The 71577-nt window shown below is 46.2% G+C and overlaps 6 protein-coding genes and 1 pseudogene across 6 annotated transcripts in view; 2 read left to right on the top strand and 5 right to left on the bottom strand.

Moving 5' to 3' along the window:
- Positions 1–2907, top strand: part of LOC139838191 (uncharacterized) — a 3853-nt gene extending 946 nt beyond the window's left edge. The window contains exon 5 of the mRNA XM_071827566.1: positions 2668–2907. Coding sequence (XP_071683667.1) covers positions 2668–2907 — 240 coding nt within the window. The remainder of the gene's footprint in view (positions 1–2667) is intronic.
- A 6899-nt stretch (positions 2908–9806) lies between these two features.
- On the bottom strand, positions 9807–10770 carry LOC139837674 (acidic endochitinase-like). The gene has a single exon (XM_071826993.1). The coding sequence runs from the start codon at positions 10686–10688 to the stop codon at positions 9807–9809; it is 882 nt and encodes a 293-aa protein (XP_071683094.1). The 5' UTR covers positions 10689–10770.
- An 11346-nt stretch (positions 10771–22116) lies between these two features.
- LOC139838190 (uncharacterized) lies at positions 22117–23958 on the bottom strand. Its single transcript, XM_071827565.1, has 6 exons — positions 23743–23958; positions 23539–23613; positions 23328–23423; positions 22604–23248; positions 22407–22471; positions 22117–22192 (listed from the first exon to the last, which is right to left on the bottom strand). The coding sequence occupies exons 1-6, from the start codon at positions 23956–23958 to the stop codon at positions 22117–22119; spliced, it is 1173 nt and encodes a 390-aa protein (XP_071683666.1).
- An 819-nt stretch (positions 23959–24777) lies between these two features.
- On the top strand, positions 24778–25943 carry LOC139838189 (uncharacterized). The gene is made up of 3 exons (XM_071827564.1): positions 24778–25008; positions 25122–25766; positions 25854–25943. Exons 1-3 carry the CDS (start codon positions 24778–24780, stop codon positions 25941–25943), a joined length of 966 nt encoding a protein of 321 aa, XP_071683665.1.
- A 9343-nt stretch (positions 25944–35286) lies between these two features.
- On the bottom strand, positions 35287–36431 carry LOC139838603 (acidic endochitinase-like; annotated as a pseudogene).
- Positions 36432–39281: 2850 nt separating this feature from the next.
- LOC139837673 (acidic endochitinase-like) lies at positions 39282–40507 on the bottom strand. Its single transcript, XM_071826992.1, has one exon. It carries the CDS (start codon positions 40420–40422, stop codon positions 39529–39531), a length of 894 nt encoding a protein of 297 aa, XP_071683093.1. The 5' UTR covers positions 40423–40507; the 3' UTR covers positions 39282–39528.
- Positions 40508–53367: 12860 nt separating this feature from the next.
- Positions 53368–54267, bottom strand: LOC127344345 (acidic endochitinase SE2-like). Its single transcript, XM_051370582.2, has one exon. The coding sequence runs from the start codon at positions 54265–54267 to the stop codon at positions 53368–53370; it is 900 nt and encodes a 299-aa protein (XP_051226542.1).
- Between the last annotated feature and the right edge of the window lie 17310 nt (positions 54268–71577).

The following is a 71577-nucleotide window of genomic DNA, read 5'->3' as shown; positions in this document are numbered from 1 at the left end:
GCGCAAGTAGATGACAAGTCTCAGTTTGATGCTTTATTTCTGCAAAGCCTAACTTGTAACCTATCTTGCAGGAAATGATGATCTCTATGTCTACTGGTACACCGCCACCGGCTCGAGTTACCGTGGCGGGGGACATGCCTATCATGCCATCGAAGGCAGCTTTCGCTGCGACTTACTACGGATCCACGCCGGAGGTAAGTTCTTTGCCAAACCAGTAGTTACCACTTTCCTTTGCCTCGCAAGTTGCTAACATGTAGGGAACACGTAGGGAACGGGATGGTCCGGGAACCAGGCATCGCCGGGTGGGCGCGAGGTCACACCGGTTCATGAAGGTGGTCGGTCTCCTGGGCGTTCTGCTGGTGCCTCTCCGTCGACTACTCCTGGGACTACTCCCGGTGCCTCTCCGTCGACTTCTCCTGGGCGTGCTACCGGTCCTTCTCCAGGTGGTTCTTCTGCAGCTTCTACCGGAGCGCAACCCCGGGCTGCTCGTTTCGCCAACGATGTGGGCGGACACACCCCGCCCGGGTCCTTCCTCCGCTAGTCGGCACCGGGCTTCTTGCTTGCCATCATTTGCTACCTACTACTATGTATTGGATGACATGGCACTCTCCTCTTGTATGCTATTACATGCACCATGTATGCTACTATGTGGATTTCATGCTATTTATGTGAATTATGGTGAATTTGGATGTATTTGGATGCTACTATGTGGATTTCATGCTATTTATGTGAATTATGGTGAATTTGGATGAATTTGGATGAATTGGACCTGCTGAACTGAATTTAGATGAATTGGAACCCAATTTAAATCGAAAAAAAAATGGTAGGGCATACGCCGAGGGCAATGCCGTCGGCATAGGGCCCTGGCATGACCATATGGTCGAGCCTATGCCGAGGGCATTGCCGTCGGCATAGGCCACCTCACCTGGCCGCACCTCGTCGCTCCACGTGGCCTGCATGGGCCATGCATATGCCGAGGGGGTTGCCCTCGGCGTAGCTCCTGGCTACGGCCCGCCACGCTGCGCCACGTCGCCTCTGGTGGCTCTCTATGCCGAGGGGGATGCCCTCGGCGTATGGCATCGCGCCGTTAACGGCGACGGCACGCCGGCGAGCGTACGCCGACGGTGCGTACGCCGACGGTGAGCATGGTCCTCGGCGTAGGTGGTGTACGCCGACGGCCATGCCTACGCCGACGGTGGACACGTCTGTGCCGAGGGACCCAGACGCCGACGACGTACGCCGAGGGCTGCCGTCGGCGTAGCCTACGCCGAGGGCAAGGCATGGCTACGCCGAGGGCAGCCGGCCGTCGGCGTACCCGCCGATTCCTGTAGTGAACGGATATGGTAGCTGCCGGTTGAAAGTAGTGAAGATGATCAAACGTACATGGGTTTCTTCAGGGCATCCACCATCATATCTGTAGGCGACAGGATGGTATGGAACCAAGTGGAAGCACTTGTATGAAGGAAGGGCGAGAATTGTCCTACTTGTAGAGTACCTTCGAGTTCATGTGGGTGGTCTTGAGCATGTTGCATGAGCCAACTGACCGAAGCGAGTAGGACACCGCATACCGTGGCCATCCACGACTCACTCCTCCTCACCGTTGCATACGACGGTGACATCGCGCCCGCTGTGGCCAGTGACCATCCACCGCCCACTTGAGGCCGACCTTGTCTTTCGTCACTCGGTACTCCCGATCGCGCCTAGGACAATGGCCACGCAGCCACACGAGTTGCTCCACCTCACAACCATGCGAGAGAGGCGAGGACACCACACTTGAAGTGTTTGTCCACGAGTAGCTCCTTTCCGCCGGCACGCGGGTCGCAGACGCCGCGCTCACCATGGCCTTCCACGAGTTGCTCATCCTCACCATCGTGTGTGCCAGGGATGTTGCGCCCACCGGAACGAGTCAATGACGTTTGATTGCTTTTGGAAAGTAATATATGTGATTTGATGGCGTGCTTAGTGCCATAGAGTTGGATTGTGGTAATACATCGTGGTAACGAGGTAGATTTTGGTAAGCGTTTATGATAATAAGAGAGATATTTGGCAAGCTTTTTATGATAATGAGAGCGATTTTTTGGCAAGTATTTTGGGCGACGTGAGAGACCTGTTTTTGATATCGTGATTACATTGATTATTTGATATCGTGATTACCTTGATTTGATATCATAATACGGTGTATTATTACCTTGATTTTGATTGATTATGTGCGGGGCGTACTAATTTGTCAAGCAACCAGCACAGGCATATTTTGGCACGATGCAAAGTTTGCCTTTCTGCAAACAAGGACATGATGCATGCTCTGTTGAAATGCTCCCATGCAAAGAGGTTCTGGGTGGAGGCGAGATCGTGGCTGGATATTAAGATACCAGAGCTCCACTGTAGTTCTTGGATGAAGGACATTTTATGTGATCCGATTATTCTACATGGTGATCGGGCGAAGATTATTACCGTCATGTGGGCAATTTGGATATCACGCAATAATATTACCCATGACAGGTTAGTTTGGATCCGGTTCAGACTATGAATAGAACCCGAGATGATCTTGCTTTGCTTGAGGTTCAACTGAAGCAAGCTCGAGTCTTACCGGGCCATGGATGGCGTCCTCCTGAAGACGGTTGGATTAAGATTAATACCGATGCAGGTATTGCTGTTGATTTCATGAAGGGTGTAGCAGGGGGTGTTGTGAGAAACCCTGCTGGCTTCGTTGGTGCCCGGAGTAAACCATTGTCTGGGATCACTGATCCGCTGATTGCCGAGGCAATGGCACTGCGTGAAGGCGTTGTCTTCGCAAGGCTCCGAGGTTTTACGCGAGTGCTTATGGAAGTTGACTGCTTGGAGATCGTCAACCCATGGGACTCGCGCTGGTTCTCGCGCAGTTGTTGCGCCTATAATCCAAGAAATTGAAGGGCTTAGTTCTTTTTTTTTTAGTTCTTTTGTTATTTATCATGTAATAAGATCATCTAATACTCTGGCCATATATATATGTGCTAAGCACGCTTGCACTATAGAAGCTACGAGCTGTTGGATGGAACTGTCACCGCCTTTCCTCGTGTCCAGCCTTCAGGCGGATATCGCAGGTTCCACTGTTGGTTAATAAAGCCCAAAGTTTTCATGCAAAGTAACGTACCAACTTCATATAATAGTATAGATAATAGCACGTGTGAGGAAATTGCATGCATAGCAATGCTAAATGAACCTGGTCCACCACATGCATTTTGTGGCCCTTAGCTGCAAGAATTTTGGATGAAAACTCATTACTTTTCGTTTTTACTCGCTTTGATATTTGCTTGATATGATACCACTTCCTACACTCACTACATATGTTATTGTTATTTCATGTCGTTGACCACGGTACGCGTATGCATGCATCTTTACATACTTCTTGAATGGAAGGCAGGCTCTATGTCGCCATGCATCAAGGCAACGATGCAATAGACAACCAATTTTTTGGGTAACGACGTGTATCATCGGGGACTTTCTTTTGTGCCCAAGGACAACAACTACATAACATTTCATGTTTCTCTCGGGAACCTTAACAACTACTCCCTCCGTTTCTTTTGCTTAGGGCGTATAATTTTTTTGCAGTTTTCGTCAAAGCATAAGAGCATCTCCAGCCGCGTCCTCCAAAGCATCCCCAAACGGCACCGGATCGAGCGTTTGGGGGACGTGTTTCGTTCGTGCAGCGTTTGGTGGACGTCGCTCCCCAGCCGCGTCCCCCAAACGCCCACCCCAAATAAATATAATTGCACGAATATAAAGGTTTTCATTCAAATTTGATTATATATTACAAAGTTTGAATGAACACAGCTAGATTTCATCTAAACCCTAGCCTACTGGCCGCCCGGCGGTGCGTTCGACGGCCCTGCCCCGTCGTCGCCTACCCTCCGCCGCAGCTCCTGCTGCTCGCGCCGCCTCTCCATGCATAGGGCGGAGGCCAGAAGCCGCTGCTCCAGCAGCGCGTCGTCGCCTGCCCTCCCCTGCTGCGCCGCCTAGAGGGAGAGCTCGACGGCGCGGCGAATCTGCGCATCTTCGCGGGCACGGGCGTCGTCCTGGAGCTTCTTTTCCGACTCGAAGGACTCGACGAACGCTCGTTGCTGATCCGCTATCTCGTCTGGGTGCGGCCCGTCGTCGTCGGACCACTCGAAGTCGTCGTCGTCGTTATCCTCCTGCTCCACCTTGTCCTCCTCCTCCTCCATTTGTGCCTCCAGTTGCACCGCCAACGGGTCGGCCTCCGCCGCCAACACATCCACCCACGCCCCCAGGCCGCCTCTGGTGCCGCCAGCGCCACCTCCCGCTGCTGACGCTCCTCCGCCGCCTGCCGCTGCTGACGCTCCACCGCCTCCCACCGCCGCTGCTCGATCGCCTCCCGCCGTTCACGGTACTGGAGCTCCCCTCCATGTGCTGGCGTTGCCGCTCTGCACACCACCGCTCGGCTATCTCCTCCGTCCGGCGCCACCACGCCTTTTCCGCCATGGCGGCGTCGAACGCCGCAATGGTGTCCACCAGTGCCGCCTCCTCCCACATCGTGTTCACCTCAGCTTCGGGGTCTCCCGCTGCCGACTCCCGCTATAGATGCTCCCGCTGCTCGATTGCCTCTCATCGATGCAGCCGCTCTGCACGCCACCGCTACGCCAGACGCCGCCACGACTCTTCCTCTACGGCAGTGTCGATGTCGAATTGCGGTGCTTCCGGTGGTGGAGGTGCTGGCGGGCACGGTGGTGGAGGGAACTGGCCGGCGTCGGGGCGGTTCATCATTGCGCAGTGGTGTTCGAGCGACGAGGGTTGTGCTTGCGCGGAGAAAGGGGTGTCGGCGGCTGTGGTGGCTGCCATTGAGCCGGGGGAGGGGGGCTTTTATAGACGCCGGCGGGAAGATAGCGCGGGAAGAGGCCAGAAGCGGCGGGAAGAAAGTGCGGGAACGCGCGGTGACGTGCGAACACCGACAACGCGTGGAGGTTGCGCATCACCAACGAGACATCTCATCTGCCCCTCCGTCGCCATTAAGGCAAAGCTGCAACGCTTCGTTCGTGTGTCACTGCGCCAATAACTTCCGTCGTGAGGCAGACGACGGTTAGGTTCAAACTTGAATGTGCCGCTGACGCGCCGGTCCCGCCACGCCTCGCTTTTCGTTGTGTCCGGCGTGACCCAAGCGTCCCCTGTGTAGCGGGGACAGGCTCGGGGCGCGGGACAGCGTATTGGGCCGCGCCGGACAAAAAAAGAATTTAGGGCACGCGGCTGGGAACGCTTTTATTGTCCGGCGCAGCCCAAATCCCTTTGGGGACGCTTTGGGGGATGCGGCTGGAGATGCTCTAAGGCGCGGGTGTAGAAGTAGTCTCATACTTGCCAACTTGCCCTTCCGTACTTTACTCCTTCGCATGCAACTAAGAGCATCTCCAGTCGCGTCCCCCAAACCGTCCCCCAAAGCGATTTGGGGCGCGTCGGACAAAAAAACGTTCCCAGCCGCGCGCCCCAAAGGCCTTTTTTGTCCGGCGCGGCCCGATACGGTGTCCGGCGTCCCGAGCCCGTCCCCGTCCCACAGGGGACGCACCGGGCACGCCGGACACAACGAAATGAGAGGCGAGGAGGCGCGGGCCCGACCCGTCAGCGGCTCGGACGCTCAACCGCCACATACGTAGCGACGGTGCAGTTGCCAGGAAGCGGAACCGTCGCATTGGCAACCGCGTCGACGGCGCGCCAACCCCGCCGGAATGGAGCGCCGACTCCTCGGAAGAGCAACCGCTGCTCTCTTTGACTTCTGCGCCGCCGTTCATCCGCGCTCAATAAGACCCGTACGTACGCCGTACGTACGCCACCATTCATCCAAGCCTCCATCCGACACCTCCAGCGACGATGAGCTACATCTCCCAGCTCCCGTCCGACACCTCCAGCGAGGGAAAGCCTGCTGGCTGGCGCCATTGGTGGGAGAGAGCCAGGACGCCGAGCAGCGGCGACGATTCCCCGCCGCCAGTTGACAGCGAGGAGGAATGGCTGGGCTGGGAGGAGGACGCGGAGGAAGAAGAGAGCGAGGACGCGGCGGCGTCGGTGGCCCGTGCGAAGGCGAAGGCGGCCAAGGCGAAGGCGGCCAAGGCCAAGGCCGCCAAGGCCGCCAAGGCCAAGGCCAAGGCCAAGGCAAAGGCAAAGGCAAAGGCAAAGGCAAAGTCGCAGCCGACGTTCACCGCCGACGACGAGGAGGACTCCGACGCGTCGGGCGCCGACACCGCCTCTTCGGAAGAGGTGGCGAGCAGGAAGCGCCACCGCGATGACGACGACGAGGCGGGGCCATCAGCGAAGAAGAAGAATTAGATAGTTTATATGTATTTAATTATATTTTTCCGAAGTTTTATATATAATTAGTTTATGTTCAACCGATTTGAATATTAGTAAATAGTTTTTTCTAGCCAAAAAAAGTAATTTTAATGTTTGGGGCGGCGTTTGGGGGACGCGGCTGGGGAGCGACGTCCCCCAAACGCGGCACGAACAAAACACGTCCCCCAAACGCTCGATCCGGCGCGCTTTGGGGGACGGTTTGGGGGACGCGGCTGGAGATGCTCTAAATCACCCTGCATGCAGGCTTCCATTTCAAAGCAGTGTGCATGCAACTTCAATTGGCTGTGTGCCAGCACGCGGCATTAATTCCAGCAAAATGAGGAGGCCTGGTGTGGGTAGTTAATTCTAAAGTTTTCTCCGGCGATGAACGGCAAGGGAGAAAAATAAGGAGGGAGGTAGAGATTTATGAGGGGTACATTTGGAAACAAATCATCGCGCGTTAACCACCTTAATCGCCGTGCAGAATTTTTTACGCCTTATTCCATGGGAAGGAGGGAGTGCATAACATTTTTGGGTGAAAGTGGCTATTAGATGTGATTCCATGTGGCATTTTAAGGTCTAGTGCGTCACTATTGCATGCGTGAAATCCATGCATCGTCTCGGTGTCGTGGCAGCATGCTAAGGTTCCAGATTGTCTCAAGGTTCCATAGTCATCCCACCCATTTCCGCATGGCTATGGCTCGAGATCGAAGTTTTGGGACCTTTCCCGCCCTCTTTCAACTTTTGGCATCTTTACCGCCTGTTTTTCATTCCGCCAAATCTCCCATCCAATTTTCGGCACGCATATTTCCTGGGTTTTCCCGCCAAACTATTTCATCGGTAGATTTCATTGGTCTTTGGGAGGCCCACCATTTTTCTGATAGGTTTAATTTGTCGATAGATCTAACTTCCCGAGTGCTTCCGACGCCACCAAAATCACCTAGATCGGAGCATAGAATCTACGATTCTTGGAAAACGTTGTTGACAATATGAAAATTTGGTAGTGGGGCTAACCAAAATTAGGTGTGCTAGCCGTGGCGAAATCCAGCGAGAAAAATATCGGAACAAAAGTTTTTGTTCTGAAAGATATTTACAAGAAAAACGAGCGGGAAACTCCTGAAATAAATAAAAAAAACGGTGTGCTATAACAAGACGTGAACCTTGCACCTTGCATTTTAGATGCCCTTAGAGAATCACATTTTTCTTAGGCGGTGTACCCGGTTACGAAGAATAATGGTAGGTCACTGGATGATCGAAAATCTGAGCGATGGCTTTTCATTCAGGTGATCCCTAGGTAGGTCCTGCCATCCAATAGTCGTGAAAAGAGGTTATTGATAGTTTGTCTAATAGAAAGAAATACAAGTAGGAAGTGTTGAGAAATCCAGTAAGGAGAGATGAGATATTGCAACGCCCACATATCACAATTTGATCTAGGGCTTCGTCCCCTCGCCGGCGACGCCGTTGGTCCTCTCCGCCTCCGGTGGCCTTGGCGTCTTGGAGGTGTGACGGACAACGGCCTCTCACCGGCGGAGAGTTTTTGTTCTTTGTTAGGTTGTTTTCAGTGTCTTCTTTGGGATGGTGAGGCGGCGGCTACATCCTAAAATCAGAATAAGATCCTTCTCGCCCTATCCTCTCTCCGGTGCGTCTTGCATCGGCGGAGGGCGCGTCGAGTCGTGTGCCCGGTGGATCTCCTAGGATCCGGTCGGTTTTCGTGTTCGTTTGAGTGGTTTCGGGTCAGTCTCTTCCGATCTACGGTTGTCATTTTTGGCAATGGTTGTTGCTCTGGTGCGCTAGTCCTATAGGTCTTAGCACGACGACTTCCCGTTTGTCTACTACAACAAGCTCTACTACGACAAGCTTTGCCTGACTCCGGTGATGCAAGGGCGAGAACAGCGGCGCGCCTTCGGCTCGCTCGCTCATGTCTGTAGTCGTCGCTAGGTGGTTCAAAGGTCTACTTGTAATTATTATTACTTTAGATCTGCTTGCACTAGTATTGATGGTTATTAATAGATTGGCGAAATTTAGCAAAAAAAAAAAGGTGTAGAGTTTATCTTTTGATTGATGATAGAGCGTCGTTGCATCGATTCATTCTCCCTTAAACGGTAACAAAACGATTGTGCTTATCTGTATGGGCTTCGAGTATATGTGTAGCATGGTCCTTGTGGCCGGACACGTACGTACCGTTACTCGAATCAGCTAATGGATCCCTAGTTTTCGTAGCATTTGGGCGGGAGAGAACTAGTGCCGTACATGCCGGCTCCCCTTGGACAGTAGTAGCGAGCTACGAGATCGAGTTAGAAGCTAGCCTTACATTGGCTCACGTACGTGCATGTGCAGGTCGATCTGACCGCTACTTCATGCTCGGACGACTAACCTGATCAGTTCTGAATCATTTGGGGAAATTAAAGGTAGCAGTTAATTAGTAATGTTCTTAGAAAATTTTGGCATTACTTGCCTTCTTTTTTGGACGATCACAATTCAAACATTAAACAGCAAGTCTAACCAAATAGACTTTATCGACTCCCAAGTTTGAAATTAATGAACAGCAAATCTGTTCAAAAGTTTCACAAGACCTATTCTCTTCTTTGGACCTTTGGTCCACACAACAATTAGATACATTATACTAACAGCACACACAACACAGCAAATGTGACATCTACATCTAAAATTAAACTCGGACTTGGCAGTTCAATTTAACACGAATGCAAGTTAGCAACGAAAATGTGCACAGGGGAAAGAACAGTTACTACAACTTCGAGTCCGCTCCGAAATTCATCCAACCAGTATTACAAAAGAAGCATCCAGAAGCACCGGGGCCGAAGCAGCAGGCCAGTGAGGGAGTTCGTTGTATACCAGGCAGCAATGTCTTACTCAAAGGCAGGCCAATATGTTCGGACCCTCCCCTGCTGCAGCAAACCAAAACGGCAGGACCTGTAGCATCATATAAAACTTGACATTATTATCAACACGTGTTAAGTACTACCTATATTACCATCGGTTGCAAATAAACCATCTTGCTTGATATGCTATATAAGATAGAGCAAGTTCCCAAAGAACCACATGCACAGATGGAGATCTAGTCCTGATCAGCCCCAAAAATTACAACCAGCAACATTATACACAAAACCCTCTTAAATACCAAAAACTGAGAAAGAGGGGGTTGGATCCTGTGTGGGTGGGTTGGATTGCGCATTCAGATTCAGATTCGCCAGCGTTGGAGTGACTTTGGCTCATGCGCGCGATCGCGAGTAAAGCATCCTGGTCCTGGTTCCCGGCCTAGTAGGAGCGGATTGAACTGACTGAGAGCGTGCCGTGCTTCAAAATCGGTCCATCCACGTTTTCGGCCAGCTCGCCAACTCGATCGCTGGATTTTGAAGTCTCAATGTCAATGACGCGAGAGTGAAAAGGCAAGCCACGCCTAGCTGCTCGATACCAGACACTATAAAGAACACGCGCAAGATGCAACACACATCGCCGGGCCGGACGAACTCTGCATGGACTCAGACGTGGCTCTTGATGGCGTCGCTGTAACCCGTGCGGTCGTCGTAGAACTTGGACCACAGCATGACACCACCGTACTTGGGAGAGCCCTTGATCAGCGGCAGAACACGCGAGGTGAGCTCGCGGGCGGGCACGAACCCCGTCCCCGCAGCGTCTTTGGAAGCCGGTAGTCCAAGGAAGATTTTCCCCGCCGGCACCGACTCCCACTTCTTCCATGCGTTAAGGAATGCACTCCGACCTGCGCTAAACTGGCACTCCTCGTTGTTGTAGAACTGCACCCACACGAAGTCGAACAGGCCGGTGTTGATCGCGCCGCCATCCCACTCGTCGGGGAATGGGCACTGCGGCGCAGCGCTCAGCAGCACCGTCTTGCCCAACTTCTTCAGGTCCGTGGCGAGATTGTTCCAGAACTTGGCGCTGCCGAGCTCGATGTCGAAGTCGATGCCGTCGAGTACGGCGTCGCCCAAAGGGCGAGAGGAAGACGTGCCGCCCAGGTAGTTGTTCCATAGGTACATGGCGACCTGACTGGCGTCGCCAGGGGACGAGAGGCCGTAGCTCACGTCGCCGCCGCCGATGGAGAGCAGGACCTTGACGCCGCTGCGCTGGCACGACTGGATATCTTTGCTCTGGCTTCTGCAACCACCTGACGAGGGGTCGCAGTGGCTGGCAAGGTTTAGCTCCGGCGTCTGGCCCTTGCCGAACTTGGGAAGGAAAGCAAGGATGACAAACTCGTAGTTTCCAGACGCGCACGTCTCGGCCAGCGACGCCTCGCCGTCGTTCTGGCCCCAGTAGACGGCTATGCTGCCGGCCTGGCATGTGGCGAGGAAAGCCACGACGAGGGAGCCAGCGAGCAAGAAGGGGGTGAGAGATCGGCTTTTCATGGCTGGCCTGGGATAAATTACCGGAGCTTGCCTAGCTAGAACAAGAAAGAGTGTAGAGAGGCTACTGAGAGACAGTGAGCTGTGCTTTGTGTTTTGAGTTGTGATGGGCTATTGCATACATCTGGTGTTTTTATAGTGGCTTGATGAAGCGCCTCAGCTCGTGCCGTACGTCACGGATGCTTTTTTAAAGTAGCTTTCGATCGACCTTTCGTGGCATCGCACGTCCGCTCCTGCGTCTGAATTTACCGAGACATAGTGGTTGCGGTCAAGTAAAGTATGCACACTACTTAACCATCCGTGAATGCTTAACCACGGCAGAAACTACCCATGCTTAATTTACTCGGACTGATAACGGTTCATCAAAGATTATTGAAACAGAGCGTGCGTTCAAAACACGAACAAACCACCGTAATAAACTAGAACACCAACAATATGTGCGACAAACCAAAATTATAACGTAACAAATTTTGTTTATACAATTTATACATTAATTACCTAAAATAATTAGCTATGTTACATTAGGGCATGTACAATAATGGGGTGATGTCAGCATTTCCTTACGTTTGCCACGTTGAATTTTTGTTTAGTTGGAGGAGAGAGAAGGAAGAAAGATAAGGTTGTCTTCCTAAGGTATGATCTCTTATGAAATAAGAGAAGGCTATTTTTCTCATTGTACCACTTGTCTTCCCTTAACCGCATAATTTTCTACAAAAAATAATTAATTATCATTTATTGCAAGAGATAGCAATAAGAGCTAATGCATTGTATCGTTTATATTTATCGTCTTCTCTTGATGACGTGGATTATTGAGAGAAGGCACACATTCCCTACCATTGTACATGCCCTAATACACAACATCTGCTAGGTGATCATTGAATTGTAAACTTTGAATTCTCGTTTGATTAATAAAAGGCTGTGTGCATCAACCGATGCAGAGGCCGGGGATCACCCCATTTCGAAAAAAATATTATCTGCTACAATACTCTAACCTTCCTTAAAGGTGTTGTTACACTATATCCTATCACTATAGCGCTCGCACTTACCTCCTCAACGTGAGAGGACCCAGATCCATCATTATTGTGTGTATATTCACGTTGTAGGACCAAAACCTTGAGTTTGCTTCGGTGAGATAATATTTAGCAAAACCTTGAGGTCCTTCGATCTGATAAGTGCACGCATGACACGACCCGTTGTCTACTTCAAGAATAATTAGAAACCAATATTGTGCACATGTGAAATGGCGGGACTATCAAGGAGTTATTAGTAGCCTCAACCGACCATAAAAACATTTGGTGCTTTTGTCGGTAAATTTGACTTTTACCAATCTTTACTTTTCTTGAAGTTCCTTTAAAGATAGGTTTTAGAAGAGATCTAACTGATAAAGAGTGGGTGGCATGGTTGCAAGATCAATTAAAAAATATCATATGTTTCCTAAAATACTCGTGGAAACTAAATGTTAAGATATTCACGTGGTTCCTTCGTAGAAAAGTTGTACTTGTCAAGGATAACCTTCCTATACGTAAATGAAATGGGTGTAATACATAATGTTTTTGTGATTCAGAAACATTGAGCATTTTAATGACATGGAATTGGTTTTACACACATGGCAACACACTCCACAAAAGTATGGAAAAAATAGAGAATTAGAATAAATAGATTCAAACAAATAAAAATAAAAACTCGAACTAAATGAATAGAATGAACCAAATAAGTGAAAATAAAGAAATTTAAGAACACAAATTTAAGTAAGAACTACAAATCCTAAAAAAATCCGGATACGTTAAAAGTAAATGAGAGAATGTTATAAACGTAAAACTTATAAACTAGGGGAAGATATGAAATAATTTAACTATTCCATAAAAACAAGAAAATCAGAGACTTTTCGCATATAATACATGTTCTTTGTGGATCCCCTAAAGTTATTTCATTTTATTTAATTTCTTCAATTTAAGTTTTTTCCATAATATTATTCAGTACCATGTTCCGCTTATTTTTTAAATTACATTTTTATTACTGGTATTCATCTTTTTCGAGGTGCATCACTCGTCCTTGAAGGGAATCCTGACAATTGGTTGCTACAAGCCAAATAATGTTTTCATTAATTAGTAATGTAAGGTTGATTTTTTTTGTTATAAATGCTTAACTTTTGAAAATAAGATAAAGGAACACTTGAGGAGATATCAAATGAAATGAGGTATTGGATGCATCAACCCTTCGGTGTTTGAACTCGTAAAAGCAGGTAGATAAACAAATGTTTAGGAGAAGGATTTCATCAAAGAAGATCACCGTTGCCAATCACAACACTCGTCTATAGCTAAAATGTTATCGATAGTTCAACATGGACTACATATAGACTGAAATTAGTTAAGATGCACACTAAAACTCATATAGATGCATAAAACTCGGAGAAAAATATGGAACATTTTATAATTTGGAATAGATTGATACCAAAGAACTCGACGAGGTTGAATGAACAAAACACGATTATTGTAGTTATGGTGGTCAATTCCGCACAATATTAATAGAGCCTTAACAATTAAGGATTTTACATAACACCAACAATAATTATATATCCGGGGCAAAAAAATGTCAACATAATAGAACTTAGCTTCAAAATATCAATTGTGTACCTTTTTATTCATAATTACACATACATGCATATCTCTAGAACACTGTTATGCTAACTACCAATATATATGATCTCGTCTCAAGGAATTTACACACTATAATATGATAAAGAACATGGTAGGCACACGACACTGAAATGTTGGACATGTGTAATACCGCGGACAAAGTGCCTTCCACAACGGAGAAAATCACACATAACTCTTGATGGAGGAACTGTATCCGCTCTGATCATCATAGTACTTAGACCACAACATGACGCCGCTCGTCCCTCATCCGTGTGGTGCTCTGAGGTCACCAGGAGGAGGCGCACCTGAGCGTTGGAGGACCGAATGAAGGTGGGAGAGATTGAAGTGGCCGGGGCGATGGGAGGTGAGGCGGCGACAGCAGGGACGGTTGGTGGCGGCGGCAGCGGTGGAGCAGGAACGGTTCGGCGGCGACGGCGGATGGGTCGGGAGGCGCTAACCTAGCAAGCGGCGGCGCTGGTTCCGTGGTTCGTGAGAGAGGCGATGTAGTCAATGAAATGGATTCGTTGGGCTTGGCCCATTCGGCCGCGATAACGCGCGACGAAGTGCGACGATGAAGGGTTTGACGTATTGGCAGAATAAGGAACACGTTCCTCCTTTTTAAGTAGTGTAGATTATGTTGTGGAATCTTTGGTAGTAATGTTTGAAGCAGCTAAAGTGACATGTCATTTGTCTAGTTTGGTGCCTTATTTGGTTCCTAGGGGAGTTGGCACATTTGGAACACACTCGCACGGTGGTGAATTGGTGGATGCAACGCCCACGTATCACAATTTGATTTAGCTTTGCTAGCTTCTTATAGTAACAAAAAGATAATGTCTTAAGTCGCGAATATTCACGCGAGCGCACGCGCTATTTGTGTGTGATGCATGTCTTTCTACTACTATTTGGAAGGCACTAAAGATTCTCCCTTATAAGTTGGTCTCCACCTCTCTAAAGTAGCAAGGTGGGACTAAAAATTTGCCATGTTGCTACCATTTCTACTCAGACAACGGTTGGGCCTTATTCGGCCCAAACCAGTAATGCGATTGAGGCTCGGTAGCAGAATGAAGGGTTGGTTGCAGCATGGAGACTGACTAATTGCTTTAGCTCAGTCAATCATATATAGAAAAGCACCCGGTGCACCATTAGACGTATTTTACTTATTAGTGGCACCGATTTTCATTAGTGCCAACTACCAAGTATAGTAACGCTTAGTTTTTTATTACGTAAAATATTTTGTACTAATTAAGCAGCTACATGCTGTGCATCTCTTGTTGTGATGCTTGTTCTTCTATCTGACAACGTGATCGAATACTTGCTCCAGCTGGGCCAATCATATATAGGCGAGCAGCCGGTGCACCATTGTTAGACGTACTTAGTATTAGTAGCATTAATTGAATTAGAGATAAGTAGTAAAGCTTAGTTTTTTGTTACGATAAATGGTTAGTACTCCCTCCATTTCAATAAATAAGGCATCATTATTTTTCATTTTTTAAAACTAGAATTACTTTAAATATATAAAAATTATCGGTATAAATTTAGCATCGTTAGAAAGTGTCCTTCAATACGAATCCAATATTAATTACCAATGGCGGAGGACGAACTAAAACTTTGGTGTGGCGGAAACGATAATGCGAAAATAACATAGGATTAAAAGCAGGGTTAGGTTCGTGGTAAATTTAAATTCTCGTTGAAGCCAAAACTTGCTAGAATGGGAGCTCCGTCCCTACTAATTACGTACAATATAATTAAGATTTTGTTACTCAAAATTTGGTTAAAGTTCGTATTAAAATACTTATGCTCCCTACTCATGAAAATGGAGGTAGTAATACTAGCACCCAGCAGCTTGCGGCTAGTTTCCTTTTTGCTTCTTGCCGTTCGGTTCACTTGCGACTCTTCTTTAATTAACACTATTTCTATCTAATCGATTGGCGGTTCGACTGCCCGTTCCTCAAAAAAAATGAAGATAGTAATTAAGCAACTACATGATCCGCCTCTCTTTCCGTGATGCTCGGTCTTCCGTGTGACCAACTCATGACCAACTACTTACTCTAACTCGGTCAATCATATATATATGCAAGTGCCCGGTGCACCATTGTTAGACGTACTTAGTATTAGTATCACTGGTTTTATTAAAGGTAAGTAGTAGTACCTTGGTTTTGAAACATAAGCTTTTCTAGAAAGGCTAGTTTAGTTTTCTAAAAAGGCTTACATTATAAAACGGAAGTAACACTTGTTACACCTACATGCTTTGCATCTCTTGCCATGTGACGTGGGTTCTTCCGTCTGACCTCGCTTTAGGCCAAAACTAGGTTTTTTATTTTAGCTAGATTTGTCTAGGTGACTAACCACCTCCTGACTTTCCAACCAGGTGCATCACATGCTAGCGCTATGATGGGCACCAATGTTTGACGTAATTATTAATTATTACTAAACAATAGTGCTTAATTTATAATTATGCTAACATTTATTACCTCTGGTCTAATTTTTAAGGTTTTTATAATTTTTTTATAAAAATCAAACATGAAATGTACAATACAAGATATATCATGAAATATATTTTTGTGTGATGTCTATATGGTTTTGTAGTTGTTAATAGTTTTTCCTAAAAGTTTGGCCAAACTTTGCTTAGCTTGAATTTCAAAAAAAATATAAACCTTATTTATTAGATCATGCTAGTAGTACTAATAGAGCACCGTTGCAAGGCTCCAGGCTCTCCGGTGCCAGCCAACCTCATCGCCACCTTCTTGTTCGCTTCTACGCTCTCCAGCAGTCACTTCCGGCCACCATGGTTGCTCCGCGATCATCGACCGTTGTCGGCACTATTCGGTCACCATGGAGATTGGGTGTGAATAGACCATGAAGAACTATAGGTGGTTAGATTTTTGCCGGATGACGTGCAACATGGCGGATGGCTAGGACATCCATGCATGTTACGAGCTAGCTCCATGCATATCCAGCTAATTAGTTCATCAAATTAAACCGAGTGCGTAGCTGTAGCTCATATATGCAGTTATTGCATGAATTGCTGGCCCTCCGCCTGTGAATAAGTGTATGTTTAGGTTCTGTTTAATTTAACCAACATTTTACCAAAAAGTAGCAACATATATGACATCTAATTACTATTTTATGAAGCTAGTTTTTAAGATGGATCAGCTACTTTTCTCGAGAAAGTTAATCAATTTTATTAAAGTTTGACTTTTCCAAAAGATAAATGTATATTTATTTGTGAACTCAAGGAGTAGTTTGTGCATGAACTGTTAGTCAGCTAGCGAGCGTGCATGGCCCATGCTAACGACCAATTTGCTAGCTAATGGAGGCGCGTCTGGCCGGAGATATATGTCATTGGTAACAAGACCGTGCAACAACGAGTTTGCGGGCTCATAGCGTGGTGTCGGCGCTGCTTTCGTGTGTATGGCTAGTGCTCGAAGAACCATAGTCTGCGAACTGCATGCTGTGTCAACATTCTGGTGCAACCATGCCCTCCTGGTTAAGCATTACTGGTGTATACCGATCGGTCAACCGTAATCATGTTACTTGTTTCATATTGATATCCCAATGATATTGCTCTGATCAGTAATGTGTACCGATCTGGCGCAAACCCATGCTCTCTGGCGCCAACCATACACGATCGTCAGTTGCATGCATGTGCAAACGCCAAGGCAGCCATGCCACATATATACTGTGTTATGGATTTAAACGATTCATCTGTGAGGCATGCGTCACAATAATGAGGCATCCATCCTTCAGGTGTATGTGCAAGAAAACATCAAGCATCAAAGCATTTGAGCATGCACACGGCCGGGAAATACACACATCTTTGTTGTTGGGCAGCAATATCAGCAAGAACAAAGCACAATGGTCAGGGTCCAAAATAATTTTATCTTATGTTATTTCTGATAGCATTCCATGCATATCAATTTTTAAGATGGAATGATTTCTTATATTTTGTGCACTTATAGTCTTGTACTGGTATAGCATGCTTAAAAGTCAGATGGAGATACACGGAGGTACAGGGGACAGAGACACAGAGAGATAGAGAGAGTCGTGTTTGTGACTTTTTCGTGTGGTTTCATCGTGTTTGTGGCTTAATTATTCTACTAGTTGAATGCATGTGCGTTGCTACGGGTTTTGATTTATTTTATCGCACTTATAAACATAGTATATGTAGAAATTCATGTGTCTAGAAATATATAGCCATATAGTATTTTCAAAATAATACGGCGCTGCTTTGCTTAATGTGTATTTCTAAATATTGAACCCAACTTATTATTGCTTATAAAAATATGAAGTCAACAAAAATAGCATGTTTCAGTTGAAATGTCCTTATGGCGACAAACTCTAGTTTCTTCTTAGTTGACAACGATATAAATTATCCTACTCTACACCCTATATGTTTTGCACACAATGGGATATGAAACAGCTCTGCTTTGTACCTCTCTCATGTTCTTTTGAATCCAACATACACGATCTGTCATATTATTTCTAAATTTAAAATGGATCATAGCTCGATATATTGAGATCAATTTCAAAGATATATATGAAATGGTTGTTAGGATCAATCTAAAATGAAAGCCTTTGTTACATGAAGCCTTTGTTACATGATGGTCATGCATCAATCATACACTGAAGCAACCTAGAGTGATGTCACATAACCACAATTCATTAGGGAGCGTTCTCACTGGAATATTGTGCGTTGGAATCACCGTAAAGCAACTGAGAATGGAACAACATCAGAAAAACATGCTTCAAGAGTAATATCATGTGTCAAACCTTCCACCGTTATGTTGGTTCAGTTAAAAGCTTGCACTGGCCCCCTCGCGTCGCTCCCCCAGGCGACGCCAGGGGCGAAAACCTAGCGCCGCCAAGCTCCTCCCCGCCTTGGCCTCTCCTATACTTGTGGGTTATCATTCTACCAGCCGGTGGCAGCCGGGCCTCAAGGGAATCTACTGGCAATTAAGGTACTCCTTTTAATATAGCACCGGAGCAAAGCATTAACACTTGGTGAAAACATGTGATCCTCATACCTACGCCTTCCCCTCCAGTTATCCCAGTTGCTGTCACTCTGGGGCATCGGGTTCCGGACATAGACATGTGCAAACAACTTGTAGATACAATCTAAGCAATAATTATAGAGCTTAAATCTAAGATCATGCCACTCGGGCCCTAGTGACAAGCATTAAACACAACAAGATTGCAGCAACAATAACTTCACAAACTTATATAGATAGACTGATCATAATGTAACAATTCATCGGATCCCAACAAACACAACACCGATTACATCAGATGAATCTCAATCATGTAAGGCAGCTAATGAGATCATTGTATTAAAGTACATGGGAGAGAGAGTACCAACTAGCTACAGCTAGAACCCGTAGTCCATGGGGGGAACTACTCACGGAGCATGATGGAGGCGGTGGCGTCGATGGAGATGGCTTCCAGGGGCACTTCCCCGTCCCGGCAGGGTGCCGGAACAGAGACTTCTGTCCCCCGAAACGGAGTTTCGCGATGGCGGCGGCGCCCCTGGAGTCTTTCTGGAGTTTCGTCAATTCGTATCGCGTTTTTAGGTCGAAAGGGGTCTTATAGGCGAAGAGGCGGCGTAGGGAGGTGCCTGGGCCCCCCTCACCATAGGCTGGCGCGGCCAGGCCTGGGGCCGCGCCGCCTTATGGTGTGGTGGCCCTCTGGCCCGCCTCCGACTCTCCTTCGGTGTTCTGGGGTCTTCCGGGAAAAATAAGATACTGGGTCTTTGTTTCGTCGAATTCCGAGAATATTGCCCGAACAGCCTTTTTGGAACCAAAAACAGCAGAAAACAGGAACTGGCACTTCGGCATCTTGTTAATAGGTTAGTTCCGGAAAACGCATAAAAACATTATAAAGTGTGAGCAAAACATGTAGGTATTGTCATAAAACAAGCATGGAACATCAGAAATTATATATACGTTGGAGATGCATCATGCCCTTCTAGCTCCGTAAATCTTCTGGGAAAATAAGCTCTTTGACATTAATTCCGGGAATTTTCCTGAAAGTTAAATTTCTGCACAAAAACGAGACACCAGAGCAATTCTGCTGAAAACAGCGTTAGTCCGTGTTAGTTGTATCCAAAATACACAAATCAGAGGCAAAACAATAGCAAAAGTGTTTGGGAAAGTAGATAAGTTTTGGACGTATCAGTTTCCTCTTCATGGATTTATATTATATTATTGTCTATGGCTTCATCCTAAATGGCTTCACCAAATATGACGCCGCGACTCCATCAACCTATTTCGACGTCACGCCTAACGCTCGGGGGCTCGACAACGATTTCGCCTCGGGTCACGACTGCGACACAACAATCATGACATTACCTCAGCAACGCTCGGGGGTTCGGCTATTTCTTCATCAACAATTTCGCGGCATCCACTTTTGCTATTTGGTGGTTTCTACTTTGGCTAGATTTCTTATCTACACTCGAAGACTTCATCACGCATCGATTTCGTCGTGTCCAATAAGCTAAGTGTTCTTTTATTTTGCACAACGTTGATTATCATTTACTTTTGCCGCACCCGACACTCGGGGGCTGCGCCATATTTCTTCACTTCACATCTCAGGTCGACAAAAAGAATAACTACGCTTACAAAAAAGTCTTCAAGAACGAACCCGAAGAAATCTTCTTCAGGGAGGACCCGACGAAATCAAAAGAGTACCCGACAAAATATTCTTCAGGGAGGAACCCGACGAAATCAAAAGAGCACCCGACAAAATCTTCTTCAGGGAGGAACCCGACGAAATCAAAAGAGCACCCGACGAAAAATTATCCTGAAGGAGGTCCCGAAAAATTATCCTCAAGGAGGACCCGAAGAATTGTCCTCAGGGAGGACCCGAAGAATTGTCCTCAAGGAGGACCCGAAGAAATTTTCCTGAAAGAGGAACTCGACGAAATTTTCATCAAGGAGGAACCAAAAAAAAAGTGGACAAATCTTTGGGTCCATTGACTCGTCATATTCTTCCGAGCAAGAGCATCGGTGATGTACCCGACAATATAGAAGAACCCAATATATTCGGCTGTCTCATCACACCCGAGAAAAATATAGAAGTGCCCGCAAAATGGGTCATTGCATCAGCCGAACAAGGCACTCGACAATATATTCTCAGAGCGCTAAAAGTCGCGAATAATCTCTGAATGCCGCAAAACTCTGCGAAGGTAAGACCCCGGATCCGTTCCGAGCGGCGTGGCACCATCTCTGACGTCGGTTTGCTACTTTTATCCGTATCAACAGATACGAAGAAAAATCCTAACGGACGCGTTAGTTACCGATAAAACATGACTGGGACTCGACAGAATGGTAAGACCTTAAGCGGCACCTGTCGAGTTAACACCAGTATCCCGGGATCATGTCTAGGGAGGTGATCTTGAAGTAGGTTTTTGCGGATTGCCACTAGATCAGTTAACTAGTACCTGATCCGTCAGATGAACTAGCCCCAATTACCATTATCCATGTACAATATAGATATGGATGTCAAATAAAAATAGCAACGGCCTGGAGTCGATAAAAAGAGGGGCTGCGCCAAGTTGTTTATTGAGTAGTACAACTTGAGCCTATGCATAGGTGCAAGCACCTGCTCATAGGCTCGGGGGCTACTCTTATCGAGAGCATTGTTCACCCTCTCGATAAGATACAAGAAAGAGGAAAAATTGTGGTGTCGATTAAAAACAAGATGAGCCTACACCTAAGTGCAAACACTTGGTTGTAGCCTCGGGGACAAGGGAATTCATCTCCGTCTCCGCGTGCCTCGGTTATCTCTATACCCGAGTTTACTTTCCTTGTGATATCCATCGTTGTTGAAGTACTTATATCACTTATGATATATATCTTGTGCCTATCTTGCTTATCTAAGTTGTTGTTGTTGCACTTAGTTGAGTCTAGCATATTTAGGTTTTGTGCTTGTAAAATAAACGTTAGTTTAATTCCGCATTCTTACAAGACAAATCTGTAATAGTTTTTAAAACGCCTATTCAACCCCTCTAGGCGACATCTCGTCCTTTAAAATGCACGTCGGATATCCGACGAGAGAGCTCCCTCCTTGTCGCCGCCCTCCACCCATCACGCGTGCCGGCATGGTCAGACAGGGCAGCTGCATGCCTTCCGATGCGCCATAGCTGCCGTGGTCGAACGGTGCTGCCTCTCCGTGGCGTTCTCCGACGAGATCCCGGCGGCCGGACGGGTGGTCCGAGAGCCGGCGGCTAGACGGGTGGACTCTTGCGCGGCTCCATTTTTTCCCTCTTTTTCTCTGTTAGGATCTTCGTAGGATCTTGTTAGGATCTTTGTTGAATCTCCTGAATCCACTGGTTGTTAGGATCATGTACGGACAAATGGATCCTATTCATGTTTTTGATGGATGTTTTGAAGATTTTTCAAAGATATAGTTTTTTTGTGTTAGATATTCATGCCCAAATATTCTTATGAAGATCTGTGAAGAACTTCATAGAGATCTGTGGTTGGCATCAAGAGTTTTGTGGTTTCTTATGATATTTCATGGATTTTTTTCATATAGAAAAATGTTACTTATAATTGCAACAATGGATACACACTGCAATTTTGCAAAGAACATTAGAATGACAAAAGTGGAACCACATTGGATCTTGTGAAGAACTTCATAAGCAGCAAGGACTTCCTAATATGAATCTTATAAAACCCAGTGTCTTTTTCACAACAAACGAGTTACCAATCTTGATGCACTCGGATGGATAAGGGCCGGGCGCCATAACGCCCTAGCAAAATATGCGTCCAACAAATCGGGGGATCCCTAGCTATGGCTTACGGCGGTTGGACGACCCTCAGCATGGATGGTGGCTTCCCCGTGAATGCAACAATCAGCCAGGGTCCATTGATCCTGCAAGCATTTGCCACCGTAGACTAACCGAGAAGACTCCATTGACTTCCGCTTTGTCTGAATCTTTCTCCTCACGGTAGCAATTGTGTCATAGCTTGCCACGTCAAGGGTGATGGTCTCCCCTGCAAGGGTTTTGACAAAGATCTGCATCTGCTTCACGGATGGCGAACATGTTCTTTTCAAAGGTGGCAATGGTAGTGCTTCGTGATCCAACCTCTCCTTGAACGCGTCTGTCAGAGCAGTCTTCGAATTCACCACCGCTCGCAGTAGCGCAACAGCCTGCAAGAGATTGATCCATAAAATTATTCAAAGAAAAAACTTAAACAAACTGAAGTTAACGACTGATAGGACATGCATATAGTTACATATAGACTTGCCTCTTGTTTGGTGATAGCAATGTTCATCTCCTACTTTACCCCAGTCTCTCTTACACCAATGCTTCAGCACCGACACTGCAGAAGCCTGATGTATAAGCAGTTCGTCGTCAATTACATAGGTGTAATCATCGACAAACCTAGGATCACACAAACGGCATGATCTTTTATCCTTTGCACACGAGCAAGCTGGCATCTGGCATAGATGATACCATGCTGCAACCGATTTTCCCGAATCATTGCTGCGCGTCTTGAACGGTGCAAGGCTTGGATCAAGCAGCGTGTTTTTGTGGCCGAAGCAGGCCCCCTTCAAGAATCCAGCTGCGTCGAGACTTGCGGCACTACTGTAAAGATTGTTGAAGCTACCGCACACATGAGAGGTGCCGGCCAGGTTCTTGACTACGCACCCCATCGGGTAGGTGAGGAAGCTGAGGAGCAGGTCCACGAAGTCGTGCTTGCACTCCGCATACATGACCTTTCTGTCCTGCCTATCGTAGAAAAGCTTGATGCTGATTGGAGGACAAGCGACGTTGGTTTCTTGTCCCTGGGGCCTGTGAATTGTGAGCAGCGATCTATTAATAAGCAAAGCTGGACGAACAGCTCCAGAGTCAGTCCCTTTTGTGAGAAGCACATCGGTGAATATGGTGGTGGATGAGACACATGTCTTGAGCATGGAAGCCACCTGAAATTTATGCGAATCGTTCAGCTGGCGGATACAAATAGGGTACCGAGTTTTGGGAGTCGAAGCAACTTTTATTCACCTCCGCCCATCCTATGTTAACGTCCACCTCGTAAGCGCCCTTTATCCCTTCTGCACCGAACCCTGAAAGAATCGACAACACGTTGCTCGTTGAAGCCTGTTTGATCACCCAGCCATCGCTAATCACAAATCGTTCTTTCCACTTGGAGAACACCTCCGTGCGTGCTGCTTGGTTGAACACATGCACCAACCTTGCCATGACCTCACAGCACCTGGAACCACACTGGCTCTGTCCCTGATGTTCCCCTAGAAACGGAGAACACCGTGAGCAGACTGAACGAGTGCACCTGCGCGTACAAAAAAAAATCATTATCGGCAAGAGATTAAGAGAAAATCTTGTAATATGAATAAATTCCTTGAGATACGGACCCAAATTCTTCTGTATGCGTAGGCCTGAGAAGCATGCCATGGCAGACCTCACCGTTCAACAGTTCATTGTCTCCCAGGTGTTGGACACTGGCGCAGAGGTTTGAGAGACAATCCGGCGAGGACGCGCCCGCGACGAGCTGAATGCTGGATAGGGGAAGCGTCAGGAAGGTGAGAAGAACGTCGACAAAGTCGGAGCCGGCGTCGGCGAACAGGACTTGCTTCTGTAACCTGTCCACGACGAGCTTGATCTTGATGGCGGCCATATCCGAGGTAGAGTAGGTGCCGATTTTTTTATACGCCTTAAGCCTTGGGTCGGAGGGCAAGAGATAAACAGAGGAATACTGGACGGTTTGTGAATGTGGCTCCACGAGAGAAATAAAATTGAGGAATTAGCATGTCGCGGGACTCGAGGGGTTGTAGGGTTCCAATAGTTTCAGTTTTCAGTGTCCCAACAGTTTTTTTACTTCACGCAGTTGGGCCTTGGCCTCTTCGGGTTCCACGACCACCATTACTTCTCCAAATTTCCAAGGCGTCACTTGACATTCCTCGTGCGTGTTTGCTACTGATACTTAAGCACGTTACTCTTGAACTTCTGAACCAATACGGATAGACTGCACGTCTGTACTTATGGCCGCGATCAAGATCAAGCTCGCCGTCGACAGGACGGCGAACCGCGTGCTGTTCGCCGACGCCGTATCCGACTTCGTCGACGTGCTGCTCACCTTCCTCACGCTGCCGCTGTCCGCCCTCCAGCTCTGCGCAGGAGGCGCGTCATTGCCGGGCTGCCTCTCCAACCTCCGCGACAGCGTCGACCGTCTCAGGGCCAGCAAGCTGTTGCAGGTTGACGCCTGCCACGGCATGCTGCTGACACCTTCGCACGCTCATGAGTTCTGGTATGCACATATACCTTATTTTTAATCTCTCTTTGTACCAAAAGAACTAGTATTAGTATCAGTTCTTCTTGTTCTATTGCCAGGCGCTGCGGGTCAACTCACAGCACCCACGGCGGGGCCGATCATTGCAAGACACCCGACAGTTCGGAATACTTTCCACTTTTCGACGGCTGCAATTGTGGCCTAGTCATGGCTAGACTTTTGCATGTCTATGAGAAATTAGAGAGAAAGAGATGTTTTTTTGTTACGCGGGTAATGGAAGATACGTTTGTAGGTGGAAAACAACGGTTTGTGGTCAGTGATGACATGACCATCAAGCCGGCATCAACCAGCAGCATGCAGTCGCTGCCGCAGGCCTTTCATTCTGATGGGATCTCCCATAGATTTCAGGAGGTCGAGCAGTTGGTGGACTGGGAGCAGGTAACATTAGCATATACCAAGTCAAAAAAAAAAAACAGTAGCATATACGGACAGCGTTAGTACACTGCAATATATTTCACTGCTGATACGGATGACTCTCTTATGATTTATAGGTTTTATCCATGTTGAAGGATTCTCTTTCATCAGTTACCGTATTGACCGATGCATTTCTATCCAAGGAAACGAAGAATCATAATGCTGCTCGTGCCAAAGTGAAACCAATGGTCAATCACAACACTCTACCGCCAGATCAAGATTTTGCTACTACTTCACCCGAAATCAAGATCAAGATTTTCTTCAACACTCGTGAAAAGAAGGTCAAATATGCTGAATGCGACCAAGAGTTCGTGGACCTCCTCCTAGGTTTCATGACTTACCCTATCAGCTGTGTAATCAAGATCACAGGAGCTGGCACTTGCCATCTTGGCAGGTCCTTCAGAAATCTCTACAGCAGCGTTATCGATCTCTACGAAGCTGGGATCTTAAAAGATGATATCACCACGAAGTTGCTGGATTCAGGCATTATGCCGTTTGATCTTGTTAGCAACATGGCATCCTGTCAGCCACTGAACTGCCCATTTCCGAAGCGTGATCTGCAAGATTGTTGCTGGCATCCGGAGCTCGTTGAAGGAGGGAAGTATGTTGTAGAGGATGATCTACGTATACATCAGGCCTCTGCAATGTCTGTGATGAAACATTGGTGCGGGACAGACAAGGCAAGCGTACTGGATATGGATATTACTGTCAGGAGACAAGAGGTATGCTTGTAAAATTGGTGCAGAATTACTGTTATTACAAATTCAGTATTTTAATTTCCGTGAACATTTCTGTACGTTGTCTTGCAGGCTGTTGCGCTGCTGCGGGCCTTGCTTACTTCGAAGACGGCACTGACCGATGCGTTCACCAGCAGGCTGGAGAAGGGCTTCCTTGTTTGACTTTCAGATTCAGGACTAATCATGTGCTGGTAATCTTGAGTGGTGCCAAGTATGAATAAACTTATTTTAGCAAGCCAGGGCGGTACAGTACCGTTAGAAACCTCTGCATATTGCTGCCGTCGCTGGCTCTAGTAGCTCCACCACTTTCCATAATGCAGATAGAATCTGTTAATCCATCGTATGTGCTACATAAGGATTAAGGTTTGGTGGACTGATGTTTTGGCTCTTATATGCGTATGCCCTTTTTATTTTGAAACAAATCTTTCGTAACTTTTGAAAATGTTAAAATTTAAAAATGAATACATGTGTATATCTTAAAAATTAACTTGTCTTTTGGACTACGTAAAAAATAAAATATAGTGCTAACAAAATCTTTTTATGATACATTCTTTCTTACATCACTAAAAAACATATCGTTTTTTTCTTGAAACTTTACGAATGGATATGGATTGTCGAGATGATTTTGTTGAAATATTTTAACAATTAGAAATATATATTTTGGTATGCGTCCGGTAGCCGATTTGAATTTTCTGTTCAAAATCAAATAAAATATATCGTTGCTCAATAAAAAGTCTAAAATCAAAACACTAAAAATAGAAAAATACTAATCGGTCGCGTAAGATTTGGCTCATGTCGAAAGCCCCTGGATACTCTGCTATGAGTGGAAGACTTGAAATCCCCTGGATACTTTGCTATGAGTGGAAGACTTGAAATCCTTCCGGTCTCTAGAAGAACCACATCAAGCATTTCCGAAATCCGGAACATCCTGATCGTGACTCCATCAAAATACGACAGTCATAATAAGATGCGGATAATATAAACAAAAAAATTACAACAGTAATTCAGCATGTGTTCATATATTCCATTTTTTGAACGAAATAATCTGTTGACACCCTGAAGCATAAGAGTATCTTTAGCAGAGCTCGTAAAAGAACTAAAACCGAAAAGTAACCACTAGTTTATGGGTTTGGGCCAAAATACGGCGCCGATCAGTCACCGCAAACGAGGCAAAACCGAAAAAAATTTCAGGCCGAGACCGAAAACCCAATTTGGCATGTATTCGAAGGGGAGGAACGAGTGAACCGAACGTTGGATCCATATCTAGGGTGTGGCTTAACCGCTCACTCTCTTCCTCCTCCCCCACGCTGCCAATACACTCACTAGTGGAAAACGGGGCTATAGGCCCGGTTTATTTGGGCCTTTAGTCCCGGTTTCCAAACCGGGACCAATTAAGCGGGACTAAAGGTCCCTCCCTTTAGTCCCGTTTGTAAAACAAACCGGGACTAAAGGTCTCGCCACGTGGGCTGCTGGCGCGTGTCGAGGAAAAACCCTTTAGTCCCGGTTTGTAACACGAACCGGGACTAAAGGTTATTTCGTTATTTTTTTTTATCTATTTGGTTCCCAATTATTTTTCGCTCCTCTTTTTTTTCCTATTTTTTCAGAATTTCTAGTATTTCAGTTATTTAACTAGTTTAGTTTCTAACTCCACTTAATCTCTAACTACCCTTAATCTCTAGTCAAATTACTTACTCGTGGTCTAACTTCCCGCTCGGTCACCCATCCTCCCACTACTCCAGCACTAGCACGCTTAACTTCCAAGTTCCTTTCCCATCCCGCTTCCAAGTGCTTCGCGCGCATGTTGTGATAATAGTATCATATCAATCCTATTAACATGTTGGTCGATGTCACACTTATTTATTATTCGAATTCCAAATAATTATTTTAATAAATAAAACTAATAACGTAATAACATGTTGTGGTAATGGTATTATAATTATAATTTTTTAAATTTGTATTATAATTGTTTTTTTAATTTATTATTTTTTAATATTTTTTTGCCAAACTTGAAAATTTGAAATTCTAAAAAATTGTCTAACTTTATGGTTAAGTAATAGTAATCTTTATGCATGATGTAATTATTATTTTTAAAAAAAACTAAAAATAAAATTTCGAATTTCTGGCAAAAACTAAAATCTTTCTGCTTTCATATTTTCATTTGGTATTTTGAGAATCTAAAAATTGGCTAACCGGGTAAATCCAGGTGAATTCGGATGTAACTTTTTCCCAGGATTTTTTTGATATATTATACGTTTTTTTCCGACGTCGTATGCAAAAGTTATTGCGGTTTTACCATTTTTCAAAACTTTTTTGCAAAAAAAGTGAAAATTCAAATTTGTTAATTTTCCCTAATACTAGGTTGCATAACATACAAGAATCTAAAAACATTTTATTTTTTGAATTTTCTATCATTTTCTTTTCTATTTTACAGTGCTAAAAAAGGCGATCCACGGGGGGTGGGGGGGGGGGTGGAGGTGCATGGGGAGGCAAAAAACCCTTTAGTCCCGGTTCATAATACGAACCAGGACTAAAGGGACCTTTAGTCCCGGTTGGTAATACGAACCGGGACTAAAGACTTTTGCCCCATAGACCACCCTTTAGTCCCGGATTGTATTACCAACCGAGACTAAAGGGTCCAAACGAACCGGGACTAAAGGGTTTTCATGATGAACCGGGACCAATACCCCCCATTGGTCCCGATTTAGTTCAAAACGGGGACTAAAGGTTGGGACGAAAAGCCTCTTTTCCACTAGTGACTCCGCCGCTGCCACTGTCGCACTGTCCGATTTGGCCGAGCCCGGCATCCTGGAGCTAGTATGGGTCGCCCTGCATCCTGCGTGCGGTTCCTTGCCCAACTCCGGGTGCCGTTGCCGCACTGGCCAAATCGAGGATGAGCTCCGGCGACAACTTCATCGACGTCGATCCGTCCGATTCGTCGAGCTTTTGTGAAGTCTGTGAAGGATCCCAAGATAAAATAGAAGCTGAATTTATCAAAGCTCAAGAAGCAGCTCGCAAGGACATTGAGAGAGCGTTACAAGCAAGGTTTGCCATTGTTCGGGGTCCAGCTCGGTTTTGGGACAAAAAAATCTTGTAAAAATCATGACATGTTATGTGATTCTTCACAACATAATCATCGAGGATAAAAGAGGGTTACATCTGCCCTGCTTCTATGACAACAGTGGCACCCGATGCAACCCCAACAGAATACCGGTCGCATTAAAGTTTTCCTTGAAACACATCGGCATATTGGGAATGTCAATACTCATGCCCAACTCGTTCATGATCTCAAAATGCACCAATTGCAGTTGCAGCGATATGACCGTCGCCTTTGATCCTACCATTGCATTTATTCATGTGTGAGATGTATCATTGTTGAGACATTTGTTCATTTGTTTGATTGTTCGAAAACTGTTGTAATTTGGTTGAGACATTTCTTCAGTTGTTTTATTTTTTAAAAACTATTGTAATTTGATTACGATATTTATTTATATGTTGTAATAATTTGGATGATTATTTAATTAATTTTTAAATTTTATAAAAAATCCTACTTTAACAGGTTTGGATGTCGATGGCGCGGAATAGAGCCTGTAAACCAAAACTGTGCCAACGATTTTTCAATCCGTAAGTAAACTAAACTCGGGGTTTTTTCGGTGAACTAAACTCTGTGTTTTTAGTTCGCGTGTTTACGAGCTATTTTAGAGATGCTCTAAGCTCCTCACCTTGAGATCGCTTAATTAGAAGCTAGCAAAACGGAAGAGCTGTTCACCAATCAAACACAGCGTTCGTATCGTATATATCGATATACAAGTACAGTAAGTTGTAGTACTACAGTGTACACCAGTCCTGGTCTACACCGTACACATGTACTCCTAGTGCTGCGATCGATCGGATCTGCTAGTAGTGTGTAGTGGACTACTAGTGGACCTCCTCTTCCTTTATTTTGCAATGCATCTTAAACATGTTTTGAAATGTCAAAAAATTTGCACATACATCTTCACGTCTACACACTCACAAAGTCGATTCATAAAAAACAACTTGTCATGTTGCTGGTGCAAAAAAAGCAAATTTGATACTAAAAACAAGGCTTTTCACAAGATGTTTCTTCACTTCTCTAGATAGACCACAAAAAATATCAGTTTTCACGAAACTTGCTAACACACATATATTATGGAGATCTACATGTAATTTTTTTGTCAAACAATTTCAATAATATGGAGAAAAAAAATCAGTAGAGGGAGCATATGCTCCTCCGAGCCAAATTGAGTTTCTGCAAGACTCTCGGCATATCCAACCACTAGCCCTATTACAAACGAGGTAGTAGCTTTTTAGGAGAATTCTTCAAATCCTCAAGTTGCTCGTTCAGAAAGTGGCACAAATATATCACTACATTAGTTGGATCACCAGGTCTAATCTCTTAAAAACAAGATTAATTCCTTGTTTTTCAAATAATCTAGAAAAGAGCAGAAGTACCAATTATTAAAAACTTCTATCTCTACATGTGGATGCCACAAACCAACCTTAATGCAGATCATCGAAAGAACTAGGTCTAGAATGTATGCCCATCCAAACATAGGCTACATTTCACACATACTTAGACAAAGGAAACGTAAATAAGAAGTGTTGCAAAGATTATGTCCCTTTTCATCCTCTCCTTTTACAAATATTCCTAGTTTGCACTCTATTCTTAATTACCAGCCAACAAAAACTTTGATTCTCAAGGGAATCTTCAAAGACCCAAGAAATTTGTAGGGAAATTCACTCTGCTAGCAATCAGGTACATATAAAGAGATTTTACAGTAAATATTTCAGATTTAGTCAGCAGCCACTTAACTCTATGTGGAGTATTTTTTAACCTAATATAGGAACATAGCTCCTTGAGCTGTTCCCACATAGTCAACGTCTCCTCACGTCTAAAACTCAAGCAGGACCAACCTTTTGTAAAAATAGTATGTACCGTAACATGCTGACTAAAAGTTAGGTTATAAAGCTAGAAAAATCTTAAATAAAGAGGTTTATGAAAAATCCCGTTATCCTCCCAAAACCTCGTCTTCTGTCCATCATTTGAAATCATCTCACAACATTTATAAATATATTTTTTATGGGAATAATACCAGCCTAAAAATGTGAGTGAGAAAGAAATGGCCTACATTGAGTCAAAGTCTTTTATTCAAGTACTTTGCTCTTATCATCTCCTGCCACAACCCATCTTTATTTTCAATCTTCCAAAATTATAACTGTATTTTTACGGTTATAATTCTAAGTGTGTACATCTTCTATTAGAATATTTCAGTCTACGCAAAAAAAAAACTCACATGACAATTATTAGCGCATATAAAATGGTAGCAAAATTGGGAAGAGAGAAAAGGGGAAGACACTAGATAACTAGTCTATGTTGTTATATATACTATTACCACCAATTTTGAACATTACTTTAATGAGACTTTTTTTAGGTTCAATGTGAATAAGATTTCACTACAAGAAATCTGCCATAATATGACTTTTTTTATGACTGGAAATCAAAATGTCATAGATTTATGACGTTCCTAGCTTTGACCGTCCTTGGCCACTCGGGGGGGGGGGGGGGGGGCAAAACCCTAGAAAATCGTGACGTTATTGGACAAAAACGTCATTGGCAATTTAGGTCAAAACGTCATTAGCAGGCCAAAAAAAATCTAGCCAATCAGAAGGCAGGAAACAACCTACCAAGGATCAGCCCCAGACTTGGATCTCAACCGTCCAATGCATCCAACGCACCAAACATGAACCGAAATTGATGCGCTGGATTTTCCCATTGGCGCCTAAATATTTTGGGCACGCGCGCGACGACCAGTTCAAACCACGAGCGACTGACCAAACCACTCCAACAAAACCGACCCAGACCGCCCAATCCCTTCCGCCATTTCCCCCATTTCCCTTCCGCCGCCCCTCCTCTCCGGCCTAGATCCCGGCCAACTCCGGCGAATCTGCAAATCCAAAGCCGCGCCACCCAAGAAACCACCGCCTCTCCCACCACCGGCCGGCCACCATGGACCCCTTCTTCGTCGACGACGACGGCGCCGACGAGCTCCCGCGCACGGCCTCCCACCCCTTCGACGACGATGACATCACCACCGAGCCCGCCGCCGACGGCGCGGGGTACGCCTAGGGTTCGCACGGGTCGCCGCCGCGCGTGCGGAGGTCGACCAGGTCCACGCCGACGTGCGGGTGCTAGCCGGCTCGCGCACCGAGCTCATGGACAGGCTCCACGTCCTCCGCGAGCAGGTAGGGCACGCGCAGAGCGAGGCGGCCAAGGCAGAGAACGTCCGTATCCAGATCGAGACCATGCGCAGGGAGATCCAAAAGGGCAGGTATTATCCGTCGGTTTAATTTCTTCTTACAATCAAAGGGCAAGCGGAGCGAATGTGCTTAGAGCGTTAAGTCACATTAGCATAGTTAATACATTTTATTCAGGGTAGTCATGCTCATGCAAATCAGCTCTTGTTGTGTTGATTCTTGAACTGCTACTATTGATTGGTTTGCTCAAGCAAGCCACTCTGTGCAAGGAAGCTTTTAGGTTTATAGCGTGTTAAGCATTAGGGTTATACCTGATCAGTGGTGCCTTGTTTTGACCTGAAGATTGATTATGTTCTCACAATTGAACCTTCCATACAATTTTTATATGAGTAGAAGTATGAACACTTGTGTCATTTTTGGAAGTAAGACAGATTTCCTCAGGGGAATTGGTATAGCCTATAGATTGTGTCTTTTGTTCTGCTGGAGACTAGGTATCAGATTAGCACCTGTGGTATTTCCACGCAGTTTTGTTGGTTATTTGATTTTTTACTGGAGGGTTTATGCTCACCTGCTCCTTAATTTGATAGAGGCAGCCACTGTTAACAACTTAGGAGCATAAGAGCTCTTTAATTTAGTAGGTTTGCTCCTCTGCAAATTGTACACCCAATTGGAGCAAAGAAAACCTTTTGTTCTTTGCAGGCAAGCATAATGCATGCCTTCACTGTATTTTCTGTGTTGAATGGTTTAATGATTACCCCTACTGAAACGGTGAAACCCTAATTCTGTTGTCATCTACTGCTAATCAAGGCATCCTTGTTTCAAATCCTAATCAGGGCATCCTTGGAGATCCTCATCGAGGAGTCCAACGTGCAGCCGGTCAACAGCCCCGTGACGGTGTGCGACGACATCCACGGCCAGTTCCACGACCTGATGAAGCTCTTCGCCACGGGAGGCCATGTCCCCGAGACCAACTACATATTTATGGTCTCTGGCTCCTCTGCTGGTGGTTTGGTGTCTTTGGGTTGGTTGGTTGTGGCCTCTCCCTGGTTTCCTGAACTGAGTTTCTCTTGGCTTCTTGCAGGGTGACTTTGTGGATCGTGGGTTCAACAGCCTTGAGGTCTTCACCATTCTTTTGCTCCTAAAAGCCAGGTATGCCATTGAATGTATTCTTGACCTAGCTGATGCAATGAAGTTTGAGCATGTTGGAGACTAAGTGCTGATGCAATGTCCGCTTTCTTTCAGGCTGGAACTTTTATAGACTGAAAATATTTTGTAGAATTCCTAGCTGAATATTAAAAAATGCACTTGGTCCTCTTTGTATGTTGAAGGCCATTCTAATTTGGGGAACATTTGTCTCTCGTGATCATGCTAATGTTGCGCTGGGTTGCCTACTGCAATTTGCTGTTTCTTGCTGTTTGACAGTTAATCATGCCCTGATTAGTAGATATTCGATTGAGTTAGGTGTTTACTGATTGAATTTTGGTGTCATTCCTTTCATCAGGTTAGATCAGCTACTGATAATTGGGACCTTCTGTTGCAGCGCAGGTTGTAATGGTGTGTCACCCTGGCTGCCTGGGTTCACGCCTTTGCCGGCAGCCGGCGCGTTGCGATGATGTCGCTGGGAGGAGGATGCTGCTTCCAATGCCATCCTGCTGCTTGGCTGTGGACGACCTCGAGCAGGTGCGGACAATTCCTTGTAATGTGAATCTGGAACTGAATGTCCCTGTAATGTGAATCTGGAACTGAATCTGGAACTGCTCGTTTTTTCCAGGATGTCTTTGGGGTGGCACTGGACACAATAACAAGTACTGAGCAGAGATCACTACAATGCAATGGGTCACTGTAGTACAAATATGAATCTGTTGTCAGTGTCTTTCTTGTATATATATCTGATTTGTGAAAATATTGTAATATATTCAGTCACTGCTCTTATATGGATGATTTTATCATGTGTTGATGTTTATATATTGTCTAATCTTGTTAATATAAACCTGACCAACCCAAGAATAAATGGATCGTAAAAGGCTAAGGCCCAAATAGAGAAAGGCTGGAAAAATGGTGAGGCCCAAAATAGAAAAAGGGTGCAAAACAGCTAAGGCCCAAAATAGAAATGGACCAAAACAAAGGCCAATGCTTACGGTAAAAGGCTGGAATTATTGGGCTCGGCCCATGTAGAATACAGAATTGGACTGGGCTGATTTCGAATTAAGACGTTTTGGTTTCGTCATAATTTTGCCACGTCGGATTGCCACGCTGGACTCGGGGGCAGGTGCCCATGACGTTTTGGGAACGTCATGCCGTCAGTGACATTTTAAAACGTCACAAAGCTCTACGATGTTTTCAAGTGGAACGTCTTAAGCAGTCACTGCTGACTCCCAGCTTTCGACGTTTTGAAAAGCGTCACCGTAACGTCACAAGTAGCCATTATTGACGTTTCAGTGACACCTCTATTTTGTCAACTTATGGCAGATTTCTTGTAGTGTTTATGTCTTATGTAGGTTTCTCATGGATGTTAATATGATTATGGTCATATACAAGATAACCTTGATCTATTTATTATTCAAATATGGAGAACATAAGAGTTTAGAATTTTCTTGATATTTGAAAGGCACATCATATACACCGTGGTTCATTGCCTCATTGAGATGACGTTGACTTTAGGATTGACGGTAACAACAATTGAAAGGGCTCTCTTGGCAACAAAGATCATCAAGACCAAGTTCGGAACAAGATGTACATGATGCTTCTTGATGACTTGGTGACATGCTACATCGAGCGGGGGATATTCAAAAAAGTTGCTCAATAGAATCATGGTTTTCTTTTAAAAAAGAGCTTTGGTCTAGGAGTTCTAAACGTCATTAAAGATTCATTGTTGATATGGTTTTAGATTCTACTTATATTTCAATATATTTATATTTTCATTGTACTAAGTGATTATGTTTGAATTATATGTAGCATTAATGTCTTAGAACTACTTTGGACTTTGCATATATTTTAGAGTTTGCCCCACCTCCAAAAAAAATTAGAGGTGGGGCAAACTCTAAAATATGTGCCCACTAAGAGCCACTAATTGGGCAAGTGTAACCATGTATCTTGGGCCGGACGGCACTGCGGCACTGGTCTTCTGGGTTTTGGCTTAGGTGACTTGTTATTGGTACCGAAGAACATACCCCTATTTCCTGCATGACGGGCGGGTGAGCAATGTTCCGCCCAAAGCAGCCTCAACATGGGATTTTGTCAATCACATCCACAGAATTCTGTCATCTTAATGTGTTTACATTCTTTTGTGCGTAACAATCTTACACGATGCACACAATATCGCTCGCACGTCCACATCCACATGTCAATCACGCATTAATTCACACTCACACGCTGGACTTCACCATGTCGCTGTACCCCGTCTGCAGGTCGTGGAACCTCGACCACAGCATGATCCCGCCGTACTTGCTGGACTTCTTCACCACCGGAAGCACCGTTGAGATGAGGTCGCTCGTTTGGATGAACCCGCTGCCGGCTGCCGCGGGCGCCGCCGGGAGCCCCAGGAACACCTGTTTCGCCGGTATCCCCGTCCACCTGTCCCACGCGCTCGCCAGGTTGCCCACGCCGGCGGTGGCGTTGAACTGGCACGGCGGGTTGTTGTAGAACTGCACCCACACGTAGTCGAACAGTCCGGTGTTGAGCGCCGGACCGAGCGACGCGTCCGGGAACGGGCACTGCGGCGCCGCCGAAAGGTACAACGGCTTGTACCCCGACAGCTTCTTGAGCTCCCGCGCCAGGTCGTCCCAGTGCGCGCTGTTGCCGCTCTCGATGTCGAAGTCGACGCCGTCGAGGACGGCGTCGCCGAGGGGCCTGGAAGCCGACGCGCCGCCGAGGTAGTTGTCCCAGATGTACTTCGCGACGTTCTTGGCGTCCGCCGCGGATGAGAGGCCGTACCTAACGACGCCGCCGCCGATGGAGAGCAGGACCTTGACGCCGCGGCTCTGGCAGGACTTGATTTGGGCGCCCACGAAGGTGCACCCGTTGGACGCCGGGTCGCAGTGGCCCGCCAGGTTCAGCACGGGCGTCTGGCCGTTGCCGAAGGTGAAGAGGAACGCCACGTTCACGAACTTGAAGTTGCCCGTCGCGCACGTCTGCGCAGCGAGTCCTCGTTCCCGTTCTGGCCCCAGTAGATCGCGATGCTGCCGGCGCGCGCTCCGGCGGCCAGTCCGGCTACGGTAAGCAGCAGCATTGCCAGAGACAATTTGCTCGCCATCTCGATTTCCTGCCGGTGGTAGCTGAATAGTATGGAGTACTACTATGCGAACGAAGGAAGGTTCTTGGTGTATATATAGCTGATGAATCATCCAGCGATCGAGGCGCCAGAGCAGCAGCGACGCAGCTTCGTTCAACGGCTCATCGTTCGTTAGGCCGGTCTGCTCTGCTCCCCGCCGTCACAAGTTGACCGGGCACGTCTGGATGAAGATATGAGAATGAGTGGTGTTAGCATCTGCGACTGCGACTTAATTGTCCTCGCAATCAGGGCGTTGGCGGAGTGCAAGCTGGGCACAGTCGGCAGCGGTTGACCTGAACTCGTCCTTGTTTTTCAGACTAGCTTCCGTTGATCGCGCGCCCATCTGCCCAGATGCCAAGGGAAGACTCCTTCCTCACCAGTTTCTCCTCCAAATTTGCTTCGATTTGCTGAAACCTTCGGGTGCGTGAGAGCGCGATGCTTGGGCGGTAATGCCGCCGCATGTGCAAGTGTGGCTGGCCTAATTTGTTATTCCGAGAGGCGGCTCTCGGCAACTAAACTTGTTTTTGAACAAACGCAGACTAGCAACCGTTTGCTGATATGCACAGACTGCAGAGGTCCCATATCACGGATGATACCGTGGAAATAAAAAGGAAATTAATCTTCTAGTCTCTGTCGGTTGTGAAATGTCACGCATAAGTCACAAGACATTTAAAGTTCCAACGATTAGGTTGTGGCCCTGAATTGTACTCATGGAATGGGTAGTTGGAAAATTCAATCAATCCCATTTTTCATACACCCTATACATTTTGCCTTCGTTGTTGTAGGATCTGCTTATATTATCACATCCTTTTTCATATTAGCACTACTGCACTAGAGCTTATCTCCCGTGACCTTTCGCTGTCGGTTCAACGATTCAGGCACAACAAGTATCTAGAAAATAAAAATCTATTCGACGAACAAACAAAGCCATGTGACTCGGACATCTTCGAGCTGTTCGCAGGGTAGGCCAAAATCCTCCAAACTTTACGGCCGAATCCGACGATTAACAACTTTAAGAGATGTCCCTGGAGAACTGATTGACCTTTTTTTTTTGTAATGCCACTGCGGTGAGGAATGGATAATCACTTAATCAGCCGACTAAATTGGATTACCCTGTGTGCTCATCCCGATTCCCAACTTGACAAAAACTATATATTGGATGATGTCCACTTGTCCAGTGCTGCACTGCACTAGCAACTGTTAAATTATAGGACAATGTTGATAACATAAAGGACATAATTGGCACTTTCATACATTATATATAGTGAAAATTATGTAGTTTGAATACGAACGACCGCACTGAAATTATTTAGCGAAAAGTGAACGCCACTGGAATATGTTATTTGGAGATGTGATCAATGCTTCATACTTCATAAGGTGGAGTGTTACTCACACGAAAAAAATGTTTGTAGCATCAGTACCTACAGAAATTTAAAATTTGAGGTTTCAACAACATCGATTCACAACCGAATTTTGAAAAACAAGATGGTAATTGTAAACGTGTGCAATTTTTTTATACAAATAACTGGTTTTGTTGTTAAATAAGTGGATTTTCCTAATCCACCATGCTGATAACCATGGCTCTAGCATTGACCTCCAGATTTAATGTTTTAAAACTCGTAGAACCAATACTACATTTTATGTTGCACTTCAATTCTTTTAGTGCTTATGATAAAAAAGATAAAGTTGGCTACTTTTTTTTATCAATAAACTGAGACAATAGAACAATTTGTTCCACTCGATAAACAATTATTACAACACTCTGAACTTCCTTTTCTCTATGATTTTTTTGTAAAGTTGGCAGGGAAATAGTATTTCCTCAGTTTTACTAAGATGTACCATTATATAAATACAAATCTGTAATGGATTGCAAATACAAGACAGACAACAAACAATAGAGTCTTCAATATTTTAACAGGTAGACAGAAATCTTCATAAGTCATATTCTCTCGCTTCAACATTCACATCTTTTTCTCTCAAGAAAAATCACATATTTATTTTGAAACAAGGCAAATGATTTGCCATTTTCATCAATAGAGAAGAAGTTCTAGAACAAGTTTAGCCTAGGAAAAGTCTTAGGCATTTACACCAAAACCTACACTTCCAGAATTACATTCACATCTTGCTTGTGTACCAAACATGCACGGCAAAGGCAATTTTTTTTTGCCAAGTGTTACACTCGGCGCAGGCTGGTCGATAAAGATTGCCTCGGCATAGACTCTTTACCGATTGTTTTTTGCGGGTGCTTGGCAAAGGCTTCGCCATGTAATTTTTGTCGAACACACGATGGACAAAAGAAGACGCATGTTTGGATACTGTTAAGGCGCAACGCCTTTGCTGAGTTCAGACAAATGGCAAAGACTGTGTGCCTTATTGTGCTGCCACGTAGCCTGTTGGATTTGCCAAGTGTTTTTAAACAACACTCGGCAAAGAGTGTATCTATATTAAAGAAAAGGGATGCCGAGGCTCCGCCGTCCTCTGACATGCCCAGGCCCGGCGGTGCTATTCCACCGTCATTTAACGTGGCAACATCAAGCGGGAAAAGCAGCGTCCTCTTGCCGCACCTGGTCACGCCGCGACATATCCCTACTCTCCACCGCCATGTAATTTTCCTCGTGGCAGCATAAGCGGCCGCGGGCAAGATCTGGTCGGCCGGCCTCATGGCGGTGGAACACAGCGGCCATCGTCGGAGCCAAGGAACGCGTCGGCCAGCTTCATAGTGGAGGGACGCGACGCCATAAAGTTACATAAGGATAAATTTTATTCATTGTACAACGTAAGTCCATGAAAATCACAAATAATTAACATTAAGCTAGTTTAATCTTGAAATAAATATCTAGGTTTTATTCGCAAAGTAATAACGGAGAAGGAACATTTTCTCACAAAATAGAGTGTCATCTTCTGACTAAAGGACCACGGCGCCATGGTGGATTGCAGATCCATGACTTGGAGGCATATGCGTAAAAACTGTCGCGTGATTTTTATTATGTTGAAATGCTGATACATCCATACAGGCATATGCGTGTCTACGAAACATAAGTTGACACCACTGCCATCTACACTGGACTCACACCTGACACCTCCAGTGATATAACTCGTGACAAGGACAAAGAATACACACACAGAAACAAAACCACGAGGCTGAGAAGACCACCAAACAAATACACACATGCAACACATCGTCGGGACGAAAATTGCAGAGAATCACACTTGGCTCTTGATGGCGTCGCTGTAACCCGTGCGGTCGTCGTAGAACTTGGACCACAGCATGACGCCACCGTACTTGGGAGAGCCCTTGATCAGCGGCAGAACACGCGAGGTGAGCTCGCGGGCGGGCACGAACCCCGTCCCTGCAGCATCTTTGGAAGCCGGTAGTCCAAGGAAGATCTTCCCCGCCGGCACCGACTCCCACTTCTTCCATGCGTTAAGGAATGCACTCCGACCAGCGCTAAACTGGCACTCCTCATTGTTGTAGAATTGCACCCACACGAAGTCGAACAGCCCCGTGTTGATCGCGCCGCCGTCCCACTCGTCGGGGAATGGGCACTGCGGCGCAGCGCTCAGCAGCACCGTCGTGCCACCGTTCTTGCCCAACTTCTTCAGGTCCGTTGCGAGATTGTTCCAGAACTTGGCGCTGCCGAGCTCGATGTCGAAGTCGATGCCGTCGAGTACGGCGTCGCCCAAAGGGCGAGAGGAAGACGTGCCGCCCAGGTAGTTGTTCCATAGGTACATGGCGACCTGACTGGCGTCGCCAGGGGACGAGAGGCCGTAGCTCCCGTCGCCGCCGCCGATGGAGAGCAGGACCTTGACGCCGCTGCGCTGGCACGACTGGATATCTTTGCTCTGGCTTCTGCAGCCACCTGACGAGGGGTCGCAGTGGCTGGCAAGGTTTAGCTCCGGCGTCTGGCCCTTGCCGAACTTGGGAAGGAAAGCAAGGATGACAAACTCGTAGTTTCCAGACGCGCACGTCTCGGCCAGTGACGCCTCGCCGTCGTTCTGGCCCCAGTAGACGGCTATGCTGCCGGCCTGGCACGTCGCGAGGAAAGCCACGACGAGGGAGCCAGCGAACAAGAAGGGGGTGAGAGATCGGCTTTTCATGGCTGGCCTGGGATAAATTACCGGAGCTTGCCTAGCTAGAACAGGAAAGAGTGTAGAGAGGCTACTGAGAGACAGTGAGCTGTGCTTTGTGTTTTGAGTTGTGATGGGCTATTGCACACATCTGGTGTTTTTATAGTGGCTTGATGAAGAGCGCCTCAGCTCGTGCCGTACGTCACTGATGCTTTTTTTTTAAAGTAGCTTTCGTGGCGTCGCACGTCCGCTCCTGCGTCTGAATTTACCGAGACCTAGTGGTTGCGGTCAAGTAAAGCACACTACTTAACCATCCGTGAATGCTTAGCCACGGGCAGAAACTACCCATGCTTAATTTACTCGGACTGATCAACCGTTCATCACAGATTACTGAAGCAGAGCGCGTTCAGATCACAAACCAACCCACCGTAATAAACTAGAACACCAACAATACGTGCGACAAAATATTGTGCTTTCTGTGTTCCCTCTCCCAGAAGAGTAATTAACAAGCGGCTTATACACCTCAATCTCAAATATTGTAAAGTTAGTTAAAATCAAACTTTACAATACTCGACCGAAATTATAAAAAATATATTAACTTTCATAATATCAAATACATATAATATGAAAAAATATTTTTATCATAATTATAATACAATAAATTTTATATTGTAGATGTTGATGTTTTTTGTAAATATCTGATCAAAGTTTACAAATGGTTCAGAGGTCATTATTGGAGCCTGCTCATATAACTTACTAAAGCAAGTTAGAGATTGTAAATTACTCTGACTTTCCTTTCTCAAAGACATATGATTTAGCTCTAATATGATTCAAATTATTCTGCGTAGTTTCAATTTGTGGTTTAATTAATTTTACCTGCCAACCAAAATTATGACATAACAAATTTTGTTTATATAGTTTATACATTAATTACCTAAAATAATTAGCTATGTCACATAATACACAACATCTGCTACAGTACACTCTAACCTTCTTAAAGGTTTTGTTACACTATCCTATTAGGGCTCTCACTTACTTTCTCAACGTGAGAGGACCCAGTTCCACCATTATTGTGTGTACATTCATGTTGTAGGACCAAAACCTTGAGTTTGCTTCGATGCGATAATATTTAGCAAAACACGGCACAATCCGTTGTCTACTTCAAGACTAATTAGAAACCAATATTGTGCACATGTGAAATGGCAGGACTATCAAGGAGTTATTGGTAGCCTCAACTGACCATAATTTTTTTTTGTGTGCTTTGTCGGTAAATTTGACTTTAACCAATCTTCACTTTCCTTGAAGTTCCTTTAAAGATAGGTTTTAGAAGAGATCTCACTAGTAAAGAGTGGGCGGCATGGTGTTACCTGCCAAAACCCACCGGCGAGCAGCGACGAGCAACACGAAGAGCCGGGAGGCTCCCAGGACTGCTGGTGGGCCCTGGTCCCTCGGGCGACGGCCCGCAATGCTCCGGCACACGTCCTGGCGGTTGCAAGGGCGTGCCACCTGACCTATACCTGGTCAGGAAGGTGATGGATTGCTTCAATTAGTTTCCTGCATGGCAAACACGTAAACATTAAATACGAGCCCCGATCGGCTCTTAGGTTGTCCTGTGAATCGGCTCAAAGAGCCGATTGCCCCATGATTCACGTTGGATTTACAATGACATGGGGACCCTGCTTTATCAATGCAAAGTTAAACCAATCTACAACGGTTTAGGGTTTTCACCGCATGACCGGAACATCCTACACGTAGTTGAGCCTAGCAGATACGAAAGATGATGGAAAGCTAGTCCCAAAAGAGGCCTAAAAACCAACATGAAGTCGATTCCCGGAACAATCCCTTCTAGGGTCAGCCAACTACACCTTACGCACTACCGGATCGTTCAACCCGTTTGCAAGGCCTAACCATGCGGATATCAAACTAATCCTTGGAGAACAAGGAATAACTATAACAGATCGGATCTACTAAATAAAGATTAAGCAAGATGCTGCCCTTACACCCGAGATAGGTGTAAGGGCAGCTAGATATTGAGGGACAGCGTAGCTAAACAAGCATAACATTAAAGCATCGACGTCAGCCCCAAAACATCTACGATAAGGGTGTTGCTCGTCATCAAAAAGGCTTCAGCACGAGCAACACCAGCAACGAATAAACAGATACTGCCTAGATCGCAAGATGACGCTCTCGAAACAAGGGGTGGCGATGCGCCTGGATTGGTTTATCGTGAACGTGATCGTCCTCTTTCTCAATAACCCTAGGTACATATTTATAGTCCGTGGACTTTCTAATTCAGGAATAAACCTAGTCGTGTACGAGCTAAACTCTATCTCTTAATTCTAAACTAAGATGCAATCTACCATAATGTACAGATACACGGGCAATCTAGCCCAAATTCTCGCACAAGGCCGATTCAGAGACACTTCGTGTACGTATCCTCCAAGCCCATCTCAATTACAGCCCATCTTCTGATTTGGCCAAAATCTGGTGATAACACATGCCCCCCTGGTTTTGGCAATAATAATTCCAAAACCACTGCTTTTTCTTCGTCGGGTCACGCTGCTGCGCAGCAGAACCGCTTCGTTGTCTTTCCATCATGATGCCTTGTCTTCTCAACTTCGCACGATTGACAGTTTTGGCACCGCATCCTCGAAACTGCTCAAGCATTGAATCATCTCCACTATACCCCCTTTATTTAACCGCATCGAGCAGTTCGCTTCCTCATCGCCTCCTCATCCTCTGCTCCTCTGTAGCACTCGAAAACCCTCCTCCCACCATGGACTCCTCCTCCTCTTCCTCCTCCGGTCTCTCTTTCCAGTCCTCCTCCTCCAGCGAGCCGATGCCGGAGTATGACCCGATAAGGGCGTACGAGGCCCGCGCCCCGGAGTGGTGGGATGAGAGGGACTGGGACTTCTCCGTCGAGTCCGAGGACGATGATTCCTTGACCGACGGGGAGGAGGACCTCCACTTCCTCGCGGACGGGGCTTTGGAGGAGGCAAGCGACGACGACGCCTTCTCTTGGGATGCGGGCCTCTCCTCCGACGAGGAAGACGAGGAAACGGAGGAGGACACCTCCTCCGACGAGTACCCGCCGGCGAAACGCCTCCGCGCCGGGTCAGAAGACGATGACGACGACGATGATGAAGATGAAGACGAAGCTCCTGCCAAGGGCTTCAGCAGCGACGAGGAGGTCACCGCAGCAGCAGCCGCCAGCGGCCTGAGAGGCAGCAACGACGACGAGGGCAGCGACGGCCCCTAGGCTAGGGGCTACTAGCATAGGACTAGTAGTAGCAATTTAGGTAGCAGATCATCCTTTTGAGAGCAATCGACTCTTCCTTGTAAAAAATCCTCTTATCAATAAAGAATATTTCCCAATTCGATTTCTCCGATTGTCCAAGTAAGTGCATATACCAAGAACCGATAGTAATATATCGATTTTTCACCGTCAAACGCCAATAAGGCCAAATTCAATTACCCAAATCCAAACGGTAATCTGTGACCCTTGCTTGTAACAGTTTGTTCCTCTAGAGTCGATGGCTGCGCATCGGCTTTTTTATTCTAAAGTCGATGTCTGTGCATCGGCTGTACTTTGCAAAATTTGCAAAAAAAAATTACTGGCCGATTTCATGCATCGGCCCCCATATTTTACTGCCCATCATCCCACATACTTGGGAAATACTTCTTGAGATGCTGGCCATTAACAGCCACTGGGAACTTCACGCCGCTCAGCTCCTCGAGCATGTATGCGTTACCCTTTAAAACTTGGTCGACTCTGTACGGCCCGTGCCAATTTGGAGACCATTTACCATACACTTTATCCTTAGTCCCCAACGGTAACACAGCTTCCCATACCAGATCACCAACGTGGAACTCTTTTGGTCTCACCTTCTTATTGTACGCGCGAGCTACCTTGGCTTTGTTCTCTTTAATCTTCTCAAGCGACCACAGTCTAAGTTCCGTGACATCCTCAATGCTATCACTCATCAGGGCTGCATATTCTTCAGTTGTTAAATCATTCTGAAACGTAATCCGTCTCGAGCCAGCCGTGATTTCCCAGGGCAACACGGCTTCTTGTCCATAGACCAGATGGTATGGCGAGGTTTTTATCGCTCCATGACATGACATGCGATAAGCCCACAAAGCCTCTGACAATACCTCGTGCCAACGTCTAGGGTGCTCGTCGATTTTCCTCTTAATCAGCTTGATAAGGCTCTTGTTAGACGCTTCAGCCTGCCCATTTGCTTGAGCATAGTATGGAGACGATCGGATCAGCTTAATTCCCATGTCCTCACAGAACTTTCTAAACTCGCGAGAAATAAAAACCGAACCTCCATCGGTCGTGATAGTCTGGGGAATCCCGAACCTATGAATGACATGCTCCTTCACGAAATTGATGACATCTTTCGATGCCACTGACTTCATAGGGACGGCCTCCACCCATTTAGTGAAATAATCTGTAATGGCCAGAACCCACTCATGGCCTTTGCTCGATGGAGGATTAATTTTGCCGATCATATCCATGCCCCAACCTCGAAACGGCCAAGGCTTGATGATGGGATTCATCGCTGATGCAGGTACCATCTGAATACTCCCAAACTTCTGACATGCTTGACACCCTTTATAGTACTTAAAACAATCCTCAAGCATGGTGGGCCAATAAAATCCCGATCGCCTGATCAGCCATTTCATCTTATGAGCCGATTGGTGAGTTCCACAGGCGCCTTCGTGTACCTCGTGTAAGAGCCGATTCGACTCGGCCGTTCCCAAACATTTGAGGAGTAACCCTTCCAAAGTTCTGTAGAACATGTCATCCCCAATAAGGACATACTTCATGGTCTTGTATCTTATCCGTTTAGGTGCCCCCCGAGCCGAATCTTTCAAGTAATTGAAGATATCGGCTCTCCAGTCATCTGGCTCCAGGAACTGTACCAGAACATCGGCTCCATCTGCTACGTCCTTGTAGCCTGACGCCATCTGTGCGAGATCGTTTGCCTCGGTATTTTGTGACCTTGGGATCCAATTGAAGTTTAGGTACCTAAATTGTGCCATTAGCTCACGGCATTGCATCCATAATGGGAAGAGCGACTCGCTTTCGCATCTATATTCCTCCGTGAGTTGGGAAATCACCAATTTGGAGTCTCCAAAAAGCTCCACGGCTTCTGCCCCGGCTTCCAATAGCAACTCCATTCCCTTGTGTATTGCTTCATACTCAGCGACATTGTTGGTGCAAGGGGTAGGTAGCCTGATGGAGAAGGAATATGTTGCCCCCGAGGCGACACGAGTAGAATGCCGATGCCGCAACCATCATCACAAACCGATCCATCGAAAAACATTGCCCATGCACGCACAGACAGTGCTGCTATATCAGTGTTGATTCGTTCAGCAATAAGATCGGCCAACGCTTGTCCCTTGACTGCTTTCGCAGGCTGATACCGGATATCAAATTCTGATAATGCAAACATCCACTTACCGAGTCGGCCTTTCAACACAGGAGCCGACAACATATGCTTGATGACATCTGATTTGCATATGACGACAATTTCCGCTGACAGCAAGATGTGATGAAGCTTGGTGCAGGTGAAAAATAAGCAGAGGCACAACTTCTCGATCTCAGGGTACCTAGTTTCTGCATCCAACATCCTTCTGCTGAGGTAGAAAACCACTTTCTCCAGACCATCATAAACTTGCACCACCACTGAGGCGATGGAAGTGTCAGCTACTGACAAGTAAATGTAGAATGGCCTGTCCAGCTGGGGCGGAACCAACACAGGTGGCTTCGTTAGATACTCCTTAATCTCGTCAAATGCTTGTTGTTGCTCTGCCCCCCAGCGAAACTCCTCATCAGATTTAATTTTTACCAACCCCATGAACGGCTCAATTCGTCCTGACAGATTGGAGATGAACCTTCTGACGAAATTGATTTTGCCGATGAGACACTGGAGTTCCTTCTTCGTGGTAGGTGGCTTCATTGTTCGCACTGCCTCTTGACTTTTCAGGCCGATCTCAATTCCTCGTTCATGAACCAAGAAACCCAAGAATTGACCGGCCGTTACACCAAAAGCACACTTCTTTGGATTCATTCTTAGTCCGAACTTTCTAGTTCGGTCCAGGACGTGTCGCAAATCTTCCAAGTGTCCTTCCACTGAAACAGACTTGACTACCACGTCATCGATGTAAATCTCCACCAATTTGCCGATCAGATCATGAAAGATGTAGTTCATGGCTCTTTGGTACGTTGCGCCGGCATTCTTCAGTCCAAATGGCATGACCACATATTCAAACAAGCCCACCGAGCCCGGTACTCTGAATGCAGTCTTGTGTATATCTTATGGAGCCATAAAAATTTGGTTGTAACCGGCATTGCCATCCATGAAACTCAAAACCTTATGACCAGCAGCTGCATTGATCAACGTCTCTGCTACCGGTATTGGGTACTCATCCTTTGGAGTGGCTCTATTGAGATCTCGAAAGTCTATGGCGACGCGCCATCGGCCGTCCTTTTTCTCTACAGACACGATGCTAGAAATCCACTCAGCATACCTGCATGGCCTGATGAACCCGGCGTTCAACATTTTCTCGATCTCTTTCTTGACTTCTTCTAAAATTTTGGCCTTCATCTGTCGTGCCCGCTGCTGGAACGGCCGAAATCCTTTCTTAAGAGGGAGCCGATGCTCAATGATGCTCCTGTCTAACCCGGGCATCTCTGCGTAATCCCAGGCGAAACAATCTGGGTATTCTTTCAATAAAGCTATCATCAGGCTCCTCAGATGCGGATCTAACTTTTTGCTGATAAATGTTGGTCGTGGCTTATCCCCAGGACCAATGTCAATCTCTTCTAGCTCATCAGCTGATGTAAACCCATACCCTAGCTTCCCGTCGCCTGCTAGATCGATGCTGAACACAGGCAAAACGTATGGCAAGGATAATTTTGGCCGATTGCTGGAATCGGCCTTCTTCTTTGATTGCATTGCTCAATGAGGGTTTACAACTTATTGGTGCTCTATGACGACTACGTGACATGCTTGAGGTGAGATCATTGCTTTTTATTTTTTGGGGCCGATCGCAGGGATCGGCCTTGCCACGTACGTCGATTGATGTTGCTCTTGCTACTCTGTCAGGCCGGTGGATAAGACCAGCCTCACCCCGTTTTTTGAAGCTTCGATGCGCTCACAGCCGTCCAAACTGATTCCAGAGATCGGCTCTTGGTCGTCTGCATCCCAAATATTCATGGCAGCTAATGAGATCTCGATCGAGTCATCTGCATGAACGACCTCCACTTCATCTCCATCCCACTGTATCAGGCATTGGTGCATTGTAGATGGAATGCAGCAGTTGGCGTGAATCCAATCCCTCCCTAGCAGGACAGCGTAGGTGCTCTTGCTGTCGACGATGAAGAATGATGTAGGGATGGTTTTTCGGCCTACGGTTAAATCCACGTTCAGAACGCCTGGTGTCTCTGATGCTTGGCCGTTGAAGTCGCTTAGTGTGACGTTGGTTTTGATCAGATCTGCATTAGAGCGTCCCAAACGCCTTAACATGGAGTATGGCATTATATTGACTGCCGCTCCTGTGTCAACCAACATCTTGCCGACGGGCTTCCCATTGATATAACCTTTCAGGTACAGGGCCTTCAAGTGTTTGTAGCCCTTCTCTCGTGGCTTTTCAAAGATAACTGGCCGTGGACCGCAGTCAAACTGTGCTATCGGCACTTCCTCAGTTCCTGGAGCTCGAAACTCCGATGGAAGTATGAACACCATATTTGTGCCAGCCGATGCACTCGCATCGGCTTTTACTTGCTTGGGGCGCCATTCTTTCTTCTGTGGACGACTCTCCTCGTCCAAAGTCTGCTGAATTTTCACGGCCAGATCAGGCCGAGCTTTCCTCAACGTGTGCAGGTACTGCGCTTCGGCTTCCTCCAAGTTACGTAGCCGCTGAACCCTACGCTTTTGAGAGTGGCTGAGTCCATCAGGACACCACCTTGGCCGGTGGTATCTGTCCTCTTCTTCATCTTCTGACTCCTCAAAATCTTCATCTTGAGATGACTCAGCTCGTTTGTTCTGTGGTGGGAGAGGCCCTAGACGCTTGAAAACTGACACTTCTCCTGCGTCCTTCTTCTGCCGTCTACACTCCGGGCAGTTTTCGATTGTAGGCAATCGGCTCATTCCTGAATCCCAGCAGTGCTTAAAGAAAGGACAGTCCCAGTGTCTATCCATGTCCTCCTGCTCTCTTGACCTCCCTTTAGCGCGGCGCTCATATCCTTCGTCGTCTCTATCGTACCGACGATATCTTCCATTGTCTACGTCAGATCGACGATATCTTTCGTCTACTCTGTCATATCGCCGATGTCGGTCGTACTGATGCTCATATTTATTCAGGAGATGCGCGGAGAGCGGTCGTTGGTACCGCACGTTTCTCACTTGTTCCTCGGTGAGATACCGTCTATCATCATATCTGGGCCGGTCGCGTGGATCGGCCTCCTCCTTATCTTTGCCACGGGAGTGACTGATGTCTTCTTTATCCTTGCCATGGCGGTCTACAGGCCCTGCCATGTTAACCTCAAATGAGAAACTGGGCCCGCACCCCGCGGAGTGATTGAGTTCCACCAAGTTAACACCAGGAAACGGGTGCGTGTCTACTTTCATGGCAAACTGACCGAGGATCAGACGGCCCTGTTCTATCGCCATTTGGATCTGCCGACGCAACACTTTGCAGTCATTGGTGGCATGGGTGAACGAGTGATGCCACTTGCAGTACGGTCTCCCGTTCATTTCTTGCGCCGTAGGGATTTTATGGCCTTCGGGTAACTTCAGCTGCTTTTCTTTCAGCAATAAATCGAATATCTGCTCAGTTTTGCTTATATCGAAGTCAAACCCTTTTGGAGGCCCTTGTGGTTTTACCCATTTGCAGGACACGGGAACTGCCCCCCGAGCCCATTCAGCCACGGCCACTTCCTGGTATTCTGCAGAATCCTCAACTTCTTCTGTCTCGATCAGGCCTATCGGACGCTTGAACTTCTCTTGGTACAGTTCTGGGTGGCGCTGCTCATACAGAGTTAACTTCTGGACCATGTGCGCCAGTGAACTGTAATCCACTTGGAAAGCCAGATCCTTGATCGGCGCTGCGAGGCCCAACATTGCCAGCTCGACTGCTTCCTTCTCATTTAGACGAGCCGAATAACATCGGTTCTTAACAGTCCTGAAACGCTGGATGTACTCCGACACTGTTTCTCCGCGTCTTTGTCGTACCTATGCCAGATCGGCAATGCCAGCCTCGGTAGCCTCTGAGTGATATTGGACATGAAACTGCTCTTCCAGTTGCTTCCACGTCCGGACTGAGTTTGGTGGCAACGAGGTGTACCACCCAAAAGTCGATCCCGTGAGAGACTGCGCGAAAAACCTCACACGTAGCGGATCTGATGCTGAAATCATGCCCAATTGTACCAAATATCGGCTTACGTGCTCGATCGAGCTAGACCCTTCTGATCCATTGAACTTTGAGAACTCAGGGAGCCGATACTTGGGTGGTAGTGGGATCAAATCGTACTCGTCGGGGTACGGCTTGGAATAGCCGATTGTTTTCCTCTTTGGCAGGATGCCGAACTGGTCTCTCAAGATGGTACTGATTTGTTCCACAGTATGAGCTATAGGGACCGAGCTTTCATGACTCGTTCCGGTGGCATACTTAGCTAGCCACGCCTGTTTGTCGGCGTCTGCTCCAGAAATCCCTGCCGATGCAAGCTGGTTCGTGCGCTTCAAGTTATTGCAGTCCGACACGTATGTGCACACGTATCCATGTGGGATCTCTTTGGGTGGCTCATAGAGGAATTGGCAATCGCCAGGATCGCCTCCAACCTTGTAGACGACGTACGCCGGTGAACCCTGAAGCTCTGGAGCTGTAAGCGCGAACGACAGCGGCGGTCTGGTCTGGAACGGTATTTCCCCCTGGTGAGTTCCTAGGGCAGGTCCTGACGGAGAGTACTGATGCTTCATGATTTCCTGAACCACGCGCACTGCAATGCGCTCGAAGGAGTTCACTAGGCTCTCAGAATGACGGTGTATAGAATGAGCCACCATGTAATTGAATTCCTGACGCAGAGCTCTGGTGCGTTCCTCTGAAGGGGTAGACAGATCTACTTCGTCGAGAACACCTTCGGGTGAGAACCCTTTCCACCTGATGCCATGCGAACGGGTCTTCGTGAAAGAGCCGATGAGATCGGATTCGAAGACGGCTTTAATCTCATCATACTTCTTCTTGTGCTCCTCAGGCAGCTCTTGGTACGTGACTGGTTCGTCAGCCACCTCAGCTGCAGATTTCGACATAGCTACTGCAGATGTCGACGTACTTGCGGCGGATGTCGAAATAGTTGATGTTGTTTGTCCCACCGGGCGTGCCAGAATGTGTTGCCTGCCAAAACCCACCGGCGAGCAGCGGCAGATGCAGCAACACGAAGAGCCGGGAGGCTCCTGTGATCGTCGGTGGGCCCTGGTCCCTCGGGCGACGGCCCGCAATGCTCCGGCACACGTCCTGGCGGTTGCAAGGGCGTGCCACCTGACCTATACCTGGTCAGGAAGGTGATGGATTGCTTCAATTAGTTTCCTGCATGGCAAACACGTAAACATTAAATACGAGCCCCGATCGGCTCTTAGGTTGTCCTGTGAATCGGCTTAAAGAGCCGATTGCCCCATGATTCACGTCGGATTTACAATGACATGGGGACCCTGCTTTATCAATGCAAAGTTAAACCAATCTACGACAGTTTAGGGTTTTCACCGCATGACCGGAACATCCTACACGTAGTTGAGCCTAGAGATACGAAAGATGATGGAAAGCTAGTCCCAAAAGAGGCCTAAAAACCAACATGAAGTCGATTCCCGGAACAATCCCTTCTAGGGTCAGCCAACTACACCTTACGCACTACCGGATCGTTCAACCCGTTTGCAAGGCCTAACCATGCGGATATCAAACTAATCCTTGGAGAACAAGGAATAACTATAACAGATCGGATCTACCAAATAAAGATTAAGCAAGATGCTGCCCTTACACCCGAGATAGGTGTAAGGGCAGCTAGATATTGAGGGACAGCGTAGCTAAACAAGCGTAACATTAAAGCATCGACGTCAACCCCAAAACATCTACTTTATAAGGGTGTTGCTCGCCATCAAAAAGGCTTCAGCACAAGCAACACCAGCAACAAATAAACAGATATCGCCTAGATCGCAAGATGCGATCTAGGCAGCATGACGCTACCCGGAAGAAACCCTCGAAACAAGGGGTGGCGATGCGCCTGGATTGGTTTGTCGTGAACGTGATCGTCCTCTTTCTCAATAACCCTAGGTACATATTTATAATCCGTGGACTTTCTAATTCAGGAATAAACCTAGTCGTGTACGAGCTAAATTCTATCTCTTAATTCTAAACTAAGATGCAATCTACCATAATGTACAGATACACGGGTAATCTAGCCCAAATTCTCGCACAAGGCCGATTCAGACACTTCGTGTACGTATCCTCCAAGCCCATCTCAATTACAGCCCATCTTCTGATTTGGCCAAAATCTGGTGATAACACATGGTTGCAAGATCAATGAACAAATATCATATTGTTTCCTAAAACACTTGCGGAAGCTAAATGTTAAGATATTCACGTAAAAAGTTGTACTCATAAAGGATGACCTTCCTATACGTAAATGAAATGTGTGTAATAAATAATGTTTTTGTGATTCAGAAACATTGAGCATTTTAATGACATGGAATTGGTTTTACACACATGGCAACACACTCCACAACAATATGAAAAAGAAATAGAGAATCAGAATAAATAGATTCAAAAAAAACTCGAAATAAATGAATTGAATGAAACAAATAAGTGAAAATAAAGAAATTTAAGAACACAAAGTTAAGCAAAAAACTACAAATCCTAAAAAAATACGGATACTTTAAAAATAAATGTGAGAATCTTATAAACGTAAAACTTAGAAACAAGGGGAAGATATGAAATATTTTAAGTATTCCAGAAAGTCAAGAAAATCAGAGAATTTTCACAAATAATACATGTTCTTTATGAATCCCTTAAAATTATTTTATTTCATTTATTTTTTCAATTTAATTATTGTTTTTCCATAATATTATTCAATAACATGTTCCGCTTATTTTTAAAATTACACTTTTTTTTATTTCCGGCATTCATATTTTTCGAGGTGCATCACTCGTCTTTGAAGGAAATCCTAACGATTAGTTCCTACAAGCACAATAATGTTTTTTATTAATTAGTAATGTAAGGTTGATTTTGGTTACAAATGCTTAACTTTTGAAAATAAGATAAAAAAACAACTTGAGGAGATATCAAATGAAATGAGGTATTGGGTGCATCAAGCCATCGTGTTTTGACTCGTAGCGGGTAGCTAGCTAAACAAATGTTTATGAAAAGGATTTCATCAAAGAAGATCATCGTTGCTAATCACAAGTTCACAACACTCGTCTATACCTAAAATGTTACGATAGTTCAACATGGACTACATATAGATTGAAATTAGTAAAGATGCACACTTAAATACATATGGATGCATACAAACACGGAGAAAAATATGGAACATTTTATAATTCTGAATGGATTGATACCAAAGAACTCGATGAGGTTGAATGAACAAAACACGATTATTGTAGTTATGGTGGTCAATTACACACATAGAGCCTTAAGAATTAAGGATTTTACATAACACCAACAATTATATATCCGGGGCGAAAAAATGTCAACATAATAGAACTTAGCTTCGAAATATCAATTGTGTACCTTTTTAATCATCATTACACATACATGCATATCTCTGGAACACTGTTATGCCAACTACCAATATATATGATCTCGTCTCAAGGAATTTACACACTATAATATGATAAAGAACATGACGGGCACACGGCACTGAAATGCCGGACATGTGTAATGACGTGGATAAAGTGCCTTACACAACGGAGAAAATCACACATAGCTCTTGATGGCGGAACTATATCCGCTCTGATCATCGTAGTACTTAGACCACAACATGACGCCACCGTACTTGGGCGAGCCCTTGATGAGCGGTAACACACGTGACGTGAGCTCGTTGGCAGGAATGAATCCCGTGCCTGCCGCATCCTTTGAGCTGGAAGCTGGCAGTCCCAGAAAGATCTTACCTGCCGGCACCGATACCCACTTATTCCACGCATCCATGAACGCAGTGCGCCCTGCGTCGAATTGACACTCCTGATTGTTATAGAACTGCACCCACACATAATCAAACAACCCTGTGCTGATTGCGCCGCCATCCCACTCATCAGGGAAAGGGCACTGCGGTGCCGCGCTCAACAACACCGTCTTCCCGCCGTTGTTGCCCAATTTCTTGAGGTCTGTGGCGAGGTTGTTCCAGAACTTAGCACCGCCGAGCTCGATGTCGAAGTCGATGCCATCGAGTACAGCGTCGCCGAGGGGGCGCGAGGAGGAGGTGCCACCCAAGAAGTTGTTCCACAGGTACATGGCAACCTGACTAGCATCACCGGGGGACGTGAGGCCATAGTTCCCATCGGCACCGCCAATTGACAGGAGAACTTTCACGCCACGTCTCTGGCACGAGCTGATGTCCTTGCTTTGGCTTCTGCAGCCACCAGACGAAGGATCGCAATGGCTTGCAAGGTCTAGTTGTGGTGTCTGGCCTTTACCGAACTTGGGAAGGAACGCCAGAATGACGAACTCATAGTTCCCTGATGCGCATGTTTCGGCAAGCGAAGCCTCGCCGTCATTCTGGCCCCAATAGATGGCGATGCTGCCTGCGTGACACGTCACAAGGAGCCCCAAAAAGAGGAATGTGATGAGCTGAAAGGGAGTGAGAGCTCGGCTTGCCATGTCTGGGTCTGCGATGAGTACTGCGAGCGTGTGTAGCTGCTAGATGCTCACTGTGCTGGAGAGGCAGTGAGGTGCGCTCTGAAATTTGAGTTGTGATATGGCTTGCGTACGTTTGGTGTTTTATAGCGGATTTGATGAAGCATCTCAGCCCCGTAGTGTCCCGGATACCGTGGCTCGTCCGCTCCTGCATCCGAATTTACTGACAGCTGCGGCGCGAAAACGTTCCGTTGCGTTGGGATGCCTGCATGCTTATCTTAGTCGGAGTGGTCAAAGAATGATTAGTGAAGCTGACTGCGTTCAAATCACAAACATTATTCTTCTTTTTTCGATGAAAATCACAACCGCTCCACCTTATTAAACTAGAGCACCAACAATACATGCATGCGATTAAAAAAAGAGTCTTCTCCTTGTTCGCTATCCCAGCAGAGCACCGGGCAAGCTGCATATACAAAGTCTTATATGATTGGTGATAGTTTACTGCAGCACGTAGTGCTGATAGTGGTTTGATAGTAGGTTAAAATCTAGTTTACCGGCAAAGGACAGAACATGTTTAAGGTCGGTTGAGGCAACGAACAACTGCTTGGTAGTTCCTTTTTTTTTTTGACACAAATACAGTGGGGAAGGTTCCCACTATGTCATTTCATAAATTTTTATAAAAGTTCATATTTACATGGTGGGGAGCAAGTCCATTCATAAAATGTCTAACCAGTCCTGCATGCCCTTTTTTAGACCTGGTTTAACTCGATGCCTGATAGTGGCAATCGATTCTCTAAAGAAGGAAAAACATCTATCTACGTCTATGGTCTTCTCATAAAAAATGATTGAATTTCTTTGGTTCCAAATACTCCAGCAACCTGCTATCATGGCTTCCTTGAAGAATTTGTTGAGATATCTATGCTTTGCTTCAACTATCATGTCAATAATATCCAGTTCTGTGTTCCATTCTTCTCCAATCCTCCACCAGAAATTTTGACTGAAATCACATTGGAAGAAAAGATGCATCATGCTCACACGTGTTTCATCTTCACATAAAACACATATTTGATTTTCCACGTAGAAATTCTTTCTAAGCATTTGTACTTTAGTATCCAGTCGTATCAGTAGCCAAAAGAAGAATTTCTGTTTGGGTAAACATGCTGATTTTCAGATCCATTTGAAAGGTGGTGGTGCATCAGGTGCATTTAACAGAGCCATATATACTTTTTTGGCAGAATATCTATCACCTCCCCATGGGAAAACCCATTTATCATGTTCATTTGAGTTTTCAATGCTCAAACTGTTTAGATCATGTGAGAGTTCAACACACTGATGTGCCGCAATCATAGACAGAGGAAGATTGAATATACTGAATATATTTCCATGTGCAGGTGTAGATGCCTCCTTGACAGTAATATTCCCTTTCTTGGTACGTGAAAGAAAAAAGATGTGGATATTTATCCTTCAGAGCTATATTCCTCCACTTGTCATGCCACATCAGAATACTGTTGCCATTGACAGGGTACATGTTGTAAGCTGTTTAAATTCAGTAATCAGAGAAGTACAGTCACACCACTCGAATGACCCTCTAGTAGAATTTACCAACGGTAAAGCTCCATTTTGGTAGTAGGCCTGCCAGATCAAATTGACCCATGGAATGTTATGGTGATTATAGAACTTATATAAATTCTTCATCTGTAGTGCTTTGCTCTGCTCTCTTAAATCCAATACTCCAAGTCCACCAGCACTTTTTGGGAAACAAATTTTCTTCCAGCTTGCCAAACACTTACCATTTTTATTAATTTCTTTCCCATGCCAAAGGAATTGTCTACTTGCTTTCTGTATATGATCTAGATTTGTATTATGCATTTTAATAGCACATATTGCATGATTAGGCATGGCAGAGATAACAACTTTAATAGTAACAAGTCCTGCATCGTAAGACATCATATTTGAAAGCCCAGATAGTCTTTTATCCACTTTGCAAATCATAGGTACTAAATCATCAACTCTTGGCCTTGTAGTACCCATGGGAAGTCCCAAATATGTGAACGGGAGAGATTCTCTTTTGCAACCAAAATGGATTCATGGCTGCAAGAAACCATCCTATTCATGGCTGCAAGAAACCATCCTATTCCTCCAGCTGGATCTGAGATGGAGCCTGTGGTTGCACCAACTTGGGAGATGCATCTCATTGATGATGAAATGCTCCTGAACTTTGATCTCTCCCTGTTTGCACATGGTGGTGCTCCTCCTCCTAGGACTAGATCTGCTCCTGATATGGACATGATGTTGAAGATAATGAAGAGTATGATGAAGATGATGATGAGGATGGTGATGAGGACTCCCCACCCACTGGAACAGAGTTCTATTGATGGGAACGCTAGCATCCCTACTCTTTTCTTCGCCTTTTTGGTGTTCGATGCCAAAGGGGGAGAAGAGAGTAGATTCTAGGATCACGGGGTTCCTCGGTTGTTGCACAAGCCATGCCATTGATACTTTATTTGCTTCTTACTTGGGTTGTTATATTTGCTTGCTTTCATTTCCGGAACCATTTGCTACTTTGAATAATTCGTGTTTGAACAAGTTATTGTATGCTTAATCTCTATGTTAGGATGATTATGCTTTATGCTTATATCTTGATATATACCTGTCCATACCATGCTTGTTTCCTAAAGATATTGGGGGAGCTTCTCATATTCTACAAATGGTGCACTTTGCATTCAAACTCAAACTCTTCAAGTGCACACATTATGGGGGAGATGTCTTAATATCTTATATGGAATCAAGGTTTGAGCTGATCATAATATTTATATGTGAGTCTAACTTGGTTTTTCATCGTATACTAAAAAGGGGGAGATTGTAAGGGTATTTTACCCTTATCCATTATTTTGGTAACAATGACACCATTGCTAGAGTAATCGGACTAATACATGTCTATAAGATTATTCCCAGGTATTAGCCAAATAGGCATAATGGTGTATCAACGGAACAAGAAGGTAAAGGAGACCCCACTTCGACAAAAATGAAGAAATGATGTTCTGCCTCTGGCTGGTCTATGGTCCGGTTGGACCGGCCGTGGCACCGCCAGCCCCGGCGCCGACCGTCCCCTGGACCGGTGCCATCCGGGTGCTATCCAGTAAAGCCTCCACCTCCGCCCGGTGTTCGCCCGGCGCACGGTCCGGTTTGGACGGGATGGTTGATGCGTGCAGTTAACACACGTCCGTTGGGAACCCCAAGAGGAAGGTGTGATGCGTACAGTAGCAAGTTTTCCCTCAGTAAGAAACCAAGGTTTATCGAACCAGTAGGAGTCAAGAAGCACGTTGAACATACTGTGGAAGATAACTATTCTATTTCTTATGATGACACTATGCCTCCAATCTTTGACAATTATTATAAAGAATGCTATGAAACAGGTTATAATTATCCTTATGAAACTTGTAATAGTTATGATGGGATTGCCAAAAACCATTCCCTTAGTATGCAACTTGTTTACCATGTTCAAATTCTTGATAATGATCCTGTTCCAATTACTATTAATAAGAAGAGTTTTTCTTATGCCAAAATTAATGATACTTTTATGCATATGAACCATGATAAGAATGTTTTAAGTGATGGGTATACTGTGGATTTCATCAATGATGCTACTGAAAGTTATTATGAGAGAGGGAAACATGGTTATATGCATCTTAATAATATTAAGTTTTCCCTCTTTATGTTGAGAATCTTGAAGTTACTCGTGTTTTATCTTCCTATGCTTGTCACTTTGTTCTTCATGAACACAGCTCATGTCATACCATCACAATTCTGGAACAGAGCACAGTTGTTCATAAACTGTAGTGAAAAAAAGTTGCTGTATTGAAATGAGCCAATCATGATCCTTAATCTTTTAGCACCTACATGTAATGTACTTTGATTTTAAAAGAGGTTTTAGCCTGTATGATCCTTCAGCACATGTATGATCCTTTATGTTTTAGCACGGTTGAATGTAATCAAAGTATATGGTCAAATGGTTTTAATCTAACCGAAAGCTGTTCACTCAACTGAGAATATCACCAACACTCAACTGAAGAACATCTACATGCTCCTCCCTTTGGCTTCCGCCGACTAAATCACCAACCTAGGAAACATGATATGCAGAAGAAAAGTTATTGCCACATAGAGCTTCGCAATGTAGGATCCGATTAACAACAGAGGTTGAGAAGAGGAACGGCTGAGGGTATGGGTGATGTACCTTGTGTTGTGCCTTGTCCAAGTCCATTATGGCATGGTCGATCTGTGGATCCATCCTCCCGAGTGCATCCAACACCTTTCCATTGATCAGCCGCAACGCATCGGCGACCGCCTTGGCGAGGAGCCTCCGCTTCTCCGCCTCCCTACCGGCATCCGCCTCGGCCGCGGACGCGCGGTGCACGGCCTTGTTGGTGTGCAGGGCGACCTCCACCACCGGAGCGCCGCGGCTCTCCAGGATCTGCTTCGCGCGCCCGCCTTGGTCATCCCTGCTGGCCACCATGGCCACACCTGGAGCTCGCCGCCTACACTTCCCTCCGCTCGATCTCCCCTACCCTCCGCTCGACCTCCCCAGCCCTCAACACCTCGTCGTAGCGTGGCCGGCCACAGGAACGAGCGCGACCATCCTGGGCAGCCGGCATCTGCATATGCTTCCGCTCGTCCCTCATCCGTGTGGTGCTCTGAGGTCACCAGGAGGAGGCGCACCTGAGCGTTGGAGGACCGAATGAAGGTGGGAGAGATTGAAGTGGCCGGGGCGATGGGAGGTGAGGCGGCGACAGCAGGGACGGTTGGTGGCGGCGGCAGCGGTGGAGCAGGAACGGTTCGGCGACGACGGCGGATGGGTCGGGAGGCGCTAACCTAGCAAGCGGCGGCGCTGGTTCCGTGGTTCGTGAGAGAGGCGATGTAGTCAATGAAATGGATTCGTTGGGCTTGGCCCATTCGGCCGCGATAACGCGCGACGAAGTGCGACGATGAAGGGTTTGACGTATTGGTAGAATAAGGAACACGTTCCTCCTTTTTAAGTAGTGTAGATTATGTTGTGGAATCTTTGGTAGTAATGTTTGAAGCAGCTAAAGTGACATGTCATTTGTCTAGTTTGGTGCCTTATTTGGTTCCTAGGGGAGTTGGCACATTTGGAACACACTCGCACGGTGGTGAATTGGTGGATGCAACGCCCACGTATCACAATTTGATTTAGCTTTGCTAGCTTCTTATAGTAACAAAAAGATAATGCTAAAAAAGAGATTATTATTTGCAAATCCTCCACGTGCGCGCCAAGAGTCTTAAGTCGCGAATATTCACGCGAGCGCACGCGCTTATTTGTGTGTGATGCATGTCTTTCTACTACTATTTGGAAGGCACTAAAGATTCTCCCTTATAAGTTGGTCTCCACCTCTCTAAAGTAGCAAGGTGGGACTAAAAATTTGCCATGTTGCTACCATTTCTACCCAGACAACGGTTGGGCCTTATTCGGCCCAAACCAAGAATGCGATTGAGGCTCGGTAGCAGAATGAAGGGTTGGTTGCAGCATGGAGACTGACTAATTGCTTTAGCTCAGTCAATCATATATAGAAAAGCACCCGGTGCACCATTAGACTTATTTTACTTATTAGTGGCACCGATTTTCATTAGTGCCAACTACCAAGTATAGTAACGCTTAGTTTTTTATTACGTAAAATATTTTGTACTAATTAAGCAGCTACATGCTGTGCATCTCTTGTTGTGATGCTTGTTCTTCTATCTGACAACGTGATCGAATACTTGCTCCAGCTGGGCCAATCATATATAGGCGAGCAGCCGGTGCACCATTGTTAGACGTACTTAGTATTAGTAGCATTAATTGAATTAGAGATAAGTAGTAAAGCTTAGTTTTTTGTTACGATAAATGGTTAGTACTCCCTCCATTTCAATAAATAAGGCATCATTATTTTTCATTTTTTTTAAACTAGAATTACTTTAAATATATAAAAATTATCGGTATAAATTTAGCATCGTTAGAAAGTGTCCTTCAATACGAATCCAATATTAATTACCAATGGCGGAGGACGAACTAAAACTTTGGTGTGGCGGAAACGATAATGCGAAAATAACATAGGATTAAAAGCAGGGCTAGGTTCATGGTAAATTTAAATTCTCGTTGAAGCCAAAACTTGCTAGAATGGGAGCTCCGTCCCTACTAATTACGTACAATATAATTAAGATTTTGTTACTCAAAATTTGGTTAAAGTTCGTATTAAAATACTTATGGTCCCTACTCATGAAAATGGAGGTAGTAATACTAGCACCCAGCAGCTTGCGGCTAGTTTCCTTTTTGCTTCTTGCCGTTCGGTTCACTTGCGACTCTTCTTTAATTAACACTATTTCTATCTAATCGATTGGCGGTTCAGCTGCCCGTTCCTCAAAAAAAAATGAAGATAGTAATTAAGCAACTACATGATCCGCCTCTCTTTCCGTGATGCTCGGTCTTCCGTGTGACCAACTCATGACCAACTACTTACTCTAACTCGGTCAATCATATATATATGCAAGTGCCCGGTGCACCATTGTTAGACGTACTTAGTATTAGTATCACTGGTTTTATTAAAGGTAAGTAGTAGTACCTTGGTTTTGAAACATAAGCTTTTCTAGAAAGGCTAGTTTAGTTTTCTAAAAAGGCTTACATTATAAAACGGAAGTAACACTTGTTACACCTACATGCTTTGCATCTCTTGCCATGTGACGTGGGTTCTTCCGTCTGACCTCGCTTTAGGCCAAAACTAGGTTTTTTATTTTAGCTAGATTTGTCTAGGTGACTAACCACCTCCTGACTTTCCAACCAGGTGCATCACATGCTAGCGCTATGATGGGAACAAATGTTTGACGTAATTATTAATTATTACTAAACAATAGTGCTTAATTTATAATTATGTTAACATTTATTACCTCTGGTCTAATTTTTAAGGTTTTTATAATTTTTTTATAAAAGTCAAACATGAAATGTACAATACAAGATATATCATGAAATATATTTTTGTGTGATGTCTATATGGTTTTGTAGTTGTTAATAGTTTTTCCTAAAAGTTTGGCCAAACTTTGCTTAGCTTGAATTTCAAAAAAAATATAAACCTTATTTATTAGAACATGCTAGTAGTACTAATAGAGCACCGTTGCAAGGCTCCAGGCTCTCCGGTGCCAGCCAACCTCATCGCCACCTTCTTGTTCGCTTCTACGCTCTCCAGCAGTCACTTCCGGCCACCATGGTTGCTCCGCGATCATCGACCGTTGTCGGCACTATTCGGTCACCATGGAGATTGGGTGTGAATAGACCATGAAGAACTATAGGTGGTTAGATTTTTGCCGGATGACGTGCAACATGGCGGATGGCTAGGACATCCATGCATGTTACGAGCTAGCTCCATGCATATCCAGCTAATTAGTTCATCAAATTAAACCGAGTGCGTAGCTGTAGCTCATATATGCAGTTATTGCATGAATTGCTGGCCCTCCGCCTGTGAATAAGTGTATGTTTAGGTTCTGTTTAATTTAACCAACATTTTACCAAAAAGTAGCAACATATATGACATCTAATTACTATTTTATGAAGCTAGTTTTTAAGATGGATCAGCTACTTTTCTCGAGAAAGTTAATCAATTTTATTGAAGTTTGACTTTTCCAAAAGATAAATGTATATTTATTTGTGAACTCAAGGAGTAGTTTGTGCATGAACTGTTAGTCAGCTAGCGAGCGTGCATGGCCCATGCTAACGACCAATTTGCTAGCTAATGGAGGCGCGTCTGGCCGGAGATATATGTCATTGGTAAAGACCGTGCAACAACGAGTTTGCGGGCTCATAGCGTGGTGTCGGCGCTGCTTTCGTGTGTATGGCTAGTGCTCGAAGAACCATAGTCTGCGAACTGCATGCTGTGTCAACATTCTGGTGCAACCATGCCCTCCTGGTTAAGCATTACTGGTGTATACCGATCGGTCAACCGTAATCATGTTACTTGTTTCATATTGATATCCCAATGATATTGCTCTGATCAGTAATGTGTACCGATCTGGCGCAAACCCATGCTCTCTGGCGCCAACCATACACGATCGTCAGTTGCATGCATGTGCAAACGCCAAGGCAGCCATGCCACATATATACTGTGTTATGGATTTAAACGATTCATCTGTGAGGCATGCGTCACAATAATGAGGCATCCATCCTTCAGGTGTATGTGCAAGAAAACATCAAGCATCAAAGCATTTGAGCATGCACACGGCCGGGAAATACACACATCTTTGTTGTTGGGCAGCAATATCAGCAAGAACAAAGCACAATGGTCAGGGTCCAAAATAATTTTATCTTATGTTATTTCTGATAGCATTCCATGCATATCAATTTTTAAGATGGAATGATTTCTTATATTTTGTGCACTTATAGTCTTGTACTGGTATAGCATGCTTAAAAGTCAGATGGAGATACACGGAGGTACAGGGGACAGAGACACAGAGAGATAGAGAGAGTCGTGTTTGTGACTTTTTTCGTGTGGTTTCATCGTGTTTGTGGCTTAATTATTCTACTAGTTGAATGCATGTGCGTTGCTACGGGTTTTGATTTATTTTATCGCACTTATAAACATAGTATATGTAGAAATTCATGTGTCTAGAAATATATAGCCATATAGTATTTTCAAAATAATACGGCGCTGCTTTGCTTAATGTGTATTTCTAAATATTGAACCCAACTTATTATTGCTTATAAAAATATGAAGTCAACAAAAATAGCATGTTTCAGTTGAAATGTCCTTATGGCGACAAACTCTAGTTTCTTCTTAGTTGACAACGATATAAATTATCCTACTCTACACCCTATATGTTTTGCACACAATGGGATATGAAACAGCTCTGCTTTGTACCTCTCTCATGTTCTTTTGAATCCAACATACACGATCTGTCATATTATTTCTAAATTTAAAATGGATCATAGCTCGATATATTGAGATCAATTTCAAAGATATATATGAAATGGTTGTTAGGATCAATCTAAAATGAAAGCCTTTGTTACATGAAGCCTTTGTTACATGATGGTCATGCATCAATCATACACTGAAGCAACCTAGAGTGATGTCACATAACCACAATTCATTAGGGAGCGTTCTCACTGGAATATTGTGCGTTGGAATCACCGTAAAGCAACTGAGAATGGAACAACATCAGAAAAACATGCTTCAAGAGTAATATCATGTGTCAAACCTTCCACCGTTATGTTGGTTCAGTTAAAAGCTTGCACTGGCCCCCTCGCGTCGCTTCCTGTGCGACGCCAGGGGCGAAACCTAGCGCCGCCAAGCTCCTCCCCGCCTTGGCCTCTCCCGCCGCTGCCGCCGGCGGCCTCCTCCGGCGGCGGTGGCGGCACCCCCGCTGCCGAAGGTGGTCGGGGAGTTCTGGGCGCGAGGTGGAGGGCCGGCTCGTGGGGGCGGTGGCGGTCGGGGCTTGAGGAAGCCGAGCCGGCGGGCTCGGGCGGGGGCTGCGGTGGTGGCTGCTCGCCGGCGCTGCGGTGGTCGCAGCTGCTCCGGCGACGGTCGCCCTCGGTGCGGGGCCTTGCGGGGCGGCCTGGTCGGCGTCCTCCCAGATCGAGATCCGCTCGATTTGGGGGGCGTGCAGGTCGGCCTCGCTCAAGGAGGCCAGGGCGGCGGCCCTGGGTCGCCTTAGTGGCGTTGGTGGTGTCGGGGTCGTGCCCCGACAGCGGGCAGCCGGCAGGGGAGGCCGGTCTGCATCTCCGGCGCCGGCGGTTGGCTGGAGAAGAGGATGCCAGGGCAGCGGCCCCGGAGACGCGGTGGCGACGGGGATGTGCCGTCCCAGCTTCTCCTTGGCGTGGCGGTCGCGTGAAGGTCGGAGTTCGGGGGGCTGCGGAGGGCCACCGCGTGTGGCAGGCTAGCTGGGGTGCGACGGTGACAGGTTGACGCGAGGGGTCGGCCTGTTGCGCGTGGAAGCCGGAGCGGCGGCTCCGGGAGCGAGGTGGTGGTGTTGCTATGCCTCTGGCCGCGTGGGCGGCAGGGCATGCTTCCGTTGGCGTGGGCGGCGTCTCTTTGGCTAGTGGTTTGTGCTCGTCCGGCGTTTGTGGAGGCGGCGGTCATGGGTCTCCGGATGAAAATCTTGCCCGACTTGGTCGGTGCCGACAACGGCGTCGCCTTCGGGCGTCGCTTCCTTCTTGAAGGCGTTGTCGTGGAGTCCCGACACCCCTCCACCCATCATTCCAGGGTGAATACCCAAATCCGGCTTGCCGGATTGGATGACGGCGGCGTCTTTGGATGTCGTGACCTCGTTGGAGGCGTCATTTTTTGGAGTCTTGGAAGCCACTTGTTGTCGATGCCTGCACCACTGGTCTGGGTCGTGGTCTTCGGGTACCGTCGGTGTGCGAGTGCCGCTGGCTTGCTTCTTGCGGCTTGCCTCTCCCCGCGAAGCTTGAAAGGCCTAGCCGTCTCCTTCGGCTCTGACTTCCTTTCCAGGGACGTGGACCGGGCAGTCGTGGTGCTCGCCGTTGCCGTCGTGCTGGTGTCATTCGACGGTGCTCCGTACCTAGTTGAGCTAGGTCGTGTGGCCAAGTGTGGTTTTCACCGGTTTTCCTTAAAACTGTGCCGTGTAGGTTTTCTTTGTCTGGTTTTCCTTATAAACCGGACACGGGTGTCGAGTTTGTATCGGTTTTCGGTCGGTTTTCCTTATAAACCGGCTAAATTTCCCTCTTCTTAATGAATAGGCAGAGCTCCTGCCGGTTGCTCCAAAAAAAAAACCTTCCACCGTTACTATAAAGTCATCCAACTTTGCCACATTATCTATATCATTAACGAAAACTAATACAATTAATTTTCCTCGTTACTTGACATTAGCTATAATGGAAAATTTTAGTACTTTATTGTACTCACGTTTCACCTTATGTGAAACACCCCGTTCAAAACAAGAAAAAACCTCATGTACAGCAGCAAAGCGTATTTTGTGACAATGTGAGCCGGCCTCCTCTTCTTGTGTCGTTTATCCTCGGAGATTCATATTATCTAGTTGTTTGCATAATCCTGCCAAGAATTTATCTCCATTAAGATTAGTCAACAAACTAAGAACTTGGTAATTATTTATGTTATAATAGAATAATTACATTACTCTCTCTCTCTCTCTCTCTCTCCCTCTCCCTCTCCCTCTCCCTCTCCCTCCCCCTCCCCCTCCCTCTCCCTCTCCCTCTCTCCCTCTCCCTCTCCCTCTCCCTCTCCCTCTCCCTCTCTCTCTCTCTCTCTCTCACCTTATTCAAAGCCTCAGATTTTTCTTCAAGAGAAGTCTGGACAAACTGAAACATGTCAACACAAAATATTAAATAAGAGAAACGATAGAAGACAAGAAAAAACATCGACAAGGGCAGGTTCGTTTGAACCAAAAGGGTTCCTGTCCCTTGACGATGATCTGTTCGAGCGCATGCAGAAGGAAAAAAAGAATTTTGTTTCCGTTTCCACGGCCTTGATGTTGTCTCGACCACAAATAAACTACTTTTCCAGAATGCATGATCCTAAAAATACAAGAATAAGAAATGTTAGATTGCTATGTCATAGCATGTGGAATCCAATGGAAATGATATTTAATTAGATTTACGGCAAGTTCTTCAGTGGTGATGTGGTCCACAAATACAGATGTAATTGTTATAACGATAAGCTTGGAAGAGAAACCACTACAGAATGGGAGAAGACGCCGACGGCCAAACCGTACGCCGACGGCTTTTTATCGGGGCCGTCGGCGTACGGCGCACGCCTCGCCGGGGCAGCTCAGGAAGCCGACCGTCGGCGTACAAATACCGTCGGCGTAGAGGGGGCTACGCCGAGGGCAGCCGTCGGCGTCACGTTGGCCCTCGGCGTAGTACCGGCATCGCCTCTGGCCCAGTCCGCGCCGTCGTCGCCCGCTCACGGCGTCAGTCAGACGCCGACGGCCACCCTCGGCATAGGGCATGGCCACCCTATGCCGACGGCCACCCTCGGCATATAGGTTTTTTTTTTTTTTCCCTCTCTCATATTACTTTATAATATGTTTCTATTATTTATTTACTAGTATGAATTATGTAAAAAATGGTTCTATTTTTTAAGAATTCGTAGATGCCATATGTAGGTCCCATGGGTGACGCTCTTCGCAGATGGGTCAACCGGAGCCACTAGGCCCAACATTTGCTATCGATGTACATATGGGTAGATCCGCGGGGTCCCCGCCCTACGGTTTCTCGAACCCTAACCCTAACTGTAACCCTAACTCTAACCCTAACTCTAACCCTAACCGTAACCCTAACTCTAGCCCTAACCCTAACCCTAGGGTTTCCACATACATTGCTAACTCTAACCCTAACCCTAACCCTAACTCTAACCCTAACCCTAGGGTTTCCACATACATTGCTAACCCTAACTATAACCCTAACGATCACTTGGTAAAACCCCTAACCCTAGGGGTCCCGCCCTAGGGTTTCCCAAGAAACAGATCACCTGAGCGTCGTAATTGTTGGAAAACTTGCTTCTGCCCCTAACATACATGTACAAGTGTGATGTAAGGTTTGGCTAACCTTGGATGTACCCGGCGTTGACGATTTCCGCATAATGGGCTACCAGTTGGTAAAATCCAGGATCTGTATGTGGAAACCCCCGCCATGGCTCGAACGGAGCCTATTTTATGGTAAAGTATGCCCAACCTATGGTTTCCATGTACATATGTCCTAAACAAAGCAAAATAAATAAAAAAGTCCACTGGTAAACCCTCGCACGGAGAAAGCTATAGGGGTAGATGTGTGGGGTCCCCGCCCTAGGGTTTTCCAAGTTACAGACCACCGGAGCGTCAGAATCGCTGGAAAACTTGTGTGTGCCCACATGGCATGCACAAAAGTGATTTGAGATGGTTTTATATCCAAGGATACCCCCCAAGGTGTGTCCGGCTTCTCGGACAGGGGGTTCCTACACTTAGGCAGATTCTGGATGTATAGGGGGGAACTCCCTCGGAGGTGAACTGCAGAGAAAAGTGATACATTTAAGAACTTAAGACCCAGACACGATACAAAACACTTAAATAACTAGACCCACACACATACCAAAGCGCTTAAAGTACTAGACCCACACACGAACTGAAACACTTAAAGAACTACACCCACACACAGGAACCAACACACTTAAAGACCTACACCCACACAGGAACCAAAACACTTAAAGAACTAGACGCACACACAAACCAAAACATTTAAAGAACTACACCCACACACGAATAAAGCACTTAACGCTAGACACACGGACTCGACACACACACATATTAATCAGAGAAGTCGAAATCTTCGTCCTCGCTGGGGGTGTCCTCTGAAGCGGTGGTTGTGAAGATCCACGACCACCGTTCATCATCCTCCCCCCATATCGACGCCTCTCCTTTCGCGTACTCTGCTTCAATCGCAGCCTTCCTCTGCCGCTTTCCCGCCCTCCTCTCTCTCCTGTACGTCTGCTTGTCCTTCCAGAATGCGCGCTCGCCTCGACGGCTCCCGGGGATGGTCTCTCGCGCCACCGTGCCATGAACTGCTCGTCCGCCTCGGTGGTATCAATCCGCCGCCGCTGGCCAGACTCCAGACCGCCGCGCTTCACCCCGTGAGCGAAGTAGCGGCTCAAGAGAGAGACTCGAGCTTCCGTCGTAGACCTGACCTCCGGGAAGTTCATTTCATGGCGCGGCCGGCCAAACCTCCAAGCCGCAACGTCGTATGCGCGGGCAGCAGCCTCCTTCGTGTAGAAGGTGCCGAGCCACACACGCGTACCACCGGCGGTGATTTCAGCCGCGAAATGTCCCGCAGGCCGCAGGCGAACGCCGATGAAGCCCGTGTTGCTACGGCGACGAGGAGCCATCTCAGCGGCAGCTCAGCTCAGAGGATTTTGTGGTGCTGTTGGATGAGAGAAGTGATGAGGGGAGAAATGTTGCTGGTCGTTAGTGGAGAAGACATGGCTATATATAGGCCGACGAGGGGCTGAAACGGCGGGAAAACTTGGCGGGAGAGAATGGGCGGGAAAGGGTGGGCGGGAAAACTTGGCGGGAGAGAATGAGCGGGAAAGGGTGGGCGGGAAAACTTGGCGGGAAATCATGGCGGGAAAAAAGGGCGGGGGAGAAGCAGCGGGAAAGGGTGAGCGGGAAAAAAGGGCGGGAGAGAAGTAGCAGGGCGTAGGGAATGGCCCCAAAACTTGTGTGTGTCCACATGGAATGCACAAAAGTGATTTGAGATGGTTTTATATCCAAGGCTACCCCCCAGGTGTGTCCGGCTTCTCGGACAGGGGGTTCCTACACTTAGGCAGATTCTGCATGTATAGGGGGGAACTCCCTCGGAGTTGAACCGGAGAGAAACTTGAGATCATATGGGATGATCCTTGTTTCCACATGTACCTATGACCTAACCAAGCTCAAATGGAGGCATATGCCCACCGGGGGACCCCCGATGGGATGCAGTCAAAGGGGTAGACAGCGCGGTCAACAGAACTAGGGTTTCGTCGGAAATCGAGCATCGGATCTAGGGAATGGCCCCAAAACTTGTGTGTGTCCACATGGAATGCACAAAAGTGATTTGAGATGGTTTTATATCCAAGGCTACCCCCCAGGTGTGTCCGGCTTCTCGGACAGGGGGTTCCTACACTTAGGCAGATTCTGCATGTATAGGGGGGGAACTCCCTCGGAGTTGAACCGGAGAGAAACTTGGGATCATATGTGATGATCCTTGTTTCCAAATGTACCTATGACCTAACCAAGCTCAAATGGAGGCATATGCCCACCGGGGGACCCCCGATGGGATGCAGTCAAAGGGGTAGACCGCGCGGTCAACAGAACTAGGGTTTCGTCGGAAATCGAGCATCAGATGTAGGGAATGGCCCCAAAACTTCTGCCTTGATTCCATCCAAAAGAAGGAGGCATTCAGGTGGCTCAAATACGTCGTGATGTTCCCGGATGGTTATTGCTCGAATATGAGTAAGGGAGTTAATCTTTCGACGGGAAAAGTCACCGGGCTCAAGAGTCACGACTATCATATATGGATTCAGCGGCTCATGCCGGTGATGCTTCGAGGGTATATCCCCGAGAAAGTCTGGCGAGTGCTTGCGCAGTTGAGCCATTTCTTCCGCACGCTCTGTGCTAAGCAGATATGTCCCGAGGTTATTGCAAAGCTACAACATACAGTGCCGGAGTTGCTATGCAATTTGGAGATGATATTTCCGCCAGGCTTCTTTACTCCGATGGCACATCTCATTGTGCACCTCGCCAACGAGGCACTCTTGGGTGGTCCGGTGCAGTTTCGTTGGCAGTTCTGTATTGAGAGAGAGTTTAAGTATATTCGAAAGATAACTGGAAACAAGGCCAAGATTGAGGCATGCATAGCTGAGGCAATATGCCTTCGGGAGATGGCAGATGCCGCGACAACGTACTATCCCGATGATGTTCCCACTCAGCATAACCCGGTCACTCGTTACAATGTCGACGTGCCCGAGAATGACCCCAAGCTAAAACTATTCCAATTCCCCGGTGGCAAGGCTGGTAAAGGAACAAAATATAAATTGGAGAACGAAGAGAAGGATTGTATAATGCTATATGTGCTTATGAACATGGAGGAAGTGATCCCATTCGTAAGGTAAAATGGTGAACAAATTACTTTGCAGCTAGTAACCTCGTCTCGGTCTAATGCTTATTTTCTCCTTTCAGCGATTTCACGGATGAAATGTGGTCGTATGATGAATTGGCCGAAACCTCGGAGATGGACACTCTACTGAAAGACGGTGCTCCCGGAATTAATAAAAACTTTGTGACATGGTTCATGGAAAAAGTAATTTCTAACCTTTCCTCTTACATTGCAACATGTGACTTGTCCCTCTTATTACACGTAACTAATGCACACAACAAATTTGAAATGTTCTTGTAGGGCCGTGAGAGAAACGTTGATATGATAGATGAGTTGAAATGTGTTTCCCAAGGTTGTAGCCGTGAGGTGACCAAGTATGAGAAGTATGATGTGAATGGGTTTCGCTTCTACACAGAGACGCACCAGAAGGGCCGTGCGAATCCCAAAACGATAAATACTGGGGTCTTCACCAAAGGAGCCAACAACTTTGATTACTACGGAAGGTTACAAAGTGTATACGAGTTGACATTCAATCGCATTTAACGTGCAACTCAATATCGTCGTGTTCAAGTGTCATTGGTTCGACCCAATAGGTGGACGGAGAAGTGATAAGTCCATTGGGTTAGTTGAAGTTAAGCCTTCAACCACCTATAGCGGAGTCGATGTCTTTATTGTGGCTCACCAAGCCAAGCAAGTTTATTATTTGCCCTACCCATGCCAGAAAGCGGAACTCAAGGGTTGGGAAGTCGTCTTCCAGTGTATCGCCACATGGTAACCTACCGATTCCCTCCGAGGATGATTACAACAACATTGACCCCGTGACATACGAGGGGATTTTCTATCAAGAGGAACAGGACTTCGGGGAATATATTTTAGAACCGTTTGTTCAAGAAGACCTCGGGAACGATGCAGAAACTCGTGGTGAGTCAGTGGTGGATCTAAAGGACATATCTATGCTCGAGAAGTTACTTGAGGCGAATGACAATTATGATGAGCCTCCACCCGTCGACCCTTCAACTTTGTACTCACAAGATAGTGATAGTGATAGTGGGCTAGAGAAAGAGAAAGAGAAAGAGATGGAGTATGAGAGTGAGCGTGAGAGCGATGATGGCTGGTGAGGGTCTTTTATTCTTAGTATTTATTTGAACATGCTTCTTAATTGCATTGTGCCTTTTATTCTTAGTATCTTCATTTTATTATGTCAACATGCTTCTTAATTGCATTGTGCCTTTTATTCTTAGTATCTTCATTTTATTATGTCAACATGCTTCTTAATTGCATTGTGCCTTTTATTCTTAGTATCTTCATATAATATGTCTTTGTGCTTAACTGTTTTATTCTTCTCAATGCAGGTGACTGGACAATATGAGCAGCGGCAAGGCAGACTCCGAGAGCTTGCTTAAGACGCTGGCGCAGGTGAAGAGGAATATTCCTAGAGTGCCTAGACGGAGTGATCGAGCCCCGGTGCAAAATCCGCGTTACGCCGATGGTACCGATGGAGGACGAGAACGAGGAGGACGAGGTGGAGGTCGAGGACGAGGACGAGGAGGACGAGGTGGAGGGACGAGGTGGCGGCGGGTACACATGGACTTTGACGAGCCACCCTCCGCTTTTGGCGACGTGGCTCCTGAGTTGTACCTTGAGGGTCCGTCTAGTGGGGAGGTGGAGATGGAGACGGAGTCTACACACGAGTCGGACTCTAGGGCTGAGTTGGAGGT

Source organism: Lolium perenne, chromosome 3 (genome assembly GCF_019359855.2).
Source record: "Lolium perenne isolate Kyuss_39 chromosome 3, Kyuss_2.0, whole genome shotgun sequence".
NCBI lineage: Eukaryota > Viridiplantae > Streptophyta > Magnoliopsida > Poales > Poaceae > Lolium > Lolium perenne.
The sequence above is the reverse complement of the archived record's forward strand: the minus strand, read 5'-3'. Positions and strand labels throughout refer to the sequence as shown.

Excerpts from the sequence above, each read along its gene's own strand:
- LOC139837674 (XM_071826993.1), bottom strand. The coding sequence starts at position 10,688 with ATGAAAAGCCGATCTCTCACCCCCTTCTTGCTCGCTGGCTCCCTCGTC.
- LOC139838190 (XM_071827565.1), bottom strand. The coding sequence starts at position 23,958 with ATGGCCGCCATCAAGATCAAGCTCGTCGTGGACAGGTTACAGAAGCAA. Across the intron at positions 23,614-23,742 it reads ATGAACTGTTGAACGGTGAG|GTGCACTCGTTCAGTCTGCT; the intron begins GTCTGCCATGGC and ends TTGTACGCGCAG. Across the intron at positions 22,472-22,603 it reads GTAAGAGAGACTGGGGTAAA|GCTGTTGCGCTACTGCGAGC; the intron begins GTAGGAGATGAA and ends AATCTCTTGCAG.
- LOC139838189 (XM_071827564.1), top strand. The coding sequence starts at position 24,778 with ATGGCTAGACTTTTGCATGTCTATGAGAAATTAGAGAGAAAGAGATGT. Across the intron at positions 25,009-25,121 it reads AGTTGGTGGACTGGGAGCAG|GTTTTATCCATGTTGAAGGA; the intron begins GTAACATTAGCA and ends TATGATTTATAG. Across the intron at positions 25,767-25,853 it reads TTACTGTCAGGAGACAAGAG|GCTGTTGCGCTGCTGCGGGC; the intron begins GTATGCTTGTAA and ends GTTGTCTTGCAG.
- LOC139837673 (XM_071826992.1), bottom strand. The coding sequence starts at position 40,422 with ATGAAAAGCCGATCTCTCACCCCCTTCTTGTTCGCTGGCTCCCTCGTC.
- LOC127344345 (XM_051370582.2), bottom strand. The coding sequence starts at position 54,267 with ATGGCAAGCCGAGCTCTCACTCCCTTTCAGCTCATCACATTCCTCTTT.